Below are 72,089 nucleotides of genomic sequence, written 5' to 3'. Positions count from 1 at the left end.
GAGAGGAAAAAGTGGTTATACAGAACTTGAGGACATTATCTACATGTAATTATCTACATAATTATAAATTTGTTGTGTTTTCTTTAACAATGTCAGAAGGAGAGAGGCACTGAGGCACCGTCTTCCGCCCCCCGGCGCTCCTGCTGCGCCTCCTCCTTCTGACAGGAACTGCCTACAGAACAAGCATGAATGATGCCTGAGTGGACACACACAACTCACAAGTTCCTGGCTCTGTCAGCTCCTCTGCAGAGGGTTTCCCTAAGAAGGTGGACCTAGCAGGGTCACCGGGGGACGGGGAGCTGTGCCTCACGGCCCTCACTTCGTCGGAGAAACCCTCATGCAGAGTTCAGAAACTTGTGTGTTGAGTATGTCGCTGTGAGCCTCCACCATTTAACTAGTGGGTGAAGCCTGAACTGTCTAGAGACAGACCAGACCAGCTGCACAACACAGACACTTCAAACCTGAGGACAAATCTGAGAGAACAGAAAAAGGAAAGGAAACTTAGCTTAGAACCATGCAGCGCTACAGGAGACGGCAGCACTGCAGAGGTGAGGACCGGCACCTGTTTGAAAGAGACAAATGCACACAAACACACACAACAACGAACGAGAAACAAACACAGAGAGAGGAAAAAGTGGTTATACAGAACTTGAGGACATTATCTACATGTAATTATCTACATAATTATAAATTTGTTGTGTTTTCTTTAACAATGTCAGAAGGAGAGAGGCACTGAGGCACCGTCTTCCGCCCCCCGGCGCTCCTGCTGCGCCTCCTCCTTCTGACAGGAACTGCCTACAGAACAAGCATGAATGATGCCTGAGTGGACACACACAACTCACAAGTTCCTGGCTCTGTCAGCTCCTCTGCAGAGGGTTTCCCTAAGAAGGTGGACCTAGCAGGGTCACCGGGGGACGGGGAGCTGTGCCTCACGGCCCTCACTTCGTCGGAGAAACCCTCATGCAGAGTTCAGAAACTTGTGTGTTGAGTATGTCGCTGTGAGCCTCCACCATTTAACTAGTGGGTGAAGCCTGAACTGTCTAGAGACAGACCAGACCAGCTGCACAACACAGACACTTCAAACCTGAGGACAAATCCGAGAGAACAGAAAAAGGAAAGGAAACTTAGCTTAGAACCATGCAGCGCTACAGGAGACGGCAGCACTGCAGAGGTGAGGACCGGCACCTGTTTGAAAGAGACAAATGCACACAAACACACACAACAACGAACGAGAAACAAACACAGAGAGAGGAAAAAGTGGTTACACAGAACTTGAGGACATTATCTACATGTAATTATCTACATAATTATAAATTTGTTGTGTTTTCTTTAACAATGTCAGAAGGAGAGAGGCACTGAGGCACCGTCTTCCGCCCCCCGACGCTCCTGCTGCGCCTCCTCCTTCTGACAGGAACTGCCTACAGAACAAGCATGAATGATGCCTGAGTGGACACACACAACTCACAAGTTCCTGGCTCTGTCAGCTCCTCTGCAGAGGGTTTCCCTAAGAAGGTGGACCTAGCAGGGTCACCGGGGGACGGGGAGCTGTGCCTCACGGCCCTCACTTCGTCGGAGAAACCCTCATGCAGAGTTCAGAAACTTGTGTGTTGAGTATGTCGCTGTGAGCCTCCACCATTTAACTAGTGGGTGAAGCCTGAACTGTCTAGAGACAGACCAGATCAGCTGCACAACACAGACACTTCAAACCTGAGGACAAATCTGAGAGAACAGAAAAAGGAAAGGAAACTTAGCTTAGAACCATGCAGCGCTACAGGAGACGGCAGCACTGCAGAGGTGAGGACCGGCACCTGTTTGAAAGAGACAAATGCACACAAACACACACAACAACGAACGAGAAACAAACACAGAGAGAGGAAAAAGTGGTTATACAGAACTTGAGGACATTATCTACATGTAATTATCTACATAATTATAAATTTGTTGTGTTTTCTTTAACAATGTCAGAAGGAGAGAGGCACTGAGGCACCGTCTTCCGCCCCCCGACGCTCCTGCTGCGCCTCCTCCTCCTGACAGGAACTGCCTACAGAACAAGCATGAATGATGCCTGAGTGGACACACACAACTCACAAGTTCCTGGCTCTGTCAGCTCCTCTGCAGAGGGTTTCCCTAAGAAGGTGGACCTAGCAGGGTCACCGGGGGACGGGGAGCTGTGCCTCACGGCCCTCACTTCGTCGGAGAAACCCTCATGCAGAGTTCAGAAACTTGTGTGTTGAGTATGTCGCTGTGAGCCTCCACCATTTAACTAGTGGGTGAAGCCTGAACTGTCTAGAGACAGACCAGACCAGCTGCACAACACAGACACTTCAAACCTGAGGACAAATCTGAGAGAACAGAAAAAGGAAAGGAAACTTAGCTTAGAACCATGCAGCGCTACAGGAGACGGCAGCACTGCAGAGGTGAGGACCGGCACCTGTTTGAAAGAGACAAATGCACACAAACACACACAACAACGAACGAGAAACAAACACAGAGAGAGGAAAAAGTGGTTACACAGAACTTGAGGACATTATCTACATGTAATTATCTACATAATTATAAATTTGTTGTGTTTTCTTTAACAATGTCAGAAGGAGAGAGGCACTGAGGCACCGTCTTCCGCCCCCCGACGCTCCTGCTGCGCCTCCTCCTTCTGACAGGAACTGCCTACAGAACAAGCATGAATGATGCCTGAGTGGACACACACAACTCACAAGTTCCTGGCTCTGTCAGCTCCTCTGCAGAGGGTTTCCCTAAGAAGGTGGACCTAGCAGGGTCACCGGGGGACGGGGAGCTGTGCCTCACGGCCCTCACTTCGTCGGAGAAACCCTCATGCAGAGTTCAGAAACTTGTGTGTTGAGTATGTCGCTGTGAGCCTCCACCATTTAACTAGTGGGTGAAGCCTGAACTGTCTAGAGACAGACCAGACCAGCTGCACAACACAGACACTTCAAACCTGAGGACAAATCTGAGAGAACAGAAAAAGGAAAGGAAACTTAGCTTAGAACCATGCAGCGCTACAGGAGACGGCAGCACTGCAGAGGTGAGGACCGGCACCTGTTTGAAAGAGACAAATGCACACAAACACACACAACAACGAACGAGAAACAAACACAGAGAGAGGAAAAAGTGGTTATACAGAACTTGAGGACATTATCTACATGTAATTATCTACATAATTATAAATTTGTTGTGTTTTCTTTAACAATGTCAGAAGGAGAGAGGCACTGAGGCACCGTCTTCCGCCCCCCGACGCTCCTGCTGCGCCTCCTCCTCCTGACAGGAACTGCCTACAGAACAAGCATGAATGATGCCTGAGTGGACACACACAACTCACAAGTTCCTGGCTCTGTCAGCTCCTCTGCAGAGGGTTTCCCTAAGAAGGTGGACCTAGCAGGGTCACCGGGGGACGGGGAGCTGTGCCTCACGGCCCTCACTTCGTCGGAGAAACCCTCATGCAGAGTTCAGAAACTTGTGTGTTGAGTATGTCGCTGTGAGCCTCCACCATTTAACTAGTGGGTGAAGCCTGAACTGTCTAGAGACAGACCAGACCAGCTGCACAACACAGACACTTCAAACCTGAGGACAAATCTGAGAGAACAGAAAAAGGAAAGGAAACTTAGCTTAGAACCATGCAGCGCTACAGGAGACGGCAGCACTGCAGAGGTGAGGACCGGCACCTGTTTGAAAGAGACAAATGCACACAAACACACACAACAACGAACGAGAAACAAACACAGAGAGAGGAAAAAGTGGTTATACAGAACTTGAGGACATTACCTACATGTAAATATATAACCATGTCATAGCATCATAGGACCAAATTTGTTGTAAGATTCTAAATATATGTGACGTCATCATCCTGTAAGCCGAATAGGGCTTTGGACCTTGATGTCACAGGAGGCGGGCCACGCCCCCCGCCGCCATGACAGTAGGCCAGACAAAGGATACAGCTTCAGCTATGGTTCGTACTTGTTTTGTAGTTGGTTGCAACGTTAGATCTCATGATCGTGAAGGCAAGAACCTGGATAATGGGTTATCTTTTCATCGTTTTCCATCCTGGCGGCAACCTGTATCTGATATCACCAAACAAAGACGCCAGTCATGTGCAATCCCCAGCTTTTTGTTGATTTGCTCGTGGCATTTTCTCTCCAGTGAGTTCTAAATTAATTCATATCACTATCCGGTTGTTCAGTCTGACGTCACTAGCCGTGTCTGGGTCTAAACTCCGCTGCAGGTCCATATATCAAACGATCACTATGGCATTACTGAGAGTTGAAAAACTGTCTAAAGTCTTTCATCTTTAATAAAATGATCAGCGTTCTGCTCTACCAGGTGTAACAATTGAGTTTAACATCCAGGCATCCATGAAAACGGAATTTATGACATTTAACGGAGTTAGAAGTTAGCAGGGAGTTAGCTCGCTAGCTTCTATCTAAATACAATATAGCATGTCCTGACTGCGGGGTTTTGGAAACAAATTAAAACGTACAACTCTGCTATCACTTCCAGCATAAATGAAGACAGAAAACTAAACAGCAGTGACGTTTGTAGGGTGACTGAAGTTGGGCTAGCTGGTATATAATGATGTGCTATGTGACCGCTAGCGACACAGCTATGTTAGCATAATATAAACAAGCTAACTTTTTTTCCACTGGATAAAAGTTAATGTGAGCGTTCTCGGTGGTCAGGAACAAATGTAATCGCATGGCAGGATGCTGTAAAAGGACCAAACTTCAGCCAGGAGAACAACTGAGATAATCCATCCACAATACGAGGTTAGTCATTCATATACTGCTGCATGGGCTGGGTTGTAGTTACATCCTAAGGTTTTAAAAACTGAGCTTAAATAAATGATTAGCGGTAATAAAAGCCGAGGGAGGTCAACGGTGATCACTGACTGTTTTAGGAGCTTTTTGAGATCAAATAGAAGAAAACTTTGCTTCAAACCATGCAGGGCAGCTGTCTAGAGGTGAGCTTGTGTGATTCTTATTCTGTCAGTGAACAACCTAAAAACAGAAAAAAAGAAAGAAAACTTACCTTAGAAATCTGTAGGGTTGTTTCCTCTGAGACATGTTGGAATCTGTAAACAGCTACTCCAAAAAGGATCCAGGTGTTTCAAAATACCTCTTTGGTGAACGTTTCAATTCTGCTAACATAAATGCTGCAATTAATTAACTAAAAGTCATTGCTCTTCACCCCTATTTATAGACTTTTGCGGATCAACGGATTAAAGCATCATAGGACCAAATTTGTTGTAAGATTCTAAATATATGTGATGTCATCATCCTGTAAGCCGAATAGGGCTTTGGACCTTGATGTCACAGGAGGCGGGCCACGCCCCCCGCCGCCATGCGTATCGAGGCTTGCTTCATTTATGGGAGGAGCTGAAAATGATGACGTCCGAAGCCTCGCTGCCCGGCTATACCACGTGACTGGTTCAGAAAGCGGTTCGAACTTTGCCGCAAATAATCATTTTCCATACTGCCAGCATAAATATACACAGTATGCTGCCATCACTACAATATAGATGTTTTACACACTCCTTTTGTTGTTGACATTTACAGGCTGTGTGCAAAATGCCACACTCTTCAAATTCATGCCAACTAATATTTTTACGTCCAGTAGGTGTCCTGCTAGAGCAAATGAAGCTTCAAGAAGCTTCGCGTTGAGGTGAACCAATTGGATGAAAAGCTTCAGTGCTTCATGAGGCTTCATCTGCCCATCACTATCCCTCTGCTTCACTTATGGACGCACAGGCCCCTCGCGTCGGGGCCTGTGCGTGAAGGGTCCTCCGATTGAAGAGATTGCTGCGGAAGTGCCTGTTGTCGGTATATTTAGACATTTTCCAAATCACATTGTAGTGAGGTATACAGAACACAATAAATTATATAATGTAAACAACTACCTGAAAAACAGCAGATACAGCAGAGGAATTAATTATAGGCTATTACTTTTGTATCGTTTATTGCATTTATGGAGGGAGTGATGTATGCTGGGTAATGGCACAGCTAGCTACTGGGTGACTTTATTCACCCGCTTCGGCTGTTATCAGTCCATACAATGGGCGTTATTAGCACAAATCAGTCCCATAGATATGGGCCATTTCCTGCTAGATTGTTCAGAAGGTTGTTCTCATCCATCCAGATGGAGGATCACTAACAGGAGCGTGGGAAGACTCCAGAATCCACTCTGGCTGGAATCCGGTGGATATGCAGTGTGTACAGGTAAGACCATTTAAACAGACAGCATTTATAGAATGACTATTAAAAGTCAGCGAGTGTCAGTAATGTTAATGTGGTTATGTTAGTAATACACCGAGTGCTAATATAACAGCTTTAAGATGCATTTGTAGATATTATTACGTGTTTTACCGTCTTTATGGTGCTAGCTTAAAGTTACGGTGTAAACGTTAGCTTATATTGGAGGAAAGCTGTTACTGTTTAAACGATGTTACCACAGAAATATTAGCTTCTGTCATGACTGATGAAGTTACTAGTTAATAAAGTTTCCAGTAATATAATAATAATATATAATAATAATCGCAGCCACAGATTGACAGCAAATATCTCGATTAGCTTCAGTGCATCTATAATAAATATGTGCAAGTTTCAGTGCTTCGTTTAAACTGTATGATACTTATACTGACCCAGGGTCAGTGTAAAATACAATCCTAGCTGTGTGAACAAAGCCTGGCTTCTTTAGTCCTGCATGACAAACCTCAGGATGCAGGTTATTATTACTGTTTCCTGCTGGCACACCTGTCACACCTGAGAGTCGGCTAGAAACTTACAGTGACGTGGACATCATGCAAAGACTGCCAGACTCTGTAATACTGCAAATGATCAGTGACTCAGGTTAACACTAAACTTTAAACGGCACCTCTGTGTCTCTGTGTGCTGAACATTTAGGATTGAGTCAGGCTGCATCAGCTGAAGCTGTTATTTGTATATATCAGTATTTTTTTTATTCAGGTGTGGGGAAAATACGTAACACTGCAGTGAAGCGATGCACCAGAGTAATCCCTGGCCAAAGGTATCGTACTCAAATCAGACTACTGATCCAGCCACATCAGCCTTTTGTGAGGTTTGTTTAAAGTAGACTTAAAGTGAACTACAGGTTCCTGAGAGGTGGACTGTGAGCACAGAAACACATGTTCATACATACAGCTGCAGCAAACTTACATTAATTTTAAATAGATTTGTTACTCTGGTGTCTGTCTTTGTGTTAGTCCTCTGACAGACTGGTGACCTGTCCAGGTGTGCTCTACCTATGACTACTGGGACAGGCTCTAGCCTCTGTAATAGAAATTTTCTGTTATTCTCATTTAAAGTATTTAAGTGCTTATGCATATGCTTAGTTGTAACACTGTTACTGTTCAGTGAAAGTTTCTAAAACTAGATGAACTTACTTCAGCGTCAGCAGTTTGAGAAAACAACTCCCTTTACGGGTGCTGATAAGGCCACAAAACAGCATAACCATTGATCCGTTGAAGTGTGGTAGGATCCGTTTGTAACTTCCTCCCTCTTCCTTGGAATGCATAAAGGAGTAGGAGCACCACTTCTGTGGCAGCGCTGACATGACTGAACTGTGATGTTTGATGTGTGTTGGCGCAGTAATAAATAGCTTGATCACAGCTCTTTCTGTGTTGCAGACTTTATTTAAAAAATTCCACGACACCTCCCACCCTCCCACTGCGAACCTGAATTGAATATTCAGAAGACATTTGTTTAAATAGTTCTACAAATCGGAGCTGTTGGTGTGTCCTTGGATTGTGTGGTAATAATATTAGAGCCTGCAATCTTTCTTACTGAATCTCTACTATGAGTCATGTTACCTGAGATTAATTCTGTTTACCTGTCAGCCTGGACGAATGTGCTGTGTGAAGGAAATTAAATTAAATCAGATCTGAACTGCTGCTACTTTTTGTTATTTTAATTCTCTTCTCTGTTTTCCAGAACAGTTCTCCACAGTCGCTGTCCACATGGGTCAGTGGGACCAAGAAGCACTCTGCTAATGTGTGGACTCTGACCAGCAACATCCAGCAGGACCCAGACAGCATTTTCTATCTCCCAGCTGGAGTTTTTGTTTGTCTGTGACTGGAGAGTCAGATTTTTGTTGAGCTTCACACTTGCAGACCTAAGTCAGTTTGCAGAGATCCCTCCCACTCTGGCTTTTATGTCCTAGATTTCTTATCTGAAACAGTAATATTTCAGTGACTGCTGCTTGTACCACAGGTTAATACACGCTACTGATCCCTGATAGGAGAATCATCAATTTTGGCAACAAAGAAGCCTGGTGGATGTTTGTTTACAGTCTGATGATGGGACATCATGCTCTGCATCGTCAAAGTTTGCCTCCTCATTATTATTCATACCCAGTAATGTGAAGTATGCTTATATCTACTATAACTGAACCAACCTGGTGCTCTTCATTTATGGAGGCTGTTGAGTCTGAATGTTGGATGTTGTGTATCTCGTGTTCTCTGGGCTTTGTTGTCCTCAGTCTTTTCGCAGGATCAGAAAACAAAACCAGGAGGCGCGTAAATGTTTCTTCAAATGTTTCTTCTGGATGATGATAAGACTGTGACACGGGATGCCACCTTTGGTCTTGTGATGAAGCAAAGCTCAGGAAGAAGTGGGATTAAATGGTACCCACATGTGTGCTGCTGAGAAGGATGTACAGGGGCACCTGCAGCCAAATCCAAGCCTCAGGTTAGTTGTAGTTGCAGAACGCTATAGGACTGAGACAGCTGAGGCATCAAATGTTTGATTAAACGGATGAAAAAGAGAAGTTTCTTCCCTATAATTATCACTTCTTAAAATCTGTAGCAACTTCAAGTCTGTCATCGTGCTGAGCATGCAAAGAATGTGACAATATATTTTTGTTCAATATTTAATTTCTTTTAGTTGCAATTGTTAAATGAAAAAATATATATATTCTTATAATTTAGCAAACTAATTTATCAAAAAAAATATACATATATCTGTATTAGTTTTAATAAATTAATTTGACACCTGTATTGAAAATACCATATTGTATTCATACAGAATCAGTTTGGTATCATTGTTTGTCTGCTCACTGATTGTTGAAACTAAGAGCTACTTTGATCTGTTTAGATCTAAAGTATCCAAAGTTGAGCTCTGATGTTTCTTCACCCCTGTGTGTGTGATATGTGATTCCTACATGCTGGCAGAGCAGCAGTTTGTGCTCACAGATGGTGACGGTGTGGAGAGACGGTGGTGTTTCCTCAGAAGAACCAGCAGAGTCACTTGCTGACTGATGCTCATCTGCACTGCACAGAGGAAATCAACTGACCGAGGTTTGTCCAGTGACGTGTTATGAATGTATATTTGTTTTATGCTTACAGTTATGTTTTTCTTGACAGAGGCTCTGCAGAGGTTAGACAAAGCAGAGAAAACATGTGCTTTACATTTTACTGTGATTTATTGAGATATTTGTTGCCTGATGTTCAGCAGGAATGGAGAAATAGAATCAAAGGGAGATGTTTTTGATGTTTTTGTAATGATGTAAGTAAATCTTCAATATTATTTATTTGCTTGGTTATATTAGGAGTGTTTCTGAGTGAGGGGGAGAAGAGTCATCATCCAGGTAAAGTGACGTAGATCAGTGGATACACTTGTCTCCCCTTTTAAAGGAGACAATCCAAGTCATCCTTAAATGTTAGTGCTTTCAAATACACAAACATTTTTAAAGGACAAAAATGAACATCCAACTTTGACTGTAACACAAAATAAATCTTTCCATGTGTGTTTTCAAACTCTCAGATGGGCAGCATATCAGTCTTGGACTGTCTAACCTGCCGGAGCAGCACTGAATGACCACCACACATGAGCATGTTCCTGCAACATTCAGCATCTGATCCTTCATCTGTGTGCTTCTGCTTTTGGTAAGTAGAGTTACCCAACTCCAGTAACTCTACACACATGCCATCCATTTCTGACGGCCTGGTTACTTCCTGTCAGTTACTTTAGAAACCATGTGGTCACCTGACCTAACACTATTCAAGTGTCACATGTCAAACAGCTGGAGAGGAAACTACACCAGTGTACTGGGATGTTTCACCAACACGTGCCAGATGCTGTTCCTTCATGGTGACATCACAGAGACAGCCCCACCCACCTCAGGACCTCGCCATTTATCATGATGATTATAATGATGACAGCGAGCGGAACTAAGACTGTAAAAATCCACGACCAGAATTTTTCTTTCTAATTATTAATGAATACTGAGAGCCTCTTTCTGTGTTTTGTATGTTTTGGGGTTGTTTTTTTTACCTCATTTGTTACTAACAAAGTTCACCAAACTCACACAGTTTACATTCTGTATGTTTCCATCTTTACCAGCCACACTCTAACTGCATTTAAGAAAATAATCCTTAGAAATCGTCATTTTTCTCTTTTGTAATTGATGATAATTCAGTGAATATAAGATAAGATAAGATAACTCTTTATTGTCATTGCACAGTCATACATAGTACAGTAGTACAATGAAATTGGAAAAACTGTCCTACGTCGGCACTACATATAACACAACACGACACGATATGACACATCACAACGTAACAAACAACACAACACAGTAACACACTGCTTCCTTCTATTGCGTCACACATTGCTTTAAGTTTTTCAGTGTCCAGTTATTTTTTACTGCTGTTTAAATTCTCTGAATGTTTGACCCTGTAGACTGTTTGATGGACTGCTTGTCTTCCTGTTTGTAACCGCCGCCTGTTTTTTTTAATAAAGATTTGGATTTCTGACTTCAACACAGCCTCTGCGTGTCCTCCCTTTGAGTCCTCTTCCTCTGTGAACGTGTTGCATGTGTCACAGATTCATTTTATTAGCAGCTTTCCCACAGTGAGTTGCATCAGCATTCATTCACAGCACATTTCAGAAGGATTCAGATTAATACAGTGATCTTATAGTCAGAATGATCCTGACAGAGTGCCACTGTAAACTATCTTTCATCAGGTAAATTTCAAAGTTCAGTATTTCAAAGCAGGAGTTATGAAGACTCATACTGGCATTAGGACTAATAATATGTACTTACAAAGTCAAAGTTTTTTAATTATGCTAGAATATTGGAAGACAATCAACTTTTAGTGTTTTCCGCATATTAATTATTCTGAAATAGAGACGTGACCCTAACTGTACAGAAGCACTAAACAACTGACAATCTTAACAGACATCATTGGCCTGAGCCGTCATGCACAGTGAGTCTGATCCTTTGCTGTGAGAGTCTGACAAGCATGTTTCTGGTCAGTTTGGAAGAAATAATATCACAATGTTGATCTTTTTTTCAATATTCCTTCTCTTTTACAACACAAACTGTGATCAAAGGTACTTATGTTCACAGCATGTAACTATACTGACAGTCCAGGGCATTGTGGTCTGTTGAGCTAGGGTTAGCAATTCAGACATATGTAATCAATATTAAACGTCTCTGACGTGGGCCACTGTCCACAGTGTTGGGAAATCCATACCAGGCTGGAATGAGTCAAGGTAGGTGAGCATCCACGAGAAGACACAGCAGATGCATCCTACTAATACTGACAGGACCAGGAGACTCCAGAAACCGAGCATCTTCTCTTCAGTGCCATCCTCGCCTGTCACCCTCTCTGCCCGCAGCGAGGGTGACCTAATCTTATCAGCCTCTGTTTAGTCATCTGACCTGCAAAGCAGACTAACATTAACAAGGTTAAAAACTGGACCTGATAGTTGTACTATATGAAAAGTATAAGGATTATTGAGATGATGACACGTCATCCTGAGAGGATTTTTTCTCAAGAAGATTATGTCTACAATTTCAACCATATGTGTGCTTCTCCACATTCAGTCATTAAACTGTACTGTGGTAAATTAAGGAAGTAAGACGTCTGTGAAACTAATGATGAGTCAGATCTCTGTCTCAGATGAAATTAAAAGTTCAGACAACCATTTTCATGACACAAATTCTAATTCTAAGCCTCCTGTAATAGAGGAGTGGAGGACACTCTTTTGACTTTACTAAATCTGATTCTTAAACATGTAGAGAGTAAAGGGACTTTTGCAAAACTTCTTTTCATCGATTTTTCTTCGGCTTTTAATACAATACAACCCCATATTTTAATTAAAAGACTTTTAGAACAGTTTGAAATCAGGAAAAACCTGGTGGGCTGGATTTTAGATTTTTTAACTGACAGGTCACAAAGAGTGAGAATAAATGGGATTCTGTCTGACCCAGTGTTCTCCTCCACAAGTTCTCCTCAAGGGTGTGTCTTATCTCCCTTATTATTCATTCTCTATACAAACATGTGTCAGAGCAGATATGAAAACAGGGCCATCATTAAATATGCAGATGACTCTGTTATTGTCATCTTACTGAAAGAGGGTGAAACTAACCACGGTCCAGTCATTGATGACTTTGTTCAGTGGTGTGAGGAGTCTTATCTCCAGCTGAACATATCTAAAACAAAAGATATGGTTGTTGATTTTAGGAAACAACAAAATGGGCACGGAGTCACTTTAATTAAAGGTCAGAAAATAGAGCAAGTGCAGTCATATAAATATCTTGGGACCATAATCAATGAAAAACTGAACTTTGATCAAAATTGCAAATCAGTTTGTAAAAAGCGTCACCAGCACCTTTATTGCCTTAGGAAACGTGCTCATTTCCACATTGACCAAAAAATTTTAACTTTGTTTTATCGTTCTTTTATTGAGTCTGTTTTATCCTTTTGTTTGGTGGCATGGTTTGGTCAGACCTCTGTCACAGAGAAAAACTCTCTAAATCAGTTAGTGAGATGGTCCAGTCATCTGATAGGTGAGCCACAGTCTTGTTTAGCCTCCCTGTACTCCAAGCAGGTACAGAGGATGGCTTTATCATTCCTTAAAAATAGTTCCCATCCGCTAAGGGGTGAATTTCAGCTTCTTTCCTCAGGACGGAGGTTTCTATTTCCGAGATAGCTTTGTCCCCGTTGCTCTCACTGAATTAAATAAGAACTGTTTTTGATTCGAAATATTAAATTACTATATATGTGCTACAGGGAGGTTTATATCTTTATTAGGTATGTGTGTTTTTGAAGGGATGCTAAATGCTATCATTTTTTCTGTAAAGCAGATTTACCTTGCCTGTGGGTATAAATAAAGTTACCTTGACCTTGACCTCCTGTAATGATCCTCCTGACACAACAAACAGCGCTCACCTCATCTGCAGGTTATACATATTGCAAAGTCATGCAGCAGGGTGCACTGAACTGGATCAGATCTGGCATATTGACACCCCTGAACTAGCTGATAAGTCATTTCATACAAAACCATATATGTGAGTCTCATGGAGGCACTGCATTACTCATTCTTTCATCTCTGAGTAGAAGGAGCACATTTTAGTTTTGACCATTTTCAGCTGCCCAGGCAGTATGTGGGAAACATTATTATACACTATATTACCAGAAGTATTTCCCCTTTTGCCTTCACACACATATAACTGAGATCCCAGTCTTATTCCATAGGGTTTGATATGGTGTCGGCCAACCCTTTGCAGCTACAACAGCTTCAACTCTCATTGGAAGGCTTTCCATAAGGTTTAGGAGTGTGCTTATGGGAATTTTTGACAATTCCTCCAGAAGGACATTTGTGAGGTCAGGCACTGATGATGGATGAGAAGGCCGGCCTTGAAGTGTATGCTCTAATTCAGCGGTCCCCAACCCCCGGGCCTCGGACTGGTACCAGTCCGTGAGTTGTTTGGTACCGGGCCGCGAGAGTTGAGGCTCAGGTGTGAAATGTATGGTTTTCAGGGTTTTTATCGGTTTTCAGCGTTATTTTGTTATCGTTTTTATCGTTAACTCGGTTTTCAAGGGTCTTTTCACGTGTGTTATGAATAAATCTTCTTTTTTTCTGTACCGGTACTAGTTTTATTTTGTTGTATTTATCCGTGACACCTTAAAGGCCGGTCCGTGAAAATATTCTCGGGCATAAACCGGTCCGTGGTGCAAAAAAGGTTGGGGCCGCTGCTCTAATTCATCCCAAAGGTTTTCTCTCGGGCTGAGTTTAGGACTGTGCAGGCCAGTCAGATTCTTCCACACCAAACTCACTCATCCATGTCTTTAAGGACCCTGCTTGTGTGCACTCGTGCACAGCCATGCTAGAACAGGAAGGAGCCATCCCCAAGTTGTTCCTACAAAGTTGGGAGCATGAAATTGCACAAAATATTTTCAGTTTCTTTCACTGGAAGTAAAGAGCTGAGCCCAACTTCTGAAAAACAACCCCACACCCCCTCCAGCAAAGTTTAAACTTGGCAAAATGCAGTAAGACAAGTACTGTTTTCATGGTAACTGCCAAACCCAGACTTGTCCATCACATTTTGAGATGAAGAAGCGTGACTCATCACTCCAGAGAACATGTCTCCACTTCTCTATATTGTGCTCGGCCATGGAAACCCATTCCATCAAGTTCTCTACACACTGTTCTTTAGCTAATCTAATGGCCACATGAAGTTTGGCGCAAACATAATGTGTCCTTCCACACCTTTGCTGATGACATTCAGATCTACCTCCCTCTGAGGTTAGACTGTAAGGACTCTCTGCAGCCGTTATTCTCCTGTTTGTCTGACATTAAGACTTGGATGGCTCTTAACTTTCTACATCTAAATGAAAGTAAAACTGAAGTCATTGTGTTTGGGCTTCCTAAAGACCCCAACCTTTCCTTTGATTTTGTGGGACCCCTAACTTCTGAATGTACTTCCTCCATTAAGAGCCTCGGTGTTACTTTTGACAGTGCTTTTAAATTTGATAAACAAATCAGCTCCGTAGTCAAGGGATCTTTTTATCATCTACGGATTTTAACTAAAGTCAAGTCCTACCTGTGCAGGAACGATCTAGAAAGGGTGGTCCATGCTTTTATTACATCACGGCTGGACTACTGTAACTCCCTTTATGCTGGTTTAGATCATTCCTGTCTGCATCGCCTCCAACTGATGCAGAACGCTGCTGCTCGCATGCTGACCGGTTCCAAAAAGAGAGACCACATCACTCCGGTCCTCTGCTCTCTCCACTGGCTCTCAGTTGCTTTTAGGATTGATTTTAAAATTTTATTGCTGGTTTTTAAGGTTCTTAACGGTACTGCACCTCCTTACCTGGCAGAGCTTCTTAGCATTTACCGCCCCAGGAGATCTTTGAGGTCAGCAGACCTGATGCTTTTAGATGTTCCCAGGTACAGACTAAAGACTAGAGAAGAGAGGGCTTTTGCTGTGGCTGCACCCAGACTGTGGAACAGTTTACCTCCTCACATCAGATTCTCCACAAGCCTAGGAACTTTTAAAACTGCTCTTAAAACTCACCTCTTCTCATTGGCTTTTAGCAAGGTTTAACTTATTGTTTTAATTTATTGTTTTATCAGTGAGGTGTTTTATGTACTTGTGTTTTATTGTATTTTATATTTGTATTTTATTGTACAGCACTTTGGTCAGCCTCGGTTGTTTTTAAATGTGCTTTATAAATAAACTTGACTTGACTTGACTTTGGAGGTCTGTACTGACTGAATCTGAAAAAAGTTGGCAACCTCTGTGCCACAGTATCTGTTGAGCCCGCTCTGTGATGTAATGTGGTCTACCACTTTGTGCCACTTTTGAAATATTTAATATTGAGGACATTTCAAGACTGGACTTGTTGCACAGGTGGCATCCTATCATAATACCACGCTAGAGTTCACTGACATCCTGAGAGCAACCCATTCTTTCACAAATGCTTATAGAAGCAGTCTGCATGCCTAAGTGCTTAATTTTATACACCTGTGACCATGGAAGTGATTGAAACACTTGATTTCAATTGTTTGGATGGGTGAGTGAATATGTTTGACCATATAGTGTATGATACGTCCATTGTGAGATTATTATACTATTTTATGCCATGTTATACCTCTAATTAAAGCTTGTGAAATCATTATGTAGTTTTAGGTTGCATTATTCTCCTGACTTAGAAGAAGGTGATAACTATTACATTTATTAGAATGATTTGTATTACATTAGACTGCTGATTTATTGTGAATGAATGACATTGTTTTATGATGCATTATACTGCTGATTTGTAAGAAATACTGTTTTCAGAGAATCATGGCCTTATTTGTCTGATTAGAAAGAACAGAACATACTGCACAGGAAGCCAAGGTCATAACTTAGGCTCACTGAGAGAGAAAGAATGTGGATGTTTAGGTTTTATGACTTTGGAGGGGGGCTGAAGCTATAAGAGTTCTGGCGGACACCCTCCTCTCCATATCTCCCGTCCAGATGGTAATGCTCAAAAGTGTTGTATGGAACAATGAGAATTGTATGGAATAAAGAGACTGTTGATTGAACATTTATGTTGTTCTTCCTTCAGCCCAAAGATCAAAGATTGGGATATTTAACACCATTAAACAGATGTAAGTGTTCAATGGATCAACATCGACTGACAGTAGGAAGAGCATTGCATGATGACAACTTGCATCAGGATGTAGCTAGCACCTAAATCTGGACCCACAATTATTACCCAGCATAACATTGATATGATGACAATGTAGGAGCATGAAGACAAAGGTGTCATGATCCTCTAGTCCTCCTGTGCCAACACACCTTCTATCTTTCTCTTCTATATCATTGTGTGTGTGTATGTGTGCATGTGAGTAATTCTGCTGTGTGCAATCCTACGATCACTCACCTTCTAGTTAAGGCTGAAGATTTCTATGTCTTGCTTGTGTTTGCCGCTCTGTTGTACTTTTTAGTGAGGCAGATGTCCTGTTTCACTGGTATTCATGGATGCAGCTGAAAGTCAATAAACCTTTGAAAGTTTAGAACACATTTGAATGGTGTCTATTAGTTTTAGTCATTAATTCATTAATTAGAATATGGTTGCTTTGTCTATGCCTCATTTGAGGCTAATATACTATACTAGACTGCATAAATAATAGATTATTCTTACTTTAAGTTTATCCTCTAATGCAGTGGTTCCCAAACTCACGTCACGCTGTGCACCACGTTATTGTTTACATGAGATGAATTGCAGAATGGCAGATAGAGACAAAATACTGTTAATCTGACTATCTTCTGTTTTTATGCGCTTACATTTACACACGCACCTATTGTCACTCTGTTTAGAAAGGCAGAGGCGTCACGGTGTGATTATTTTACGTATAGTTGTTTTTTTTCCTGTGTAATAATATTCAACATTGCTATCAAATCAAAAAATGCCTCTCTGTGCAAAATGGGCTTAAAAACATAAACAACTGTGGAATGCCGTTTTTCCGTGATTTCGACAGGGGGAACAAATCAGCCTGATATTATTTGTATCCCACTGTAACTTTACTGTATAAAGAGCTAACATCTCCAAAATGTCAGGAGTAGTTAGTCATTACAACAAGTGTTTGTGAACTAAAAATCAAGAATGTGGGATACTGTTTGTCTGTGATTTGGAGAGCCCAGTGCTGCTCCCGACAAAGGGAAAACCAATTCTGCAGGGGAGACCTACCTTGGCACTTGTGCAGGTGAAGCCAAAGGGAAGACATGCTTCACCATATTCTCTAGTCTTTGGAAGTTAGTAGAAAGAAAACTTTAGTTTGAACTTTAAACTCAAATGTTCTCTGGCTTGCACATAAATCCATCATAAATGAATGGAATGCTGCAAATAACTTGCTTTACTTAACATGTTTATCCTCTGAACAAAACAGATGCCCTATTTCTGATTAATCAGACTCAACTTCAGAGTCACAATTCTGGCACACATAAATTGCCTGGCCTGAGGTGCAAGCATCATGGGCCCATTAGTTGCATTTTACGCATTTTACCCAGGTCTCTTTTGGACAACTGTTTGAAAATGGCTCCACACAGACAAGGCAGAAGCACTCTTCATCATCTGATGATGACTCTTGAATTATTTTTCTTCTTTTAGCTGCGTTGTTCTTCATAGGTCCAGATGTTTCCCCCCCTCGCGTCCCTCTCTTTTGAAACAGCTTTTTGCTAGATTCAGCCTTATTCTTTTCTTTTTCTAGTTGCTGCTTCACTGGCGTGTCGGTTAGAATTGCTGATTTGCGTTGTTTTCTTCCTTTGCTGGATGGTTTTCGGCGGCCAGCTTTTGGATATGGCCGGATGTCCTCTGGAGTTGGTAGTCCGCTGTCAGTAATTGCAGTGCTGGGTAAGGGTGAGCTCGTGATAGAGATGGTGCTGGAGCTTGGCAGTTCAGAGTTGGTGCTGGGGCCTAGCAGTGCAGAGTTGGTGCTGGGGCCTGGCAGTGCAGAGGTAGTGCTGGGGCCTGGCAGTGCAGAGGTAGTGCTGGGGCCTGGCAGTTCAGAGTTGGTGCTGGGGCCTAGCAGTGCAGAGTTGGTGCTGGGGCCTGGCAGTGCAGAGGTAGTGCTGGGGCCTAGCAGTGCAGAGTTGGTGCTGGGGCCTGGCAGTGCAGAGGTAGTGCTGGGGCCTGGCAGTGCAGAGTTGGTGCTGGAGCCTGGCAGGGCAGGGTCCGGAATAGGGCGATCTGTGATGTAGGATGGTGCAAACTCGGCTTCCAGAAATACATTTCTGTTGTAAGGTTGAATCCCAGCCACCCTAAAACCAGCCTGAATGTTCAATGGGGTTGCAGCCAGAGGATATGCAATTGCCACAATCCCAGGAATGTCATAAATAGACATTGTCTTCCCAGGGTTGTTCCTCATCCAGGCATCACACGTGCTGTTGATGTGCCTCTTTAGTGGCCCGTAGACAGACCTGTCTAATGGTTGGAGCCGATGTGAGCAGTGCGGTGGGAATGACAGCATGATTATGCCATTTTCTTTGGCATAATTGAGTCCATCAATGGACAGATGAGACTCGTGGTTGTCCAAAAGGAGTAAACAGGGCTTCTCCTTTGAACACTTTGTATGTTCATTGAAATGTTGCAGGAAGTCAACAAAGTGTGTGTCTTTCATCCATCCAGAGGAATTTGCCCCTCCTTTGCTGCCGGGTGGCCCGTTGATCAGGAAATGGTCACGGAAGTGGACACGTGGGAAAATAAAGTATGGAGGTAAACTATTCCCTATGGCTGAGACAGAACAGGCCAGTGTGACAAGGGTTCCCCTTTCAGCAGAGGTCAATGACCCTACTTGTTTGAATCCACGTCTGGCCAACACTTTGTCTGGTTTATGTACAGTGGTGACCCCAGTTTCATCAACATTCCAAATGTCTCCTGGTCCAAACTCATATTTGCATAACACTTTCTCTAAGTTGTCAAAGAAAGCACTGACATTCTCTCTGTTGAAGCTACTTGCCCTGGCAAGACTAGTTGCTTCTGGCTTTCTCAGTGACAATGTTGTATGCTGCTTTAAAAAGCCTGTAAACCACTCTTTGCTGGCCTTTTCTTTTTCTGCCCACAAAGGCACAAACTTCAGTTCGTGTGCCACAGCAAACTGGTAGGCAAGCTTTCTGACCTCACTTGGTGACAGACCAAAATAAATGTCAGCTGACCTAGTAATATATTCAACAAGCTGCTTTTCCAAATCAGGGGAAAAAATCTTCCTTGGCGTTGTATAACCAACCATTGTTGTTGGCATGGCTGTCTGACTTTCAATTTCTTCTCTGGTAATCTTTTGACAATACCGAGTTAGAGTACGGTAATTTATGTCAAAATCCTTTGCTGTACTTCTGATTGATTTGTTCTGCATCTTTACCTGCCTGACTGCCTTTAACATAATGTCAGGTGGTGTTCTGCCACGCTCTGTCTTTCGTTGATAATTTCGAACCATCTTACTTTCTTCCTTCCTTCCTTAATTCCTGCCTCTCCTTCCTTTCTTCAAAAACCTTATTACAAATACAAATGAATTACAATATCAATTTTTTGGAGCATTTATTTGTACTGGGGCAAGTTGTCACATGTGACGACTTGCCCCAAAGTTAATGAGACAACTTGCCCCAAACTGACATTTATGCTAATTTTGGCTAAATGTCAGGGTTAGCTCAACATAGCACATCAGCTGAAGTATCAAAAGACACGTTAATGTCTCCTCTATTTTGTGTAAAATAATAATTTGTAACATCTATACCTAACAAAGTTGTACTGATGAAAATTTAAAGTGATTTATTTTTCCTTTTAGGTCAAAAAAATAAAAAAGATGTGCTCACCTCAGATTAGAGCAGTCTTGACTACATGTGAACAGGAGGTTGACTATAGAAGAAGAAGTCACACAAAGTGGCTATTTCATTTTTGAGATAGAGCCTCTAGTGTTGGAGTTATGAACAGTGTGACAACTTACCCGTGTGACAACTTACCCGTGTGACAACTTACCCCGCTCTCCCCTACTACATGGAAGCTCCTGTCAGGCATCATATCGGCTAAGATGAACAGGCACATGGGTCAATACATGAGCGGGACACAGAAAGGGATTGGCAAGAATACCAGAGGCGCAAAACACCAGCTACTGGTAGACAGAACAATCAGCCGAGACTGCAAGACCAGACTGACCAACCTGTGCACTGCCTGGATTGATTACAAGAAGGCCTATGACTCAATGCCCCACAGCTGGATACTGGAATGCTTAGAATTGTACAAGATCAATGGGACCCTAAGAGCCTTCATCAGGAACTCAATGGGGATGTGGCGTACAACACTAGAGGCCAACTCCAAGCCCATAGCACAAGTCACCATCAAGTGCGGGATCTACCAAGGAGATGCTCTGTCCCCACTGCTGTTCTGCATAGGCCTGAACCCCCTCAGTGAGATCATTAACAAGACTGGCTACGGATACCGACTACGGAACGGAGCAGTTGTCAGCCACCTCCTGTACATGGATGACATCAAGCTGTATGCCAAGAGTGAACGAGACATCGATTCACTGATCCACACTACCAGGCTATACAGCAATGACATTGGAATGTCATTCGGACTGGAGAAGTGTAGTCGGATGGTAACAAAGAGAGGGAAGGTAGTCAGAACTGAGGGGATTGAACTACCAGAAGGCAACATTGCAGACATAGAGGACAGGTACAAGTACCTGGGGATCCCGCAGGCGAATGGGAACCATGAAGAGGCCGCTAGAAAAGCTGCAACCACCAAGTACCTGCAGAGGGTCAGGCAAGTCCTGAGGAGTCAGCTGAATGGTAAGAACAAGATCCGGGCCATCAACACGTACACCCCGTGATCAGGTACCCTGCTGGGGTAATAGGCTGGCCAAAGGAGGAAATAGAAGCCACTGACATAAAGACAAGAAAGCTCCTTACCATGCATGGAGGGTTTCACCCCAAGTCCAGCACCCTGAGGCTGTACGCTAAGCGCAAGGAAGGGGGCCGGGGACTGGTGAGTGTCAGCACCACAGTCCAGGATGAGACAACGAACATCCAAGAATACATTGGGAAGATGGCCCCAACTGACCGAGTGCTCAGTGAATACCTCAGGCAGCAGAAACCCAAGAAAGAGGAGGGAGACGAGGAACCATCATGGAAGGACAGGCCCCTGCACGGTATATACCACCGGCAGATAGAGGAGGTGGCTGATATCCAGAAATCCTACCAGTGGCTGGACAAAGCTGGACTGAAAGACAGCACAGAGGCACTAATCATGGCAGCACAAGAACAAGCTCTGAGCACAAGATCCATAGAGGCTGGGGTCTATCACACTAGGCAAGACCCCAGGTGCAGGCTGTGTAAAGATGCCCCAGAGACAATCCAGCACATAACAGCAGGGTGCAAGATGCTAGCAGGCAAGGCATACATGGAACGCCATAACCAAGTGGCCGGCATAGTGTACAGGAACATCTGTGCCGAGTATAATCTGGAAGTCCCGAGGTCAAAATGGGAGATGCCCCCAAGGGTGGTGGAGAATGACCGAGCTAAGATCCTGTGGGACTTCCAGATACAGACGGACAAAATGGTGGTGGCTAACCAACCGGACATAGTGGTGGTAGACAAACAGAAGAAGACGGCCGTAGTGATCGATGTAGCGGTTCCGAATGACAGCAATATCAGGAAGAAGGAACACGAGAAGCTGGAGAAATACCAAGGGCTCAGAGAAGAGCTCGAGAGGATGTGGAGGGTGAAGGTAACGGTGGTCCCCGTGGTAATCGGAGCACTAGGTGCGGTGACTCCCAAGCTAGGCGAGTGGCTCCAGCAGATCCCGGGAATAACATCGGAGATCTCTGTCCAGAAGAGCGCAGTCCTGGGAACAGCTAAGATACTGCGCAGGACCCTCAAGCTCCCAGGCCTAATATATATATATATATATGTCCATTTAATATGCCCATTTCACTTTTCCATTGCTAAACTGTAACATCTACAGTTACCGGTAGCAGTTTTAGAAAGATATAAAATTAGTATTTAGCAGAATTGAGTTTAGCTTATCGGTGTGCCCCTCCACAACAGTCCCAATTTCCCTTTGGGGTAAATTAAATTCCCACCCCTGCTCTTGACTGAAGGTGGCACTTGGTTTTTCCACTTTATGCAAAGAATGGATCAAATTGCTAAAACTGTCTTCATGAAGCTCTGACTGGGGTTTATCCCAGCTAACAAAAAAAGAAAAAGAAAAAAAGAAAGAAAACCCTTGGCTGTGCTAAACTTGCTTTGCAGTCTGGTGTGGTGACAAGAAATATTTATATCAAAACTTGAATTACCTCCAGCTCTGATACATTGTTATCAAATTTAGCTTCCATAAACACTCGTGTGCAGAGATTTCTGCCAAACTGGCTGAACCCTTTTCATCTTCTTCTCTCTAAACATCAGACCATGTGTCCCGTGTGTGGGCGCTGAGACACCTGTAATGGATCACAACAATTTACATATCACAGCTCACTTCAAGCTGCTCCTTGCTGTCTAAAAATAAATAACTCCAAGCTATGGTGGTGATGGAAATTAATATCAGGCCTAAATATAAACATATAAATTGGGGCAGGGTATAGGGGAGAGGCAGATCATGCGTGCACGGGGAGGCCTCCCAGATCCTGTGTTTAGAAAGAGAAAAACGTGCCGTACCTTGTCCGTCTGAGCTTCATGCTCAAATGAGGACTTACCATAAATATTTCCGACAACAGAAATGGGAGAATGTTATCAAACGCAAAGGTTGAATGCACACACATGGCACACGCATGTTCAAAATACATGGGTCTTTAATGTGGCATGTACAGTCTTAAAAATAAATAAAGACAAGCTTTAAAATGTTACATGTCACAGCTATGCTTTCCTCCACTGGGACACTTTGACTGTTTATCTAAAAATAACAGTCTTCACAATTCGCACGGCAATAGTAGCCAAGCTCACACGGGAAACATTTTTCTTCTGTTTTCCTCACAGAAATGATCACAAATCTTAAACCCACAGAATCTGTGATCTAAACATTTTAGGGAGTTGTTCTAAATGTTGAACAACCCAGAGGACATTTTAGATTCTTTCAGCTAATTGTTTTGGTTTCACCTCGTCTTCACTCTCACTTTGCTTATCAATTTCCAGCAGCTGAGCATGTTTGGTAAATTCAGCATATACAGTAGTATACCTACCCAGCTCCAAAAAGAGTTAGCATTATACTTTTTAAAAGAGAAAGTGTGCACACAATGTCTCACTTCATGCTTGCTCTTCACCAACCTTTGGTGTCACTTTGTCATCACTCGTGTTGTTGTTATTGTCTTATTTGTTACGATTTAGGGTCTGTGAGCATAAGCAGAGGTTTTTGCTGAGGTAGTAACTGTGACCTCTTTTTCAGAGGCTTCTCTAACATTTAATGGTTGTAAAATATGTCAAACTTTTTGATAAGGGGTTGCACTGAGGATTTTGGACGATGGTGTTTAAGTGTTGTCACTGCCCAATTTCGTGGACACAGATTCTTGTTCACTTAGCCGCTGTTTACAGTTTAAAAGTCTCCATCAGAACAAACACTTCTAACTGTACTTTGCTCCTCATTGTCTTTGAAAAGCAAGAGCTGATAAAACAGTTAATGCCCTTTTATCTTTAAGTTTGGTATAGTATTCTGTCTTAATCTATTTTGTGTTTTATTTACTATATGGGGAAAAGTCCTGTCAGCCCTGTGCTGAGAGGGCTGTGGTCATCAATCCATCCTGTTCTAATAAAGCCAAATTTCCGGAAGACTTTTAGATGTGTTCAGTTTTATTCATATAGCACCACTGTCAACAAATCTTTTATCAAGGCACGTCATATTGTAAGGTAAAGACCCTACAGTGTTAATCTAGGACAAATGTTCACTCTGATTCATTGATGAAGCGAATGCAAGTCAGTAATCAAAGGAGAGTTTTTAGCCATAACTAACTACATATGTATAGTATATCATGAGTGGACAGACATGGATGTAAAGCACACCTTAACTGTTTGGCTGAGCCAAAACAAGCACAGCAGTGGTCTGGATATTGTTAAATGTGCAAATATTGTTTCACTTTTTTGTATGTCAGGTGTCATGTTTGAAGAAAGCACTTTGAAGCCACTTGAATGTATATGAACACATTTACATGAGCACAAACTGACAAAAAGGTTATGCTGTCATTATGTTTTAGTATAGTTTATGAGTTGCGGACAATAAAAGAATATTAAAAATCAAATGTATCAATGCTCTTGTGTACTACTTGTGCACAGATAGTTTTAAGTCGTTTTGGGGGCATAAAGTGTAGGAAATACACGTGTAAAAGTTCAGGTATCCCTTTAACAAGGCTTTTTCTATTGCTTGTGCCTTGATGTGGTAGAGATATCTCATTATAATTAAAAAAGAGAAAGCTTTTAATCACTGTAAAATCTGAAATTTCTATAGTTGTGAAATAACAGGAAGATTTCTATCATTTAATCATTTATTTATTACTTTGGTATAATTTAAATAGCTGTGAGGAAGGTCTTTATCAGCAGAGGAAAATGCAAAACTTATAAAACACAGTTAAATGTCCAACATTTGTGTTCTCCCTCACATTTTCCTTTGGGCCGGATTAGTCCTTGCTTGGCCCCTGGGCCTTACACCCCTGCACACACACACCTTTTTTTTTTCTTGCTGTGCACCAACCAACTGATGTTATTTTAGCCAAAGGGACTAGTTTTTATTTGCCACTATTTTTCAGCATTTATCTCATTTTCACAATAAACACTTAAACAGTGAACTTGCAAACTAATCCTATGAAGACTAAGAGGAAAAAAACAAAAAGGTCTTGGCACATGCTATTTTAAGACTTATTTCCTGCCACTAGAGGGAGACAACACTACATATTTGTTACCTTTCTTGATCGCTGTACTGGACTGTATGACAGCCCTCTGTCATATTACACATAATCATTGTTAGGGTGATGGAAGACATGTCCTAACAAGCCAGGTTTAGAGGAGTATTAGGTATTAAAGCAACATACTGTGATAATCTGTTTATTGGAGGCTGGATTTTATTACTCTGTAATGTTCTGTAATGTTCAATAACTGGTATTGTAACTGGTATGTGGCTTCCTGCTGTCATTCTGTTGTGTCATGAATTGATGTGCACAACAGTTCATGTTCAATAACTGGTATTGTATATATTCTATATTACATACAACACTTCGGTGTAAGCAAAACAATTGTCAAAAATTGAAAGTGAGGAGATAAGAGCTAAGATGGTTATCGTTAGCAAGAGTTTGGATGTTTGTTTGTTTTTTTATGTACAAAGGCAAAGTAAGTAAGTAAAAGTAAAGTAAAATCTATTTATATAGCACGCTTCACAGATAAAAATCACAAAGTGATTCACAATACAGAGAATGAAAATGAATAAGAATGAAAATATAAGAAATAACAATGTAAAACAACATAAAAACAACTAATTAGTTGACAACTTGTGTATATAAAAATGTCTTTAGCTGCTTTTTAAAAGAAACAATGGAGTCAGTGCAGTGTGAAAACAGTGGAAGAGAATTCCACAACCGTGGTGCCACTGCCTGAAAGGCCCGATCACCACGAGCTAGCAGACTCTGACCTGATGACCTTAGAGCTCGGGAAGATGAATGAGGTTTCAGCAGGTCAGACATATACTGAGGAGCCTGACCATGTAGGGCCCGAAAGGTTAAAACTAAAATTTATGTAATCAGCAAACAGCTTCATGTAATGTCAGTGTAGGTTCTCAGTCATCCAGGTCACAGTAGTCTAAGAGCATGAAAAAAACAACAACTGGACTCCTCTATGTTTCACCTGGTTCAGAAGGCTTCTTCTCTTCTAAGACCAAATGGTGCAGAGTCCCGTGTATTTAAACGCTAGTGGGGATGGTCACTTAAGAGGGTCTTTAACCCACTATTCAAAGTCTAGTTGCTTTCTTTTCAAAGCTCCTTAGACAACTTCATGTGATCTTCAACTGTACTTATTTGATTATTCTGATTTTTAATTATAATGTGATAAGACATTATTTTACCATTAAATACCACGTGTTGTATTTTGTCCCCATTTATCCTTTGTCAGGCATCCAATAGCTTCACATCAGTGTTTGTAATCATTTTCAAGTAATGGTTTTACCTGTGTAAAATTATTACTTGAAACAGTAAAGAAAGAAAAAAAAAGCCACCTCTTTCCTATTGGTGGAAAAATGTACCATGTTGAGCAATAAAAAAAATGGCAACACGTGAGATTTGGTTGTTTAGGAAGAGGGGAAAGTTTTGGGAGTGATGGCAGTGAGAGAGAGTTTTGAGATGTGAAAGATTTGTGACGTTTAGCGTGGAGCTTATAGTTAGTGTGTTGTGTGTTCGTTGCTTTGTTTTGAGTGTCGGTGAGGGTACTAATGAATGTCACAAAAGCAGATTGCAATGTAAACACTGTCTCCAAATGGAAAACTGGATCCCTGTGGAGTTCTCTTCTGTCTTGTGGCGGACAAACTATTTTTTTATTTTTTTATTTTTTTACAGGCACAAATAATTTGTGTGGCATCTTATTGTGACACTTGATCGTTCTCTCATTTTAGCTATCGTAGTACTTTTTAATGGTTGTCCAAAAAAACCCCACTACATGCACTGGCTGCATTTTTAGATAAATAGTTGTATATAACTTTATTGTTTACAAAGTTTGTGCACAAGTTTTCAAAATTTACAATTTATATTTGCATTTCAAGTTATGAAAATAATTCACTAAACGTGTCTGTGGTACTACTAACTACTACTCGGATTTTTTGTTTTTCTGTGATTTCAGATCAGTTGTGTTAATACACTGCGCAGGTGACCAAAAATTACACAAGCAGCTCATAATTGCATAATTGGGAATGTAATGGCAGAAGCCTGCAGGCCTTGAATATTTTCAACATGCTAATGGGAGTATGTTGAGCACAAAGTAAACAAAAACAACAACAACAACTTCTCTGATCTTATCAATTAAACGGCCTCCTTCGCTGTCACCTCATGATTCGCTGATTGAACAATCACGTTTCTCAGTTGGGTATAAGAAGAGCTGCTTGCAGTCGTAGCTGTGTGTGCAGTTTGGACCTGAGCAGCATCCTGCTGGCACAGCTGGCTGTGGTCCGTATCATCAAAGTCATGTTTAAAATATGTTGAATGACAGAGCTGCCACAGTGAAGAGGCATTTTTAGTAATAACATCACCGTCATGCATTTAGGATGTCAAACTGTTTCACAGTTTAAGGTTTTTATAATAAAACAGAGATGCCCTGACGATGATACCAATGGTTGATTTTCATTGTTATACAAGACTTCCACCTGGTGGTGAAAGAGTTTCAATGAGTTCTTTGACTTTTTTGGCTTTTTCTGACGACGCATCTCCCCACACACAGCTTTAATGTCAAATCAGGCTAACAACCTAATTGTTAACCTTAGTATAGAGACGTCTTCATCTCTGTACTAAAGTACAGACACAAACTTGTATTGCTGTTGTCTCAATCACAGGAAGAAAGCTGACTATAACTCATTCATTTAAGAAGAACCATTAAGTTTATTCCTACAAGAAAGTTACAGCCGTGTAATCAAATAGGCTTTGATAAGATAAGATAAGATAAGATAAGATAAGATAAGATAAGATAAGAGGTAATCTATCTTCAATGTGGTTTTACATAAATGGGCTTCTTGTTGCACCAATCTCCATAAAGTGAGGCGTCATACTAAGAATAGTTGTCTTGCTCTGATTTGTCCATGTTGTGGCTGCTTTGATCATTGCCAGAGCCCAGGTACAGTTCTCCTCACAAAGTCCCCACATCTTTCACCCAGCACAAACAGCACCTGGCATGTAATGTACAAAAATGTAATGTACAAAAGCAGCAAGCTGTCAAAATTCAATAAAACTTTACCGTTGTATACTCCTGGATGAATTGTAGTATTTAAAAAACTCGTATATATCCAAAAGCTGATGAAACAATTTCCCAGCAGCAGCTCTGAGTGAATAAATGACTGTTTACAGACTTAACGTGTCTGTATTTGTCAGTTCATCAATGAAAATATGAATAACGAATTTAAAAATATTCCAGCTGATGACAGGAGCTGACGAGTAGCCTAATTTACACCGACAAGTTGAATCAGCTGACACTTGCACCAAAGATCACAAAAAACTATCAGCTTCATTTATCACAAAGTCCTACTTTGTGATTCTCTGAGACAGTTTGAAAAGCAGCCTCTAAGAAGGCATCCACACAGTGATCTTTCTGTGCTGATAGAAGAAATGTTAGTTTAAAGAGTCTTCACATTACAACCCAAAAAAGAAAATAACAGAACTATTTCTGAATGAAATAAGCCTGTTGTTGGGCAGCATCTTTCATTTTTTGACTACTAAGTAGTGATGTGACGTTCTGTATCGAGGCTTCGAAGCTTGTGTCGAGTAATGGAGGGGGCGTTTCCGCGATGCGCGTATCGAGGCTTGCTTCATTTATGGGAAGAGCTGAAAATGATGACGTCCGAAGCCTCGCTGCCCGGCTGTACCACGTGACTGGTTCATGAAGTGGTTCGAACTTTGCCGCGAGCTATGACAGCGATATAAACCCCTCAGACTTCATTCAAAATGTGGGTGTTTGATGGAGAGTTGCGGTTAGTGAGAGTTTGGAGGTTTAGAGAGAAAGTCAGGAGAGAATGGAGCCAGCTAAGAAGAGGAGGATGTCCTCCGCTGTGTGGGAACATTTTGATCTTATATCTCCCAACAAGGTATGTAAATTTCCACAGAAGATGTATTTTCATAATACTGATGGTGCAATACAATTTATGTTAAGCTGTCTGTACTTTTGTACAAGGTGAAGTGTTTGCTATGTGCCAGGGAGCTGGGCTATAACAACAACACCTCATCCATGCTTAGGCACTACAGAGCTTTGCATGAGAATAAGGGGAACACCGATTGTGGAGCAAGACCAAGTGAGCCATCAAATGTCATGATAATATAGCATGCAGTAATGTTACTAAATGATATAACAATATTATACAACTGTAATAAGTTACGTGTGTGATATTTATATTTGTGCTTTGTCTTTATTGTCTTTCCTCAGGAGAACAATCTCAAATAGATGAAGACCTGGTTAGCATGGTGATTGAGGACTCCCAGCCATTTAGCATTGTGGAGGACAAAGGATTCAAAAGATTTGTGAAATCATTAAATCCTAGCTATGTTCTCCCCACTAAAAGGTCATAAAAGCAGTGAAAATTTAGTTTTTACAGAATAAAATGTGAACAGGCAGGACTGAGGCTCAAAGCCTCAGTGTGTAGCTGTCCATACCTCAACGTTACAAAAGCACAACCACTGTCCACACCCCCAACCACACCTAACAGTAAATGATCATTTCCATTTTAAGCATTTCCAAATAATCATTTTCCATACTGCCAGTATAAATATACACAGTATGCTGCCATCACTACAATATACATGTTTTACACACTCCTTTAGTTGTTGACATTTACAGGCTGTGTGCAAAAGGCCACACTCTTCAAATTCATGCCAACTAATATTTTTACGTCCAGTAGGTGTCCTACTAGAGCAAATGAAGCTTCAAGAAGCTTTGCACTGGGGTGAACCAATTGGATGAAAAGCTTCAGTGCTTCATGAAGCTTCATCTGCCCATCACTACTACTAAGAGTTTAAAACTAAAGACGACTTGAATAATTTTGACTCACGTAATGAAAAGAGAGGTTTGTTTTACTTACCCTGAAGGCTCTGAGGACTGCTAATGGGTCATCAGCTGTGAGTCTCTGCAGGAGTGCTGGCCAGCAGTGATGAGCCACAGGCAGCAGTTCATTTTCCCTGTCATTCAGCACCTGAACGCACAACTCCAGCACGTCCAGTACCTAAGGACAAAGAAACACAACACACCTAACAATTATCTCTGTTTTGATCCTGATTATATGTGAGCTGAAACTAATTATTGAGGTCTTCATTGAGAGCCCAAACTCCTGAGCAGGCACGACTTCAGCACAGACTTATTTCTGTTTCACTCCTGGACCAGACTGAATGTTTTTCCTTGATGAGCATTACACCACTGAACAGTCCTCCACACAGTTCTGACAGGATGAATTGTACCAACGCTGGCGGTCCTACCTTCACAAGAATGATTATTTTTGTTATTAGTCCAACAGTTGACTCTACATAAAACTACTGATACAGTACCTTGAGTCGGAGCCTGAGGCTGGGATCAGACAGCAGATGAATGCAGCGCTCCATAACATCCTTAGTGATGCTGAGGTGGGAGGGAAGCTCTGCTTTCACATCAGGACTACCAGTATCTTCAACATCCTCACACTCAAGGGGAAGGACCTCTGCAATGGAGCACATGTACAGTTAGACCGCCAGTTTAGCAGTGAGGTTCAGATTTCTATGACTCTTAATTACAATGATCCATCTCCTCTACACTCTGAATCTAAAATAGGGCTGCCGCAAACGATTATTTTGATAGTCGACTAGTCACCGATTATTTTTGCGATTAGTCGACTAATCAGATCATGCATCCATTGGACGTAAAACGTACAGCTTATTCCACCAGCAGCATCTGCTCTTATATAACTATCTTTAGCTTACAGCTTTAAGTGTTTAAGGTCTGTGCTAACTAAAAATAAAGACAAGATGATAGTTTATTAAATTTTAATGAAATTTGCAGATTGTTTCGGTGAAGTTTAATAAACTCAGCCGTCTGCTCCTTGCTATCTAAAATATAACAGGACACTGGAGTATATTCTCGAGCATCTCACACTTCTGATAATCAGTTGTCTGCTTGACGTTTATTCAGCTGTGTAAAAACTATAACTTTAATCTCAGCCAAACCGATTTACTCAGGAATAAATAAAATTATCAAAAAAAGCCAAACAATAACATGTTTAAGTTATCTAAGTGACTTATATATCATGTTTAACCTGAGTAGCGAAAGGGTTTGAAAACGATTTGCAGGAGTCCGGTGTTCTCACAGGCTCTAGGCTGTAGTGATGTGCGGATCAATCCTGAAATATCGATTCCTCCGATACCAGTCATTTATGTTCTAGAATCGATTCTCACATTAAAATATCGATATTTTTTAGTAATTTAGGGTAAATTTGTAGTTTATCATTAACAGCAACACAGTGGAAAGAAACTATAACATTCGGATTGTCTACATTCAAAGGAACTACTTCCTCTTCCGCCTTTCATAGTCATGTGCGAAATACGGCTGTATAAATGTCTCGCAGCCCCTTGGCGCGCGCACTCACAACAATGGCAGAGCGTAATTGTGCGGACGTATTTTACCTCCACAAACAGCTGAGACATGGTTTGCAATACATGTGGCAAAAAAGTGCTCCAACAGTGAGGTGTGGTGGCTATACTTTCCCAACCTTGAGACCTCAGAATTAGGGAGACATTCAAAAGGGCTGTTGGGGGGGTGATAAATACATTTTACAGGGTTTATTTATCGGATAAAATACGTTAAATGTCACCGTTATTATTAGCCGGCCCGGAAACAGCGGGGGTGTCGAAATTCAGAGGCTGCTTCCACCTGAGGACCCGCCCTTCGCGGTCTAAAGAAAGCCGGGTAGTACGTCATGAGTTCCCTCAGTGGAGTGAAACTGCCGTCTGCTCCTTGCTATCTAAAATATAACCGGGCGCTGGCGTAAACTCTCGACCGTCTCACACTTTGTTTAATTAGTTTTCTGTTTGATGTTTATTCAGCTGTGTGAAAACCCCGGAGGAACCCTCCCGAGGGATTAATAAAGTTAAATTTAATTTGATCTAATCTAATAACTTTAATCTCAGCCAAACCGATTTACTCACGAACAAATAAAACACTGAAAAAGCCCAACAATAACATTTTTAAGTTATCAAAGTGACTTATATATCATGTTTAACCCGAGTGGTGAAAGATCGCGGGGGTTTGAAGACGATGTGTCGATCGGCTCAGATATTTGAAGTTTACACAGCTACATTCTCACCTGAAAATATGTTAAAAGTTTTGTTTTTGTTTTTTGCGACCCAGAAAGAGAAATAAGAGTAATATTAAAACTAAGTTGCTGCCGCCATTGTTGTAAACTGGAATTGGCTGGGCCGTGCTATGAATGCTGCAATATGGTTTTTCAATGTTGTTGTCCAGGTGGAAATTTGGGAGAATGGTGGCTCCGGGATTCTCCCGGAAAAATCGGGAGGGTTGGCATGTATGGTTGTGGCAACATCACTAACCTTGTCAAACACCTCAGAGTAAATCATATCACAGAATATGAGGTGCGTATGTTGAGACGAACTGAAGAGGAGGAGAGGGACAGGTGCTGCTAGGGCGAGACAGACCTCTCTCATGGAGTCCTTTAGTGCTGCAGGCAGGCAAGGTGTTCAAATAGCGCACAACTTCAGTTTTTTTTATTTCTACATGATAATTCTGCATTATTAAGTGATAAGAACAAGTAATCTGATATCCTGTAATCATTATGATGCTATAATTTGAGATACAATAAATAAAATACGTTTTTGTATAAAGTATCGGTATCGGATCAGTATCGTCGATACCACCCTGAATATTACTTGGTATTGGATCGGAAAGGAAATCAGTGGTATCGCACATCACTACTAGGCTGTATCCCAATTCAGGGTCTGCAGCCTTAAAGGCCGCATTTTAAGGCCGATTACGTCACCGCGACGCGACGAAGGCTGTCCCAATTCGAAGGCTGCTCGAAATGCGGCCCTCAAATGCGTCCTTCATTTCCCTGAATTTTAAGGACGTGGCGGTGTAGACTTCGTTGGCCCAACATATCCCAGAATGCATAGCGCGGCGGTGGGTGTGGATAATTTTGCCGAAAAAAACAGCGGATGAGGGGCGCCCGAAGAGTAAACTTTAAGTACTGAATATTATGTCACTTATTTATGTGCAAATGTTTAATAACGAAGAACATTAAAACATTACTGTTGGCCACATGTCGGCAAAGTTATGTGACATTAGTGACGTTTGTACTAACTTGGTTTTAAAGCCTTTACTTTAAAATATACGCCGTTCAATAGCTGAGCTTAATCTTACAGAGAATGATCAAAGCTCATGTAGAAACAAACAAACAAATGAACAAAAGATTTTCTCCTTCATTTCTGTCAAACAAAGCTGTATGAAACGTTTCCAGCTGTTAGTATCATGGTTGCTAGGAAACCTGGGCTAGACCGTCCCATTTCACAAGCCTCGCACTTCCGGCCTTAGCAGTCTTTAAGTACGCGGCCCTTGAGGATCGTTGAGGCTGCGTACTTTGGCTGCAGACCCTGAATTGGGATACAGCCCTAGTGAGCCTTGCCCCCAGTTAGCTATCGAACTAGTGGGTAACAGACGTCTCCGAAAACGTGTGGTGTCTTGATAAACTGAGCAAATATTTGAGGTTTACACAGCTACATTCTCGCCTGAAAATATTTTAATCGTTTATTTTGTGACCCAGAAAGAATAATAAGAGTAATATTAAAACTAACTAGCTGCCGCCATTGTTGTAAACTGAGCTGCGCTGCGCTATGAATTCTGGGATACAGCTTCTTCTTCTTTGGGGTTTAACGGCAGCTGGCATCCTTGTACATACAGTGCTGCCATCTTCTATTTCAGTCCGTTATTACACTCTTAAATCCTACTACTTATTCCTGAGTCTTTTGTGATGCTTCAAACGAGGCGTCGACTATTAAATCAGTCGTCGACGATTTTGATAGTCGACGTAATCGTGACTAGTCGACTAATCGTGGCAGCCCTAATCTAAAATAATCACCACTACAACATATAGCTTATATTCCACTGGCCCTTAGACAGACCTATTACCTTGGTCTTCAGTGTTATAATCATCCTCTATTCCAATGCCCTCTGTCAGTTCTTTCTGTTTGCGGTAATTCAGCAGGAATTGGTGAATGCTGAGGTCTTCCTGGTCACTGGAGCTCTACCTGGAGCTGGCAGACGTACTGGTACTGCTACAATTGGAAGGAAACCACCTCGCTAAAGGAAAAACAAGACAACAATATCAAAATAGGTTTGATTACAATAAAATAAGTCAGTTAATCAAAATCAGTGTGACACAGACGCTGATTTTTTTGAGAAGAGCCCATTAGTGACATTTAATTCCATATTTTTACCGTGAGGGCTTGTAAAACTGCAAAAACTGCCAACACCTATAGTGCCGCTGTCTAAATATTATTATGAATATGAATTCTACAAGAGAAAACGACTGAGCATTTAAACCATCACAATGTATTAAATGTTTCCAGAGATACTGATAATTTGATAACGAGCAAAGTTATTTCTCCTCAAAAAAGTGGGATCAACCAGTACATATAATATTCATCCTGCTACATTTAGAAAGTGGCAACAACAGTAAACATGAGTAACTTCACCGTGTGTCTATCCGGTCTTTAAGTGATGACGTGATCAATCCTACTTCTGGGCCCAAACTACTCTGCGTTTAATAAGGCTGTTGTGTTTTTAACATGTTTTAATGCTTTGTAACTTGTTCTATTTAATCTCAACAAGCCCCTTACAAAAAGTAAGCGATCACTGTCGGCCTCTCTCAGTTTTCTAGCGCATCTGTGGCTGTGTACCATTCGTGGTGCGTTGGCTCCCTCTACTGGTATGCGCCTCATTCAAATGTCGCCACACATTTAAAATTGCAGGGTGTCTTTACACTGTCATAGCTCCTAGATAGATTTCTTCAGAGACCTGAAAATCGCTGTGATTATTCACCATAGCCTGCTGAGTCTTACAGTGAAAGAACGATGTCAACGTATAGCATCGTTGGTTACTTTAATTATGTTTGGTTTTTTTTAATCAAATCCTCCAAAACAGGACCATTGTGACACAAAACCTCTCACACACTAACACAAACTCTTTATACAGATACAGAGCTTTACATGTATAAATAAGGCAGACAAAAATGCATAAAACACAAGCTATCCACAGACTGTCGGTGGACGCCATGTCACTTTATTTTGTTTTTATCTTGTTTCTTTTTGGTGTAGCCTCATTAAACAAAATGTTTATAAAAATGACCACTTTTATTATGAATTATTAGGAAATTAATAATTCATTATTAATTATTTATTATGAACACACCTGCCACCCTCAAGTAGAGGTGGCAGAGAAAGTGTCCGTGTGACTGAGTCCTGTCCCAGCTCTGCTTCAAGGTCTGTCGGTCCAGCTTGTTGAGGGCCTGAGAGCAAAGACGGATATCCTGGACCAGCTCTGACAAACTGTCCAGGTCTTGACTCTCACACACGCACACCTCGCCAAGGTAGCTACACTGCTGTCTGTCAGCCCATTTGCAGCCAGGCTGAGGTGGGTCAGAGAGCACTCGTCCTGCAAAAACACAAAAGTCTTAACCTGATTGCACAATTATATCTTTCGACAATAAATGACATTGCATGATTTTTGCATGCACACCTGTGACAGGACTTTGGCGAGGTGTTCCAGTGCCGGGTAATCAGCAGGCCCTCTGCAGACAGCTGACAGGTCCACGTGTGGGAGGCAGTGGAGGGGCAGTCTTTTTAACACCAGCTCAAAGCCGGTGGAGCCTAGGGGATTGAGGGACAGGCACACTGCTTTCAAATGGCCTGTGCCTGAACGTTCAGAAGATGTAAAGTTAGTTGCAGTTTTGCTTATGGGTGGGAGTTCAGTGAAGCTTAAGGCTTCAGTCAGCTGCTTGTTAGAGTCACCTGTGAGCGCGCTGGCTAGCAGCAGTCGATGCTGCTGAAGGAAACGAGCAGTGAGGCCGCAGGCCTGCAGAGACCGCTTGGCTAGCACAGGGCAGCAGGACAGCAGACAGGACAGAGACTCAGACATGCCGTCCCCCAGTGGGTTCATACTGAGGTCCAGCTCCTCCAGGCACTTTGAGTGGAAACGAGCAGAAAAAGCAAATGATCACGAGAGCCAATTCTCTCTGACAGATATCATTGATATGAATCAGGTTAGCTTGTTATTAAGATCTAAGGTAGTTATTAAGACCAGAGGTACTTAAATACAGGTTAGATGGTAAACCTGGAGCTGCCACTATTGGCTAGCTGAGGCCCTTACCGGGAATGCAGGTGCACTCTGTCCCTTTAAAGCATTTACAGCCTTCTCCAGGCCGTCCCCTGTAATGCAGTTGGCAGAAATGTCCAGCAGCTGCAGACGAGGCATGTGAGCGTTGTGGCAATCAGCTCAGGGAGAAGGTCGTCAGACATACGGTTTCCAGAAATTCGCAGCTCCGTGAGGCTGGCCTGAAGTTTTAGGGCACGGAGGAGCGGGCCGAGGGAAGAGGCGGCCAAACCGAGACACTTGGAGTCCTGACACGGAGGAACCCCGGTCCCGAACCTCATAGCCGGGAGACACGCTTGTTCTCATCTACAGGTAGAAAGAGATGGTACTTCATAACAGAATACAAAAATGCACTTGTGTGCGTTTTATAATGCATTACCTCTGTGTTGCTCACCCACTGCCAGACTTTGACAGGCCTTCTTGTATCGCTCAGGGAGAGGAGGGAGATCCCCACACTCTCAGAAATAGGGGTACCAAAGTGTACCAAAAAGGGTACAAATGCTTGTCGCTGGGGGTGTTCCTTTTTGAAGGACATTTTTGTACCTTATGAAGTTGTACCATCTGAAGTACAATCATGTACTTTCCTAAGACATAAATGTACCTTGAAACTATAGTACAGAAATGTTCCCTTGAAAAGGGTACAGTAGGGTACCTATGAGGGTACCCCCCCAGCGACAACCTATTTCGTACCTAAAGAGACAAAAATGTACCCCCAATATTCCAAAAGATTTGGTTATTTAACCATTTATTCTCGATAATAGAATCACATCAAAGCATTTAAACAACCACAGGAATACATCCTTGATTACTTTCGTATATTGCCATAGGACATGTCAAGAAAAATACATTCATTTAAAAAAAAAAAAGTAAACAATCACATAAAGACATTAAACACCTGAACACAATGGAAAATGTGCTTGCAATCACGTCACACAGAATACCTCAAGGACACAAACAGCCTATCATCTACTAAATACGTGTCTAGAGCTTGAAAGTCTAATTCATTTCCTGGATTGAACAGGATCCAGTCATTGTCAACTGAACTTGGTAAGCATGGAAATGACATTCATAAGTGCAAGGAAGTAACAGTTTCCCACACAATACCCAACAAGTATCAACATTCAAAATATACTTGATTTTAAGGAATATAGGTATGGCTTCAGTGTGTGTATGGCCAACTACAAAAACATCCTCAAGTTCATATTTGACACTGCTGACTAGGGCTGGGCGATATATCGAGTTTTTTAAAAATATCGATATATTTTCATGCGAGATATAAGATGCGACAATATCGTTTATATCGATATAGTCTATGTTACGTTATAATTATACTTGTGGAGCCGCAGGTTTGCCTCTCTTTCGTCCACTTTTGTCTCTACGCTGCGTTACTCGGCCTCGCCTCTCCTTCACTGAACACAACTGCCCCTCCGCCATAGCTTCATCTGCAGGCAATGACAAGATGAAAGCGGAAAATCTCCGTTAGCGAGTTACCGCGGATCGCCCCGTGCGTGGGGCTGGACGGCGTCAACGTGTTAGCGAGCTAACCGCGCTAACCGGGCTGCACGGCCTAAAATCCTTTCATTTTCTCAAAACTCGACAGTGCGCCCTATGTATGAATTCTGGTTGTGCTTACTGACCGCGAACCGATTTTATGTGGTACACAGCGCTCAGCAATCTGTCAAAAAATGTTTTAATATGACTTTGCTAAGCTACGGAGCTGCACCGCTTGATGGATTGTCGGATGATTACGGCTACCGAGGAGGAGCCTCGCGGAGTGATACATACTGTGCTTCAACGTAATATTACTGTACTGTGTGTGTATAAGGACCACAAATGGCACCTGTTCAGAGACGTGGTGCAGCTGTGAAATCTGTCTCTTTGTTATTATGCTCAGCGTCTGTTAGTTTACATTTTGACTGCACAATTGTGAGCTTTTTGTTATGCACAAAAAGAACATAGTTTTCTTTTATTTATGGACCATGATTATTTAATAAATGCTGAGAATTTATTTTTGAGTAATTTTTTCATGTACATCTACGCTGTATGTAAATAAAAGTGCCCGTGTGACATCTGGGACACAGTGTGACTAAGAACTCTCTTTTTGTTCTTAACTTATGGCTTTAAAAAAAAAAAAAATTGAGATATATATCTTATATCGCCATCCAGCTAAAAAATATCGAGATATGAATTTTGGGTCATATCGCCCAGCCCTACTGCTGACAGATATAGCAGACACACACTGAAGCACTTTATCCTGAAAATGCACATCTGTAAAACTTTTGTTCATTTCCAGAGCATTCTGTAAGTCACCTGGCAGAGATGAAAATGGCACACTGACACTTGTGCTGAGTGAATGTTCAAAGTCAACAAGCAACTTATCTGAAGAAAACTCCCAGCACTGTTTCATTTGATGACGATTGTTAAGAGTTGCAGTGATGTTTACAAAGTTTTTGCATTTACTCGCTAGATTTTTGAAATATTGATGCTTGCTTTCATATCCCATACACCACAAAGGGCGAAGAGGACCATACATCAAAATCAGCCTTGGGTAGTGAATAAGGTAGTGACACTTGGGTGGGGGCATATTTAATAGAGTTGGTTAAGTACCCTGGTGACACTTACTGGCAGGGGTTTGTCTCCCTGGTCTCCTATGTTGACAATGCAGTTCTGAAGAAAGACAAGTGTTTTCTTGAAGTATGCAGGGTAGGTCATGTTGAACACGAAGAAGGTGGAGAATGCTGAGATGTAGGCCTCATCCAGCGAGCGGCACGAGCAAACATCCACTCCTTCAACTGTCACAACACAGCGAAACTGTCTTAAGAGGGCAGTTGTCCAACTCTTATCCTTCATTCGAATGGTTGGGTATGGACTCGTGGGAGTATTCTGCAGAAGAGGAAGAAAAACATTAGTATACAGTATGTTTAAGCAATATGTGCCAAGTGGATTTTCAACAGATTCCTCAAATTACCTTCTTTATTTGCAGCAAAACAAAACTGTCTATTCTGATAACCTGTAAACATGGCCCCTACTCCAAACAAAAAGCTTCTTGACCAATGACTGTCGTGGTAGTGTTTGATAAGCTGCTAAAGTTTGACATAATATTCAAGGGCAAAAGCAATCACCCCTGACAGTGACAGTACCTGTGAAGAAGAATTTCCCTAAGGGGACTGATAGGTTTGTAGCATAAACCTATTCGCTGGAACGTTAAGACAATATAATTACACTGCAAGCAAGACACAAGTAGGCAAACTTCTTCATGGTACTCGTGCACGGGAGAGACCGGACAGGCACCGTTCCTTCGCTTGACCCCAGTAGCTCTCGTCCGTTCTCCCGTATCACTGTCCTTTTATTGAGGTTACATGAATATGCATAAGTTCATTAACATATGACGTCTACATACACAAAGAGTACCTTGCCTGTGTGTGTGTGTGTGTGTGTGTGTGTGTGTGTGTGTGTGTACTGCTGATCAAAGGGTCAAACATCCTTGGTCAGGAAGAGGGTAGCCTCCCCCTCACCCTAGATGGTTCATCCTAGATAACACGGTGAGGAAGTCCTGCAGTTCATCTAAACAAAGAGCACTTAGACTAGAACAGACGCAACTACGTTAATCCTACCATAAAATAATAAGACACGGTATGACCTCTCATGCTCCCAAAGTGCTGTCTAATACACACAAAGTTTGCAGACTATCAAGGATCAAAACCTCTACCAATCTACAACTAATTACAAAACTCTAAGCATATATAAGTAAATATTTCTAAGCATAAATGACAATCAACAATACAAATCTAACATTTCCCCCCTTTTTGACCTTTATGCCTGAAAAGTTCCCAGGTATGAATACCTCATGTCTGACAGTTTCAATGCAAACATTTTTATACTCAGCATATGTCAAATCACCCTAAATTACTGAAAAGGTACACAGTTCAACAAATGTATTAGCAGTTATCCCATTCATTGAGCTCATCTCATGGCAAACTGCATCTTACGAGCAAACAAAGAAATTGTTAATTTAATAGTGAAAATAAAAAAGTAACATTTTCAAAAACATCTCAGCTTGGTAATGCTTCCTCCAGGTGTGCACATCACATGTCTCTCTGCAGAGTGGTTTGAGTTCTGCAGGGCGTCATGAATGTCTCTTCCAGTTGTTTCCATCGTTGTCCATAGGACCAGAGTCCAAATGTATGTAGAATAAACATTCAAACATACCAGTTGGTTTTGTTGTTTGTCAACATGGTTCTCAGCTATTTCCAAAGCTGCAGACCTCTCAGCACTCTAGTTTTATGGCCTCCCATTACCTCACTTCAGGCCTTCGTCCTGTGAGGGGGATATTTATGACTCCTTCATTGTCCTTCATTGTCCATACTCTGCAGAAAACACCTCTGTGGAAAGGGTGCAGGGTTGTCTTACTGCTATTATGATCCCAGCAGCCTTCAGAGTGTCATCGTATGCACAGTACAGTGGCACAGCGTTAGGTGATGTTCATAGGAAACTGCTGTTATCACCACCATAGCTTCTGGTTCCTGTGCTTTTCACAGAATCATGATGTCATCCTCGAACTCCTTCTACGCTGTCGATGGAGCTTGGCACGCTCCTCATCCCCTGAGTGTTTATGTTCCAACGCTGCTGAAGGTTTAAGGCAGAGCACGTCGTACACCTTAGTCGTCTTCCTCAGCGTCAATATTGAATCTTTCATTGTATTTAAAATCTTGCTGTGGGAAGTCTCCTCTTGATTTCCTGGAAGCTTAGTAGCACAGCTCTCTGTGTGATGTCTGCTGTGCTGAAGATGATCTCTGATCCTCCTGAAGCCTCTCTCCCATCTTGTGGACGATCCTCTCCTCTATTTTGCAGGCAGTTTCATGGTCCTTGCTGTGGCTCCAAGGTCTGATTTCATGATGGGCCCCAACCAGCTTGATCTTTGACCTCAACCACTGCCTGGTCCTGTCAGCTATGCGCTTCTCACTGGGCCTCTGAAGATTTCTCAGGAGATTACTGCTGCACCTGTATTTCCTTGCTAGGAAGACAAACTATTTGGAGAGTATGTCAACAATCATCAAACCACATTCTTTAGTTCAGTGAACTTCACTTATAGGCCATCAAAGCCTCATCTGAACATGGGTGCACCACTTGCATAGGTTTAATATTTGTAAATAAAACGGCTAATCACACAAATCACTGCAACAATAATAAAAAACATTGTTTAATGTTAATCCTTGGACCCCTCCTCTTGACGCATGGACACACCCATGCGTCAACTCACCAAACCTGGATTCCAGTCTTAAAGAAAAAGATTAGCTAGATCATATCCCAGGCAACATCAGGGCATCTCCTCCCCTGGAGCAGCACCACCCTGGACCCATAATCCTGCAATGAAAATGTTAGTGTGCTTTGCATATTAAGTTTGCTTAACACCTGGCTCTCCCAGGAGCCTGCAGACACACCATCATGGCCTGGAAAACAAAATCTGGAAGTAAAATCAAACTTCATACCTGTAAACAATTGTATCATAAGGACAAGAAGCATTCAACATCAGCAAGACAAGTGTCATGTGCAGGTTTTCTCAAATCAGTAAACTACAATTATTTTCATAAGTCGCCTCAGACATGGATCATCCCATGTACTCAGGCAACATTAATGTAATCGGTGACTGCTCTTAAGCAAAGTCACTCCACTTATATATTACTATGGGCTCAAAAGTGGCCAGCTAATGAGCCCATATCAAACTATCCCAGAAACACTGTATCTCTTATTTGTTTTACTCATGTCACTTGTCCGTTTCAGCTGAATCTTCCACAGCATTCTCAAAGAAACTAACATTAGCAATACACATTGACTGTAGTCAGACAGAGGTCAGACACAGGTCAACAGGTTCCAGAGGTGCCATAAAAACACCACAAAGTCAACCCTAGCTGTGGAAAGAAGTAACACCAGTTCTCAACACAGGAAATTTCACACAGGTTATTCACATTATCAAAGTAACCTTCACATTTTCCCATCAACACAATGCAACAGCATCACCACTCATAACCTGTAAACACAGTTTTCCTCACACATAAACCCAGAAATCCTGTAGTAGGAAAAAACATCAACCAGTTGTCCTGGTATAAATCGCATCATCAATTCACATGAAGAACTGGCATGCTGTAAGAAAAGAAAATGCAAATATTAGCGCTTGCGCAGGCGTATGCATACTTTGTCACAGTTATCTCTGTGAGCAACACAAGCCTATGAATAACACACCTGATAAATGCACAGACACAGAAAATGGCATTTAAAAGGTTAAATCATCATGCAACCTCGAGTGTTGCTGTCATCTTTCTGCTCCTGTAAAAGGAAACACATGGGTTCATCTGCACCTTTGTCAGGTGGGGGTTAGCTTCACACAATCATGTTCAGTCAGTCAGTCAGTTATTTTAAAATTCTTACTCATTCACTCAGTGGTCCCTTCTTTTGCTAATTGTGGAAATTATCATCGCATTCGTTTCCACGCTCAGCAAAACGACGTTATTTCAAAAAGAAAAATAATTTAGACTGGATTTCCTCGTTGAATCCTTTTTGGGGGGGACTCTCATTTCCTAATTGTCCCAAATAAGTGGCTTTCTCCTGAACCCATTTTAAATGTGGAGAAACTCACTTGCAACAATTGTCTTGACGACGTGTAACGCTTTTAATTCCCAACTTGCAGATCTGCTCAAAGAAAAGAAATTCACAAGCAAAAATCAGTGCTTGTTCAAAAATGAAAAATAAAAAATAACAGAGATTATCAAACCAAACTTTCAGTGCACTGTGAAAGTATCAAAATAAAAAGGCCTTGTTAAGTCATGACACAAACTCCTCATCATCTTCACAACAGGAGAAGAATCATCAGCTAGATTCACTCCAAACCAACCATCAACTGCACAACACACAACATAACCCTAATGTCATATTAGCTATGAGTTTAATCACCCGGTCTGTGCTCTTCACTCATTTAAGCCACAGATCTATTTTATTCAATTTTCCTTTTTTCCCTTCATCATAAAACATGTGACATGCTGTCATGCACTTCACAAAAGACGTTTGTTCTGATGTATTCAGAGTTGTGTATCTAAATACAGGATTCACTCGCACATCAAAACAGGAAACTCAGTGTTTTAGAGTCTCCACTCAACACACAACAACTCCAACACATCTCATTCACTCATACTAGAATTCAGTCACCTTTCATTAATCTAAAACCGATCAACTAATTTGCATATCAGCTATTAACCCACTAAGTTGACAGGACGACAGAAAAGCATGTTCAAAATAGTATCACAAAAGACAATTTCCCTCATACAGTAAATTACATGTGCTGCCTCAATCAAGCAGGAAGCTTCTCCCAATTTACCATTTTAACAACTAAATTTATTGTCTGATCACTGGTTGGTCAAACCAGGACCTTTGTCCCACAAAAGTTAAACTGTTGTCCTGCAACCTGGAGAGTCAATTTTTTGCATTGGATAAATTCAGTATTTAATAACAAGTGTCTGCTAAATTGACACTATTTTAACACTGATGAAAGATAACAAGCTAATTTTCATTGCATGGGTTTGTGTTATTAGGCAGGTCTAATGCATGTCTGTGGAGCTGCATCTCCAGCAGAGCATGTTCTTAAAGCTGCCTTTCCTACACACTTCTCTGCTATTATTTAATCATTTCTTAACTAATGTGCTATGAGTCTTCATGAGTCATTTTGTGTTTGGAATTGTTAGTAGGGTTAATGCATGTTCTGCTTGTGTGTGTGTGATTTTGTATATGTTTCTATTTTCGCAATGTTTCAGACTCCGTCTCAATTTTCCAACTTAAGCAGTCAGTTTTCTTTTCCCCAGGTTTGCTAACCCAAATTTTGATTTCCCACATTAAATAATTCCTATGTGTTCTCACCTAGTCTTCTCACTCTGTTGTCCTCTCACTCTTTTGTCCTCTCCCACTTCAACAGTCCCGGCAGTTCTCCTTCAGCTTTGTCCTGTCTAGTAGCTGAAGTGCTGCTGCTGCCTTCTTGGGCGACTTCTTAGCAGCTGCTGCCGGTTTCTTGGCTTTGGCCGCGGCGGGCTTCTTGGCTTTGCTCTCAGTAGCCTTGTTCATCTTGAAGGATCCGGAGGTCCTGGTGCCCTTGGTCTGCACCAGAGTGCCCTTCGCCACCAGGCTCTTGATGGCGGTCTTGACACGGGCCTTGTTCTTGTCCACATCGTAGCCTCCGGCAGCCAGAGCCTTCTTGAGAGCGGCCACAGACAGGCCGTTGCGCTCCTTGGAAGCGGCCACGGCTTTCACAATCAGCTCGCCCACGCTGAGGCCGACCTTCTTGGGCTTGGAAGTCATCGTCTTCTTCTTCTTGGCCTGAACCTCGGCGCAGGGCGCAGGGCGTGTTTATGATGGAGCCTTTCCCACCACAGCGCTGGCACGTTGAACGCATCATGAAGGGTCCATTTCTTTCATGTCGCTAGCCGCATGTGGCTTGCCCAAGTCACTCAGTCCTTTTTGAGCATTTCAACATGCTGCCGCCGCAGACCCTGGCCTCAGATCCAGCAAGTTTAGCGCGCTGATCTCCAAAAAAGTCCCGAAGGCCAGAAAGACGTCAAATAAGTGTCTCGTGCTGAGAACTCAAACAAAAACTCCTCTTCACGCTGCCATCTTGCTCGCCCCTCCGTGAAATTCAACCAATCAGACAGGAAGATGGGTTTGCTTTCTTCTTCTGCTGCTGCTGTTTATCCACATTGCTGCTGCTTTGCTGGGACTTTTTGTGCTCAGGACTTGCTGCTGTCTCTTTATCATGTTATTGCTTTGGAGCTGCATTCCTTATCTTCAGGGAGGAGTGAGCTCGCTTGTGAGGTTGAGAAACACATGGCACTGTAAATAAGTCAGCCAGAAACTTGGCCTGCATGTTTCCAATGATGTTAAACTATAACTTTCTTCCGACTGCTGCATGTGGAAAATTGATTCAGGTCTGCTTTTCACCTGAAAGTGACAAACTAAGACATTTCATTATTATCATCACTGCTTAATCAACACACATCTCTCTCTCTCTCTCTCTCTCTCTCTGTCTGTGTTTGTGTGAACAATCCTTTCTTAAAAGCAGAAAATGACATTGTAGTTGTTTTTCGGCTGATCATATGTGCCATGGTGATCCATAAGCATGATCACCAGTTTATTTAATTATTTTTAATCCAACAAAACAAATAAACAAAAACATGATGCTGATGCTACACACACACACGAGTCAAGGTGCAGAAAAACTGCTCATGGAAACGCTGCACACTCTCTGTTTCCCTCTCTTTGAGTAGTTCTCAGACAGCTCTTGATCTGATAATGTGTAGCTTGCTCATCAGCTCAAAAAACAAAACTGCAACGCGACATCACACAGTAGTTGCATGCTCTGCCCACAGTGGCAAAGTCTTACACTTACATATTCAACACAGCTTCTCCATCATGTATTTTTAGATGTTTCATACAGGGTTGAGCATATTAGTTGTTTTCACAGATGTGCTCTATATCTCAACAATGGCTCATAATAAGACGACCGTCTTCCACACAGGTCAAGTGCCTCTATGCACTTCATGAGTTTAAATATTTACCTATATCACTTCACCTCACATGTCATTGTACTGAATTTAAGCAACCACAAGCTTAATGTAGATTACTTTTAACAACTATCCACCTCAATTAAATCTATGGTCTGGCACACAGGCTGCTGTCGATCAGGGCAAGCTAAAGAATAAACATTGTGTCAGCAAGGGGTGGGGGGAAAGCCATTCACCAGAGCATATCTTAAGTGCTGCTGATGTGGGCTGGCCTTCTCCACAGCTCTCCAAGGCTGGTGTGTTTTCTGAAAACTTCTAACATTTGAATCTCTTCCATTTATAAGCCTGCGATTAACCGCACGGCTCAGGTCCGCGTGACCGCGCTCGCGTGAACCCGCGCAGCTGTGGAGCCGTCGCTCTCTCTTTTTTTTACATAAATACTTTGTGCTGCCAGGAGCAAAGTCCAGCACAAACGTCTGTCTCCCTCCGACTCACTCTTGGTTGCTTAGAAACCCATGATAACAACAACAGTCGGTGTCACAGACCACATGTTCTGCTCCGCACACACAACAACAACAACAACGACAACAACGACGACGACAATGACAACAACACAAAATAGGCCTACTGTCCAGCACAATCTGGACCCCGCGGAACTTCTCAACACCCCACTGAGCGGTGGAGAACTCACTACAGTACCCCACACAGCGGTCTGTATTTCGCCCCACTAAGACGGCGAACCAAAAAAAGTTCGAACTGCGCAACTCTGCGACTTAATGCTTCTGTACAAAAAACCCCACTGAGCGGCCTTGTACATCGCCCCACTTAGACGGCGAATTTTAGCCCCACTGAGCGGCCACGGACAACGCCCCACTGAGCGGCGAAGACGTACAGTTATAGAGTTGGACTCTAAACTTACTCGGTGTTGCTTAGCGTGTAATATCAGCCTCGAATCCCGCCAATCACCATTCATCGAGGAGAAAAGACATACAGCGAATCCACAGGAACTTCCTGGCTGACGTCAGACTTTCAGCGTGCCTCTCCTCCCCTCGGTGAATGCGATTCCAGGGCTCCGGCATCGAAGGACCAATTAATGATAGGTTTGTAGCATAAACCTATTCGCTGGAACGTTAAGACAATATAATTACACTGCAAGCAAGACACAAGTAGGCAAACTTCTTCATGGTACTCGTGCACGGGAGAGACCGGACAGGCACCGTTCCTTCGCTTGACCCCAGTAGCTCTCGTCCGTTCTCCCGTATCACTGTCCTTTTATTGAGGTTACATGAATATGCATAAGTTCATTAACATATGACGTCTACATACACAAAGAGTACCTTGCCTGTGTGTGTGTGTGTGTGTGTGTACTGCTGATCAAAGGGTCAAACATCCTTGGTCAGGAAGAGGGTAGCCTCCCCCTCACCCTAGATGGTTCATCCTAGATAACACGGTGAGGAAGTCCTGCAGTTCATCTAAACAAAGAGCACTTAGACTAGAACAGACGCAACTACGTTAATCCTACCATAAAATAATAAGACACGGTATGACCTCTCATGCTCCCAAAGTGCTGTCTAATACACACAAAGTTTGCAGACTATCAAGGATCAAAACCTCTACCAATCTACAACTAATTACAAAACTCTAAGCATATATAAGTAAATATTTCTAAGCATAAATGACAATCAACAATACAAATCTAACAGGGACAATAAAGGTTTATCTATCTATATAAACACCAGACAAAACCCAAGAGCACAGCAGCACTGTGGATTAACAGCAGTGTTTCCCCTACATTAGCTTAGCTGTGATGCTGAACCGCAGCTGAATTCAGCTCCATGCCAACAAAACACCGAGAATGAAACTTGTGGCCAAAGGCTATGCATTGCATCATGCATTTACCTCTCCAAGGATGATGAAATCTTCTATCTTCTCCTTGAAGATGGATGGCAAGAGAAGTGCCCCCTTGAAGTCAATTCCTAGGTCATACAGATGCAAATGCACTTCATTAGATTTTGATAGCATGCAAATTCCCATTAACATGCTCTTCACATGACACTATGGTACATCAATTATCTTTGGAAGAGAGAGCAAATGAATTGTCACAAAATTTACTATTTGTATGCGGTCAAATTAGCACCTGTAATGTCTTCAGCCAGTGCATTCTCCCTCCATGTAGACCTTCTTCAGTGGCAAATCCTTGGTCATTTGAAGAACAGCAGTGAAGTTTTTGCTAAAGCGGTGACAGATGTTGTCTTGGCAGGGATGCATTAAATCAACCTCATCACACAACTGGAAATGAAAAGAGCAGAATAGACAAAAGAATGACATTTTACATTGAGGATTTAAACTTTTGACATGTTTAAAGACACAGACTGGAGATAAATGTAAAGTACTTTAACCCTTGATCAAAAAATTCTAAAGCTAATAAACAGATTGATTAATCAGCTAGTACAGAAAATAATAATAATAATCAGATTTAGAGACAAAAAAAAAATCATTAGCTGTTTCCCCAATCATCTTAACAATTCTTGGGTTGCAGACAGTGTCCCTGCGCAGAGCTTACAGCTCTCAGATTCGAAAATCCCAAATCCCACTAAGTAGGTGGAATGGTGCAAATGTGTACCTTCCATTGTTTAAAATCCCTTTGAGCGGGAAACAAGTTAGATGCGATAAATTTTGCTTAGAAAACGTTTTTGTTAATAGCTATATTTACATACAAGCATGTTTTGAGAAATTATTGATTTTTTTACATTGTTGTACAAGGTTAGTGACTATTTATTGATAAAGCACTGGAATACGGCGGGAAGACAGACGTTGACGATTCCACCAACAGTCTAAATAGTCCACATTTGTACCTTTCTTTGTTTAAAACTTAGCTAACTGCTAGCATTCACCCATGTTAAAGCTAGCTCTTCGGACTTTTGCTAACTCTACTGTAAAATTACTAGGGCTGCACGATATTAGGAAAACCTGCGATGTGCGATAACTGTGATCAATACTGCGATAACGATATGACTTGCGATAAAATAAATAGCAAAAAAAAAACAAAAAACAAATACATAATTTCCGTTTTACTGCACAGTTTTATTTAATGAAAGCTGCTGTATTAGCAGTGTAACAACAAAGTGCAGTCAAACATTGAAACATTGCCCCCATAAAAAAATTTCTGAGGCTTGAATTCTGAAAGACATCCTTCCCGGTCTCTATAATTAGTTTTAAATAAACATAACTTAAATTATACTGCAAATTATCTCTATGCAGTTGTTCATCATTTTACCACTCACCAAGTAGTTATGATGCAAGTCAAAACTGGAGTGGAAACTTTACTAGATTAAACTATAGGTAAGAACTTGTCTGCTGTGGGAACACACCAAAGAACAATTGTCTACCTTTGTGGTCGTACTGGCCAAGACTAATATTATCAACAATTAAGAACAATGTAGGTAGTGTATTTTTGTAATTTTTTGAAAAAAAAAAAAGGTTTCTCTATCTTGCATTCATCCTTCCTGAGTGAATGTTTTTTATGGCAAGTTCTTGTTAAGGAAAACCAACATGTTTACTCTCCAAGGTTTTAAACATGTGCGCTGACATGTTACTATGTTTCCTGATGTACTAAAAAGTCTCTCTGAAGGTGAGCTACTTGCAGGTATGCAGAGATACTTCCTTGCAAGCTTGCTTAGCTGTGGGAATGTCATTTTGTGGAGTTTCCACCATGCCAAGGGGTCTTCCTCACTGTCTATGGCCGTGGATAGCAAGTAGCTGTTAAGCTCAGCTTCAACAGCTTGTGAGAGATGCATAAAAGAGGAGGTAGGGATTGGAGCTGCCTTGAAGAAACTGCCCAGGGACTTTTTTGCCTTCTTCAGGGGACGACTGGGTGGATCATCTGTCTGGGCCTCTGGTTCAGCGGAGCTTCTCTCCTGGAACAGAAAGCAGATTATAAGAAAAGTAAACATTTTGGACTAAATATGAATTGAAAGGTTTTATATATAAGCATGCATGAATACCTTCTGTGCCACTGCTTCCATTTCTGACATCACTCTGGTCTTGATGTCTGAGACTCGATCAGTGCTGGTGTAGCTGACTTTAAATCTGGGATCCATGAAGCACGCCATGTCCATAAGTTCCTGGGTAGCTGGATTTTCATATTTAGTAATCAGGTACTCGAGGATTTTCTTCTTAATTGATTTTGTCAAATCACTGTCTTCTTCCTTCTCTGCAAGCACCGACGTCTTCATCAGATGAAGGACTGGTTTTACATATGAAACACTAACGTAGCTCTCACCAGACAGGGCATCTGTAAAGTCTTGCAGGGGGTGTAATGCCTGGTTGACAGACTCCAGTACCTCAAGATCCTGCCAAGTAGGAATCAAGTGTCTTGATTTCTTGTCTGCTGAGATGACATCAGAAATGGCCCGCTGCTGCTCCAGGACTCTCTCAATCATCTTCTGCCTGGAACCCCACCTGGTTGGGCATTCTGTGATCAGTGTGTGCTCTGGGAGGTTGAGCTTCTGCTGTGCTTTTTTCAGAGCCATCTTTGCTTTCCAGCTGTGGCAAAAATGTCCAACTAACTTTTTGCAAAGTCCAATGGCTCGGGCAATGCGGGCATCATCTTTGATAGAATTTTCTGGAGAAATAAGAGGAAACAAAAAATCTGTCATGTTTAAAACCTTTTTTTTTAAAAAAAAAAAACTAATTGAAATTTATAACTAAAGTTGTCTAAAAAGGTAACATTATCCTTATCAATATCAATTTGATAATAATGTATAGCACATTTTCATTGCTAAAAAGATCTGCCTTGAATAAAACTTACCGATTGCAAGGTGCAGCCTGTGTCCAAAACACTGAAGTCTGACCCAGTTGTTTAGCTCCGTGGCTCTCACAACATTGGCACCGTTGTCTGTGGTGATGCACACTTGTCGATCTTCTTTAAGATCCCAGCTGGCTAACACCTCACGTAATACATGGGCTATATTTTCACTAGTGTGGGAGTCTGGAAAATACACAGTCTCTAGACACCGTGTTTTCAGTTCAAAGTCTTCGGTGAGGAAGTGCACTGTGAAACTCATATATGGTTCCGTTGTACGACTTGACCATAGGTCTGTAGTGCTTGCGTAGTTTTCAGCTTGGCTCAGTTCAAACATGACGGTCTTGCGGCATGTTTCATACATTTGTGGAATGGCGACATGTGAAAAGTAGTTTCGTGAGGGGATGCGGTATCTCTGGTCCACTTTATGTATCAGACTGGTGAAGCCCTCTCTGCTAACTGTATTTATAGGCATCATGTCTTTAGCCAAAAAATGTGTAATGGCCTCTGTTATTTCTTTGTACCGCTTCGACGTTTTCTCATAAGGAATTCCACTTGAAAAACTCTGATACAGAGACGGCTGTTGGACTGCTGCGCTCTTTGTCTTAACATTAGCAACCTTTGTTTGGCTAGCCCTATCTTTCTGGAACTCTTCAAACAGTTCTCTGTGGTTGTATTGAAGATGATGGTGGAGATTAGTCGTGTTTCCTCTGGTGGTTGCCACGAGTGTTCGGCAAGTTTTGCAGAGTACCTGTGTTTGGAGAACGTCGTCTTTATCAAATCCAAAGTACCTCCAAGTAAGTGAGGTACTATTTTTTTTTTTAGCCACGAGTTCAGTAGCATTCTCGTCACGCGTCTCGCTCTCAGCCATTACAACTCTGACTCGTTGCTGCAGCGTTGTTCGCGCCCGACCTGCGTAGGAGGCGGGCCTCTAATCCATTTGATTGGTTAATGCCGTGAAGGGCTCTATTCGACTGGTCAAATGTGTAAATGGATTTCTTTGATTGGTAAATTCTTTACAGCACGTGTGTAAACATTTTAAGGTACCCAATTATCGCAGTTTACGCCGTCTTTTGCGATGGGCCCATCGCGCAGGCTGATATCGCGATGACAATAAATTTTCGATTTATCGTGCAGCCCTAAAAATTACACGTTGTAATTTTTATAACAACACAAAATCACACCCGACTTACCTCTAAACCTTTGCGCCTCGTCGTCTGACACATCAATGCCTTCTTCCATCAACTTTATAAGGAGCTCCTCCATCGATAACCCCCTGAGAGTCATTTTCTGCGTCAACGTTAGTCAGCGCGGAGGCGGAGCACTCATCGCTGCTGGCTTTTCAGCCTTTGTGATTAATGCGCGTTGCGAACTTGATACATGGAAATACAACATTGTGGTATTAATGCACAGTTGTTTAGAAACCGTTATGCTGTCTTGGCGAACTATATTTGTAACTTACAAAATGTAGTCACCGTAACATAAAAATCTGCTTGACATTTTAACTTCCAAAGAACCTCGGTTTAACTTGATGTTGCAAATTCCATAAAAACCTCCCAATTAATGAACAATTCTAGGATGTAGTAAAAGCGAAAAAGTAAATGGCCAAACATAACAGTAATATGATTTCACGTTTTTGAAGGCTACAACCAAGATTTAAAACATTAAAAATTATAACTGGAACTTAATAAAATGGAAATGGACCAGTTTTTTTTAACATCATTTGGTTGTGCCTGCATGTCATTGTGTGTTTTTTTTTAAAATATAATTTAACATAACTTACACAAAGGTAGGTTACAGATATTCTTTGCATCATAGGATAATTTACGTACAGAGGAGAGGACCAACAGATTTGATTATAACATGTAGCTTTTATGAGCACACTCACATCTCATATGAATTTTACAATTAACCAGGCCCATCCAGATTTTCCCATGCTGACCCATTACCACATTCTGCCACTGTCACTGCAGTACAGGTCAAAATGGTACAGATTTGTACTTTAAATTGTACCTTTAAAGGGGCATTTCTGGACTTTTAAAGGCCAGTATTATACTTTTAAGGGAACATTTTAAAAAAATGTACCTATAGGTACAAAAATGTTCTTCTCTCATACCTCTATTTCTGAGAGTGCACGAGCAAACTTCAGCCAGAACCTGCAATACAAACCCATCAGTTATCCTGCACTGGTGCAGGAAAGTGAAGCCAAGGATTCAATCCCAAAAACTGTGATTCCTTCAGTGTCTTCTGGAAGCTGGCTCCAAAAGCAAGTCAGCATCCAGTCTGGTAATAGAAATGGTTCTAATCTTTACAGTTTCTCAGATTGTAGTTTCTCAGGCAGCTTAACATAATCAGCCCTTCACCTTCTTACCAGAATCATACAGTCTAAAACCTGCACGCCTCATCTGGGTAATGAAAGATGAAGTCATTGTGGAAGGACCTAGAACCTCCATTCCTTCTATCAGTGATTTAAAAAAGACCTCTGTGTCTATGAGAAAGTCTATTTTATGAATTTGGGCCATACTTTGCCTAAGAAAAGGAGTATGCTCACTGGCTGACATGCAAGCTGTTTCACAGTCATAGCCATCCTCTTGTCACTGTGGGTTTTTTTAAAAAAAAATCCAAGATAGCAACAGTGACAACATTTGTCTTAAACACTCGTGATCAGACTTCATCAACCAATCATGGTAGTCTTCAGCATCTTTTAAATTGTCTGTGGTCCAAGTATGGTCACTTCTGGCTCTCCTCAGTGTCACCTCACCTCTTCATTTGTGTGCAGGACGGCCAGTAGCTGGTCCTGCGGGGAGAGCAGAGCGCCTTCTTTCTGCAGAGAGAGACGAGGCAGGAGGCCACATTTCTGGTAGTAATGCTGAGCTGCCTGCTCACACAGCCACGACACAGAGCAGGAGTTGGCCTCACTGGGATGCAGAGCAATGACCGGCGATTAAACAGAAATTAAAAACAAAACAACAACAACAACAAAAAAAAAACACTATACCAATCAGATTGGGATTTATTTTTATATACTGCTCAAACTTAAAAGTTTTCACCGACCTTTGTGGAACTGGGATCAGGAAGACGTCTTCCTGAACCCGGACCCTCATTCTGATTGGTGGAGGAAGTGACGTGGGCATAGGAGCAACCAAAGTTTGAGTTGGAGGCTAGAGTAAACAAAATAAAACATTCAAGCACTGTTAAAACATCTGTATTTAATGTCATCAACTCTTTGTAGAAAGACAAAGCAGAGTCTGTACTAGAGAAATCAGGAGACCTGACGAGGGCAGTATTACGCCTTTTATACCTCCAGCCTACCGTAAATTCAGTAGAAGAAGAATAGCAGCAATGGCGCCATTGAGAGATCCCATCGCGATCCTGAATTAAGTTTGAAGATGTTGGTTTGGCCGTGTCGGTTGTTGTTGCAATAATGTCTTCAGTTCAGAATCTTAGAGAGTTTATCAAGGAGAGATTAACTTCTGCTGCAGAAGAAATCTTCTCAGAGTTTGAAAAAACGATCGTCCGGTATGAGGAAGAGATCCGTCAGCTAAGACTGCTTGATATCAGACCCGGGATAAAGTCACACAATACAGGTGTGGAGGTGTGAGGGTTGCGGGATCATCGTGTGATTCACGTGGGCATGATCTAAATGCATTGAACTAGTAATACACCACAGTAAAGTGTATGAAGTTATATCTGTGCAGTGTTGAGAAGGTTACTTTTAAAATGTTTTCCACGAAAGATTACAGAATACATGGCCCAAATGGAGTTTGTAACTATTCCATTAAGTTACTCAATGTGAATAACGTATTCTGAATACTTTGGTCCGGATTACTTTATTACTTGCTTGTTACAACTACTTGAATGTACTATTGCTGTGTGAATTATTGCTATAACTGAAGGCTACTAGCCACCGAGCTAACATTGTTAGCTGGCTTTAGCTAAAGTTATTTCATAGACTAAAGACTGTTAGACTTGATTCATAGCATTAACATCCTGCTAGCTACAAACAATCATGTGCAGTTCTGAAAGCAATCTCAAGTAAATTTTTAAATCGTGATGTAAAATGAGTAACAGTAGGGTGGACATTAGGCAAGGCTGCAGTTTTTGCAGCGATCTCGTATAGAACACAATTTCTGTATCAGTAATAGGTTTTCTTTCTGTTTGCTTTCAGAACTGCACATAATTATTTGCAAGTAGCAGGTTGTAATGCAGCCTTCAGTAATAGTAATGAGTCACACAGCAATAGTACATCGAAGATTCTGAAGTGAGACATAACCTAGATAGCTACATAAACTAATACAAGGTAGTTGTAGTAGGCTTACGTTAGGGCTGTACAATCAATAAAGATGAGGCAGAACCTGGTAGCTCCAAACAGAAGGACCAGTCAAAACAAATTGAGGATGTTATTCCTAAATGAGGGGCTCCCCCTGTTGCATGGACATGGTTTGGTTATGAAAAGTCTGACACGGATCAGAAAACTGTACTATGGAAATTATGCCCAGACTGGTTCCCACCACGGACTCAAACACGACAAACCTCTTCGACCACCTACGCATGAATCATGTGAAAGTTTGTGGAGAGAGTTTATAGATGAGAAGCAAAAAAGAGCCATCAGGTGCTCAAAATAAACCTTAGACTCATACGTTAGAACAGGCTTTTCCCCCACGTGTAATAAATACTCAAAAAGAAAATGGCGGCCGTTACAACATATATCTAAAAATATATAGTGCATTGGTCAAAATACTCGACTCCAGGTACACGACACCCAGCTGAAAACACTTCATGAAAGTCAAGTTGCCCGATATTCACAGAATTTACAGAAAAAGCACTATTTTGTCATATATATCATTATCGGGACGAGAAACGTCTTATATTGGGATATGAGATTTTGGTCATGTCACACAGCCCTAGCTAATGTTAGTCTTTAAAAAAAGAATGTACTTCCAGATGTTTCTTTCGGGTGGAGTCTTTATAGTTGAGAGCAGCTCGGTTTCTGGGTCCATTGTATAACTGACGCCACCAACATTACCAAGACACTTACACTAGAGCTTCTTGTTGCGTGTTTTGTTTGGGTTTCCGGTAATGCGTGAAATCAACAAAATTAGAGAGGGTATAGCCTGACATATGAAACAGGAAAAGACCATCGTGTAATCCATTTATTTAGAAGTAACTGTATTCTAATTATTACCAAATTATCGGTAACTATCGGCGGCACGGTGGTTAGCACTGTTGCCTCACAGCAAGAAAGTCCTGAGTTCAATTCCACCATCAGGCCGGGGTCTTTCTGTGTGGAGTTTGCATGTTCTCACCGTGTTTGCGTGGGTTCTCTCCGGGTACTCCGGCTTCCTCCCACCGTCCAAAGACATGCAACTTGTGGGGATAGGTTAATTGGATAATCCAAATTGCCACTAGGTGTGAATGTGAGTGTGAATGGTTGTCTGTCCCTATGTGTTAGCCCTGCGACAGACTGGCGACCTGTCCAGGGTGTACCTCACCTTTCGCCCTATAACAGCTGGGATAGGCTCCAGCGCCCCCTGCGACCCTGAAAAGGATAAGCGAATGGATGGATGGATATCGGAATACAGTTACTCATGTTTTGTATTTTAAATGCATAACGCCGGTACATGTATGCCGTTACTCCCTAACACTGCATCTATGTAAACATACTTACGGCCACTTTGTTAACTACACCCGTTCAACTACTCTTTAATCCAAAATGTAATCAGCCAATCAGATGGCAGCAGTCCATGCATTTCAGCATATAGCGATCAGTGACGGTGATTGAAATCACTTTGATCATGGTGTGGGTGTTGGTGCCACATTGGCTGATCTGAGTATTTCAGAAACTGCTGATCTGTTTAAATTTCCAGCACAAACATCTGCATGATTTACAGAGAGTAGTCCAAAAAAGAGAAAATATGCAGTTCCCTTAAAATGACATTGAGTTCTCTGTACTCGGGTCTCCAGAGTTACCAGCTCTCAACCCAACAGAGCATCTTTGGAATGTAGTGGACCATGAGATTTGCATCATATTTATTAGTAAAATGTTAAAAGATTAGCATTAACAGCATATCTTACCTGCCGTCGTAAAATACTTTAAGCTTTCATGATCATATTCAGATCATGCTGCTGTTCATTTGTTTGTTTATTCACAGTGTGTGATGATCACTGGCAGTCACATCTAAAAATCAGACCCCAGACAGCTGTAAGGTTATCAACATCATCCAGTGAACAAATGACTATCAGTGAATGTTTCTGTGGCAACATAAAACGCAAGCTAAATTCTCAATAGGTGACCGTTTTCATCCTTCTTGAGCTTTCTTATCATCACATTAGTCACTATTTTCTTGTGTCCTTTTGTTGAACACGAAGGTCTGGATGATCAGCAGTTCTGTGACCATGAGAGGAGCTCCAGTCTCAACCAGGAGGACCCAGAGCCTCTACAGACTAAAGAGGAACAGGAGGAAATCTCCACCAATCAGGGAGGAGAGCAGCTTGCACTGAAGCAGGAGGATGAAGGGATTAATGTCTGGACCGGAGAACAGCTGGATTTGTTGTGGAAACCTGGATCACGGCTGACCAGATTTGGTATGTAAAAGTGTAATAAGCAGATTTCATAATATAGAAATGAATATGACTTATAACAAAATGTCACAAAGACACATGGCGTGCATTACCGCCTGGGATACTGCCTCACTGGAGACATGTTTTCTGTTTCAGATTTAAGTCATGTTAGCCCAGAACTGTACGCAGAATGTAGAAAAATGTTGAGACAATGAAAACTGTGGATTATTGGCCACAAGGACCAAGTTGGAGTAGTGAGCTGTACGCCTCATAAATGATGACTTTCTGCATGTAAACAGAATTCTTCTCTGTTCGCTGCATGAGAGAGAATATTTAAATATCGCTCACATATCTGAGAGACCTGCTCACAGTGTGACTTTTTTCTTGTGTGTTCTGTCCATCAAGACCTCCCACAGCAACATGATTGTAAGGAAAATGAGGATCTGGATGACCCGCAGGTCTGTAGCCAGGAAAGGAACTCCAGTCTGGACCAGCAGAACACAGAAACACTATAAAATAAAACTACAATATAAGACGAGAAACGTCTTATATTGGGATATGAGATTTTGGTCATGTCGCACAGCCCTAGCTAATGTTAGTCTTTAAAAAAAGAATGTACTTCCAGATGTTTCTTTCGGGTGGAGTCTTTATAGTTGAGAGCAGCTCGGTTTCTGGGTCCATTGTATAACTGACGCCACCAACATTACCAAGAGACTTACACTAGAGCTTCTTGTTGCGTGTTTTGTTTGGGTTTCCGGTAATGCGTGAAATCAACAAAATTAGAGAGGGTATAGCCTGACATATGAAACAGGAAAAGACCATCGTGTAATCCATTTATTTAGAAGTAACTGTATTCTAATTATTACCAAATTATCGGTAACTATCGGCGGCACGGTGGTTAGCACTGTTGCCTCACAGCAAGAAAGTCCTGAGTTCAATTCCACCATCAGGCCGGGGTCTTTCTGTGTGGAGTTTGCATGTTCTCCCCGTGTTTGCGTGGGTTCTCTCCGGGTACTCCGGCTTCCTCCCACCGTCCAAAGACATGCAGCTTGTGGGGATAGGTTAATTGGATAATCCAAATTGCCACTAGGTGTGAATGTGAGTGTGAATGGTTGTCTGTCCCTATGTGTTAGCCCTGCGACAGACTGGCGACCTGTCCAGGGTGTACCCCACCTTTCGCCCTATAACAGCTGGGATAGGCTCCAGCGCCCCCCGCGACCCTGAAAAGGATAAGCGAATGGATGGATGGATATCGGAATACAGTTACTCATGTTTTGTATTTTAAATGCATAACGCCGGTACATGTATGCCGTTACTCCCTAACACTGCATCTATGTAAACATACTTACGGCCACTTTGTTAACTACACCCGTTCAACTACTCTTTAATCCAAAATGTAATCAGCCAATCAGATGGCAGCAGTCCATGCATTTCAGCATATAGCGATCAGTGACGGTGATTGAAATCACTTTGATCATGGTGTGGGTGTTGGTGCCACATTGGCTGATCTGAGTATTTCAGAAACTGCTGATCTGTTTAAATTTCCAGCACAAACATCTGCATGATTTACAGAGAGTAGTCCAAAAAAGAGAAAATATGCAGTTCCCTTAAAATGACATTGAGTTCTCTGTACTCGGGTCTCCAGAGTTACCAGCTCTCAACCCAACAGAGCATCTTTGGAATGTAGTGGACCATGAGATTTGCATCATATTTATTAGTAAAATGTTAAAAGATTAGCATTAACAGCATATCTTACCTGCCGTCGTAAAATACTTTAAGCTTTCATGATCATATTCAGATCATGCTGCTGTTCATTTGTTTGTTTATTCACAGTGTGTGATGATCACTGGCAGTCACATCTAAAAATCAGACCCCAGACAGCTGTAAGGTTATCAACATCATCCAGTGAACAAATGACTATCAGTGAATGTTTCTGTGGCAACATAAAACGCAAGCTAAATTCTCAATAGGTGACCGTTTTCATCCTTCTTGAGCTTTCTTATCATCACATTAGTCACTATTTTCTTGTGTCCTTTTGTTGAACACGAAGGTCTGGATGATCAGCAGTTCTGTGACCAGGAGAGGAGCTCCAGTCTCAACCAGGAGGACCCAGAGCCTCTACAGACTAAAGAGGAACAGGAGGAAATCTCCACCAATCAGGAAGGAGAGCAGCTTGCACTGAAGCAGGAGGATGAAGGGATTAATGTCTGGACCGGAGAACAGCTGGATTTGTTGTGGAAACCTGGATCACGGCTGACCAGATTTGGTATGTAAAAGTGTAATAAGCAGATTTCATAATATAGAAATGAATATGACTTATAACAAAATGTCACAAAGACACATGGCGTGCATTACCGCCTGGGATACTGCCTCACTGGAGACATGTTTTCTGTTTCAGATTTAAGTCATGTTAGCCCAGAACTGTACGCAGAATGTAGAAAAATGTTGAGACAATGAAAACTGTGGATTATTGGCCACAAGGACCAAGTTGGAGTAGTGAGCTGTACGCCTCATAAATGATGACTTTCTGCATGTAAACAGAATTCTTCTCTGTTCGCTGCATGAGAGAGAATATTTAAATATCGCTCACATATCTGAGAGACCTGCTCACAGTGTGACTTTTTTCTTGTGTGTTCTGTCCATCAAGATCTCCCACAGCAACATGATTGTAAGGAAAATGAGGATCTGGATGACCTGCAGGTCTGTAGCCAGGAAAGGAACTCCAGTCTGGACCAGCAGAACACAGATCCTCCACAGACTAAAGAGGAACAGGAGGAAATCTCCACCAATCAGGAAGGAGAGCAGCTTGCACTGAAGCAGGAAACCAAAGGCATCATCATCTGGACCGGGCAGGAGCTGGGCATCATGTGGAACCCTGAAGTAAAGTTGCACAGAATAGGTATGCAAAACTTTAATAGATAGATTCAGTTTTGTATTAAGAAATCTAACTCATGTTGGGTCCTAATCAGACCTCCAATATACTTTATAGAGGCACATGAAGAATTTAAAGACCGACTGCAATAAGGAAACTGACGTAATATTCTAAGAGCCAAAATGTCTAGCCCTCCCAGTGTCGCCCCTGTCAGGACTGTCTTATGTTGAAAATAATTGAGTACAAGAGAGAGGAAGACACCCTACAATGAGTTGAAACGTCAGCTTGTTATTTATTCCTCCATATTCATATTTGTCATTCATATGGTCACTTTGTTTGTCCCTCCAAATTGCAGTCGTCACTCCTTCGCCTGTGCTGCGCCCCTGCACCTGCAGGCACACTTACAGTGAATATCAAATTTAATAACAGGAAATTAACTAGGCATGTACTTTTCTTTCTTTTTTTGGCCACATTTTTCAAGTGACTTATATTTGACAACAGCATATAAAAAAATAAAACAAAAAAAAGAACTTTAAATTATGTTTTTGGTGTGCCATCTCAATGTTTTCAGTGGCCCCCATATGGCCACCCATATGAAAAAATTCTGGAGCCGCCCCTGTACATTATGACTGAGTACATCCACTAAACCTTTTGTGGATAACATAACAATCCCCATGAGGACTGAACGATCAATTTAAAAATAAAATATATCGATTTGAAACTAAGCTTTTAGCAAACCACACAACACTATGATAGGTGTGTCCTTGTGCCATGTGTTTCTGGGTCTTTCTTCTTCTTTCCCTTTGGATTCCAGCACAAGGCCTGTGTAGTGATGTTATTGGTGGACTTCCTGATTGTGTGGCCAATCCAGCACCACTTTCTCTCAGAACTGTATTGCTATTGGTTTCTGGTTTGTACTTGTCCACAGTTTGTAATCCTCTCTGGCCACTGGATACGGAGGATTTGTTTTAAGCAGCTGCTGATGAATGTCTGCAACATACAAAGCGCTGTCTTTGCTTCATGTTTACGAGCTATAGAGAAGTATAGGTGTGACCCTGATTTTAAAAATGCTCAGCTTCAGAATCAGAATCAGAATACTTTATTCATCCCGAGGGAAATTAGGGTTACAGCAGGCAGCACGCTAATGGCGCATGCGCACTTACAAAGGAACCTTCTGACCAACTTTACACAAACATCACATTGGGCAGACATGGACATTATGGACAATGCTGGGCATCCTCTGCACACGGCCATTAACAACCAGAAGAGTCTGTTCAGTGACAGGTTGCTTCTCCCAAAGACAAGAACTAACAGACTTAAAAACTCCTTTGTCCCACACGCCATCAGACTGTTTAACTCCTCCCTGGAGGGGAGAGGGAGGGGAAACAGGAGGACAAAGGAGGGGGGAACAACTAAGCTGTAGTGCCTCTTCACCTCACTGTGCAATACCTTTTGTGCAATACTTTTGTAAATAGTCAACGGTGCAATAGACTCAATACTTGAAATGTGCAATTCACTTGTATTTTTATTTTTATTCCTATTTATTCTATTTATCCCCTTCGTATATTTTATTTATATTGTCTCTGTATTTATATATATGTGTGTGTGTGTGTGTGTGTGTGTGTGTGTGTGTGTGTGTGTGTGTGTATATATATATATATATATATATAATATTCTGTAACTCTGTAACTTCTGTCGGTGCTGTGCTTTTTTGGAAATCGAATTTCCCAGAGGAACCCACCCGAGGGATTAATAAAGTTCTATCTAATCTAATCTAATCTAACATGTCAGAAAGGTAGGCTGATAGGAAAAAACAACGAAAATACACTACATGAGGTAAGAGGAGGAGAAAAAAAACTCCACTCAGACTGAGCTCCTAGTGGGAGAACAGTTTGATAACAGAAAAAACACCTCAGCACAAAAGCACATGACTATCAATACACCATAGAAACACAAGACAAGCAACAGGGGCGGGTAAAGGGTAAGAGAGAGCCGGTGTAGACAGCGCATCCGGTCCTGCAGCATCTGTGCTGGTCCAGTTGACTGCTATCTTCCCCGGTAGGGCACAAGCATCGAAGGCGTTGGAAAGGGAGAGGGGATGAGTGAGTGCTTATCAGTGTAAGTGTGTGTGTCTGCGTGTCCATAGTTTAGCTGAGACAGTGTCCTTCGGCCTATCAGGCTAAGTAAACAGTCCTCCAGCCAATCCAGGTGTCCTTGCATGGGATGGGAAGAATAGCCGTAACACAGCTTGGTGAAATTTCTGACCTCTTGAGTTTCAAACATTTTTTAAAATGATGTTGTTTATTTTTTCTTACTTTTTTTTACACTAAATTTACTAACCCAAGGTGTTATTCACCCCTACTGAGATTTTCAAAGGTCGTCAGCTCAATTCTCCTGCTTTTGTTGTGCAAACCACCCATTATCTTTGAGGCCTGGCACGTTTACTCAGAGTAGCTCAGATCCAAGGCAGGCCAAACCTCTGTGTTACAACCTTCAGAAATGCCTGCCGTATCTATACAAAATATCCCACACATTGACTGACCTGCAAATGTGTAAGACACATTCACAATATATGGAAACACAAGTCTGTTTTATTTATAAAAAATTGTGTGAAAACAGAATGAAAAGTTGCTAATACAATGACATGAGTGACATGTGTGATCTCCCCAGCGTTGCATGTTCTCTCCTTTGCCTGTTCATGTAAAAATAGCAAAACATAAAAAATTAATTCTGTCCCTCAGTTCCAGGTTGGTTCATCTCTTCATCTTTCTGCCTTTTGTCTTAGGTTACTCTCCCACACAGTCTGTCTGTCTGTGTCATAGTCTGTTTGCAGCATTCAGCAATGCAGTTCCTTGACTCTCACCACAGATCTTCCATTGTGACTGTGTATGTGAGGGAGTGGCATTGCATTACTTCAGCACAGTGCTGTGCATAAAAGCAGACAGCCCAGGCTGGAGAATCATTTCTTCTTCGCATTTCTGACAAGGCACATCAGGATGGCCTCTGTATCACTGCCTCACAGGAAGAACATCTGCGCGCAACAGGCGCGCATCCATTTCCTTGCTTCAGGAAATGGATGAAGCAGACTCTGATGGAGGAGAGGTTTCATTTGTCCAGCAGGCCACTGATACCTCCTCAGAAGAATCTAAAAAGGAGACGGAACAAGAACCCAACATGCCTCCATGGAAGAGGCACCGTGGTACTGGGAAGCCCAGTCTGAGCCACACGGCAAAAGACGGCACTGTGTGGGTAGAGGAGGACATTGGAATGCCCAGTGCAGTAGCAAATCGCTCGTGCTTCACTCGTGCTGGACCCACAGAGTCTGCTAAGGTCTGTCATTGCCATAGTACGTAGGGCTGCTCAATTAATCGAATTTTAATCACGATTACGATCTGGGCTTTCAACGATCATTAAAAATGACTGAGCCGATTATTAGCCCCTCCCTAATTTATCCGCGACACCTTAAAGGCCGGTCCGTGAAAATATTGTCGGGCATAAACTGGTCCGTGGCGCAAAAAAGGTTGGAGACCGCTGATTAAGAGGACCCGAGGGAAGCTCGGAAAGCTAAGCAGAAGTTATTTGGAGAGTGACTGCCGTTGGTTGAAAAGAGAGTTTAAAAAAAAACAAACTTCAGTGGTGTTGCACACTATTTTATATTATTTTTTTAAAGTCATTGTTAACCCTTTAAAGCCGGTCAGAGCAGCACGCTCCGTTTTGCGTAACTATTTTTAAATCCCTGTAGAACCTGAACCGTGTAAGCTAGCGCAATAATTTGTTTTGCATATGAAACCGGAGGAGTTGTACTTACATCTGATGCCATCAGCTTGTCCTCGGTCACGGTTTCGTTCCACATATAGCTTTGCAAAAATTGCATAAAAAGCGCTTGCAGGAACAAAAACATAATATTCCAGAAACACGCTTTGCCGTTCCTATCAGCTGTTCGTAACACTTCCCACAGTGAAATGATGCACATGCTGTTTTCTTTGCAAATTTGCATCATAGGATTGTTTTTTGTTTTTCCTGCAGTATATAAAAATTGCTGTATCTCCAAAATAAAACTATGAAGACACTCAAAATAAATTTCCTGTGGTGGGAAACTATTTTTTGCAACTTTATTGTATTTAAAGTTTTGAGGGATAAGCCCCTTAAATTTCTCCAAGTAGAAATATACAGTGGGGCAAAAAAGTATTTAGTCAGCCACCGACTGTGCAAGTTCCCCCACTTAAAATGATGACAGAGGTCAGTAATTTGCACCAGAGGTACACTTCAACTGTGAGAGACAGAATGTGAAAAAAAAATCCATGAATTCACATGGTAGGATTTGTAAAGAATTTCTTCGTAAATTAGGGTGGAAAATAAGTATTTGGTCACCTCAAACAAGGAAAATCTCTGGCTCTCACAGACCTGTAACGTCTTCTGTAAGAAGCTTTTCCGTCCCCCACTCGTTACCTGTATGAATGGCACCTGTTTGAACTCATCATCTGTATAAAAGACACCTGTCCACAGCCTCAAACAGTCAGACTCCAAACGCCGCCATGGCCAAGACCAAAGAGCTTTCGAAGGACACCAGGAAAAGTATTGTAGACTTGCACCAGACTGGGAAGAGTGAATCTACAATAGGCAAGCAGCTTGGTGTGAAAAAATCAACTGTGGGAGCAATCATCAGAAAATGGAAGACATACAAGACCACTGATAATCTCCCTCGATCTGGGGCTCCACGCAAGATCTCATCCCGTGGGGTCAAAATGATCATGAGAACGGTGAGCAAAGATCCCAGAACCACACGGGGGGACCTGGTGAATGACCTGCAGAGAGCTGGGACCAAAGTAACAAAGGTCACCATCAGTAACACACTACAACGGCAGGGAATCAAATCCCGCAGTGCCAGACGTGTTCCGCTGCTGAAGCCAGTGCATGTCCAGGCCCGTCTGAAGTTTGCCAGAGAGCACATGGATGATACAGCAGAGGATTGGGAGAATGTCATGTGGTCAGATGAAACCAAAGTAGAACTTTTTGGTATAAACTCAACTCGTCGTGTTTGGAGGAAGAAGAATACTGAGTTGCATCCCAAGAACACCATACCTACTGTGAAGCATGGGGGTGGAAACATCATGCTATGGGGCTGTTTTTCTGCCAAGGGGACAGGACGACTGATCCGTGTTAAGGACAGAATGAATGGGGCCATGTATCGTGAGATTTTGAGCCAAAACCTCCTTCCATCAGTGAGAACTTTGAAGATGAAACGAGGCTGGGTCTTCCAACATGACAATGATCCAAAACACACCGCCCGGGCAACAAAGGAGTGGCTCCGTAAGAAGCATTTGAAAGTCCTGGAGTGGCCTAGCCAGTCTCCAGACCTCAACCCCATAGAAAATCTGTGGCGGAAGTTGAAAGTCCGTGTTGCTCGGCGACAGCCCCAAAACATCACTGCTCTCGAGAAGATCTGCATGGAGGAATGGGCCAAAATACCAGCTACTGTGTGTGCAAACCTGGTAGAGACCTATAGTAAACGTTTGACCTCTGTTATTGCCAACAAAGGTTATGTTACAAAGTATTGAGTTGTATTTTTGTTATTGACCAAATACTTATTTTCCACCCTGATTTACCAATAAATTCTTTACAAATCCTACCATGTGGATTCATGGATTTTTTTTTCACATTCTGTCTCTCACAGTTGAAGTGTACCTCTGGTGCAAATTACTGACCTCTGTCATCATTTTAGGTGGGGGAACTTGCACGATTGGTGGCTGACTAAATACTTTTTTGCCCCACTGTATTTGTGTGGGCTGAGATTTTACTTTCAAAGAAAACACAGTAATGATCAGATAAGCCCACATCAGACACAGTAATGTTTGAAATGCTCAGGCTCTTGGAGATCAGTAGGTCAAGAGTGTGTCCTCTATTATGTGTGGCCTCTGTTACATGCTGAGTCAGCCCAAAGTTGCCCAGAGTGTTACTCAGGTCTTTAGTCCCTTTGTCCTGAGGGTTGTCCACATGGATGTTAAAATCCCCAACAATAATTACACAGTCGAAATCAACACAGATCACAGACAGCAGTTCACTGAGGTCATTAAAAAAGTCTGTGCAGTATTTGGGAGGCCTGTAAACATTAAGAAACACAACTTTGGACGGGGCCTTCAGCTGTAAAGCCACATATTCAAAAGACTGAAAACTTCCAGGAGATAGCTGCTTACATTGAAATGATTCATTAAATAAGACAGCAACCCCTCCTCCTCTCCTGCTCACCCTGGCCTCACTGATAAAACTGTAGTTAGGAGGGGTCGTCTCGATGAGAACAGCTCCACTAAGCGAGTCATGGACTAAAGTAAAACAGTATGTTGGATGTGCCATGCAATGCTCAATTACATGGGTGGGAACTAGTGTGTTAGCGCAGTTAGCTCGTTAACGTGTTGGCCGTCTAGCCCCATGCACGGGGCGATCGGTGGTAGCTCGTTAACGGAGATTTGCCGTGTTGTGGCGTTAAGGTCATTTCAACGAGATTAACCTGAAAGCACTAGTGGGAACACAACGACTATGACTGCACATTTACGCCGACATCATCCTAGTGCAAAGACAAAAACAACAAGCATGCTACTAACTATAGCCGAGTCATTTAGACAGCTGTTAGCACATGATTCTCCTTATGGGGACCTGATATGTTTAATATGCTGCTGAGAATATAGCCCAGAAGAAGCGGATAGTATAGCTTTTATTTTGGAAAGAGACATTTCTCTGTAATAAACTCTCTTTTCCAAAGATGAGTGATTCCTCAATCAGATACAGGGCTCGCAAAATCGCTAGCCCGACATCCTGGGGCTAGCAATTTTTTCAGTCGGGCTACCAAAATCTATCTCTGCCCTGCCCGTCGGGCTATTGTAGGAAGGAAAAATATATGTCAATGCTTTTGCATTCTTTCAGAAATGTAGCTGGGTAATTATGTCATTGGCATCGGTGAGCCACTGTCAATATGTGACATATTGAAATCCCGTTTGAATTTGCGCTTGTTTTTTTGCTTTCACTTTGCAATTTTACAGGTCACCAGAGAACTTCAATCTATACATCTAAAAACCACAGACCAGGCGAGAAATTTGGGTGTAGTGATGGATGCAGACCTAAACTTAGAAAAACACATTAAGACAATAACAAAATCAGCTTACTATCACCTCAAGAATATTTCAAGGATAAAAGATCTGATGTCTCAACAGGACCTGGAAAAACTAGTCCATGCATTCATCTTTAGTAGGCTTGATTACTGTAACAGCATCTTTACAGGTCTACCTAAAAAATCAGTCAGACAACTACAGCTCATTCAGAACTCTGCTGCTCGAGTCCTCACTAAGACCAAAAAAGTGGACCACATCAGTCCAGCTCTGAGGTCTTTACACTGGCTGCCTGTCCGTCAGAGGATAGACTTTAAAGTTCTGATGCTGGCCTATAAAGCTCTGAATGGTTTAGGACCAAAATACATCAGTGACCTCCTAACCCAGTATGAACCTTCCAGATCCCTCAGGTCATCTGGATCCGGTCTTTTATCAGTTCTCAGAGTCAGAACCAGACACGGAGAAGCTGCATTCAGCTTTTATGCTCCTTATATCTGGAACAAACTCCCAGAAAGCCTCAGATCAGCTGAAACACTCAGTTTATTTAAATCCAGGTTGAAGACTCACCTGTTCTCAGCTGCATTTGAATAAAGCACCAAATCCACACTTTTAAGCTTAAATTTCAAAACTTACACTAACTACTGATCTTATCTATTTCTGATTTTATCTGTCTTGATTTTATATACTGTTTTGTTTGTTTGTTAATTAGTTAAGCTTAAATTTCAAAACTTACATTAACTACTGATTTTATCTACTGTTCTGATTTTATCTGTTTTGATTTTATATACTGTTTTGTTTGTTTGTTTGTTTGTTAAGTGGGATTAGAGCTCTGGGTAGCTCCCCAGCTGGGTCTAGACTGGGTCTAGAGAGTATTTTAAATTCGGGGAATTTAAAATAGAAAGTAGCTCGTCCACAGAAGGACTGGTAGCTCCCCTTACGATAAGGGTTCAGATCGCGCGAACAGGTGTGAAATGTGTGTGTTTAGTTAGTTTGTTTGTTTGCTTGTTTTAATCAATTTTAAATCATGCTTTTTATTTGTTTTTGTTTCTAATGTCTCTGTAAAGCACTTTGAATCACCTTGTTGTTGAATTGTGCTATACAAATAAATTTGCCTTGCCTTGCCTTGCCTTGCCTTGCTTACCTTCAGGGTCATACGTCACATGAAAACCAAAATAATTCCAAACGCCAGATCTGAATGAGGGTGGGGGAGGTTCATGTTGCAAGGAGAGCTTAACTTCTGTCTTGCTAGCTTGCCCTGCGCTCTTCATTCTGACTATGCTGTCTGTGTTGAGCGCTCAGTGGATCTGCGTTCGACTACTCCGCCTAGGCTGCACTGTCGAGCGCAGATCCACTGAGCGCTCCACACAGACAGCATAGTCAGAAGGAAGAGCACAGGGCAAGCTAGCGAGACAGAAGTTAAGCTCTCCTTGCAACAGGCAAATTGACCCTCATTCAGATCTGGCGTTTGGAATTATTTTGGTTTTCATGTGACGTATGACCCTGAAGGTAAGCGAGTCATGGACTAAAGTAAAACAGTATGTTGGATGTGCCACGCAATGCTCAATTACATGGGTGTGAACTAGTGTGTTAGCGCAGTTAGCTCGTTAACGTGTTGGCCGTCTAGCCCCATGCACGGAGCGATCGGCGGTAGCTCGTTAACGGAGATTTGCCGTGTTGTGGCGTTAAGGTCATTTGAACGAGATTAACCTGAAAGCACTAGTGGGAACACAACGAATATGACTGCACATTTACACCGACATCATCCTAGTGCAAAGACAAAAACAACAAGCATGCTACTAACTTTAGCCGAGTCATTTAGACAGCTGTTAGCACATGATTCTCCTTATGCTGCTGAGAATATAGCCCAGAAGAAGCGGATAGTATAGCTTTTATTTTGGAAAGAGCCATTTCTCTGTAATAAACTCTCTTTTCCAAAGATGAGTGATTCCTCACCAATTCCTCTGACATCGTCTTATTAATCGTTAGCTTACTATGCAAACATGACAAGTGAAATCTCCCGCAGCTTAAACATGTGAGAGGTTGATCGCGCAGAGAATCGCTGAGCTTATGTGAGTGCGCGTGTAAAAGCATTTCAGTTCTGCTGAGCCAAATAAGACAGGTCAGGGTGAAGAAGTGACAGCCAAATAAAAGCTTACCACAAAACGGAGAAGTTATGACAAATCAGACTATAAGGCAAAAAGAAAGTGCAGCTTTATGGTTTCATGGACAAAATAATTTCTGTGGCTGCAATATGACGAGCTATATAACCAGGGCTGCACATAAGTGGTCCACAGGTGCGCATTCGCTGTCAAAATAAAAAACGCGCACAAGGGTTAGGGTTAAATTTAAAAACTGTACTTTTGAGTTAAAATATATATTTATAATTTTAATAAATGACAAATTAAAAAGGCATGAACATTTTTTTTGTATCGAAAAAATATCGAACCGTGACACCAAAGTATCGAACCGAACCGAACCGTGAATTTTGTGTATCGTTGCACCCCTAATATATATATATTGGGGGTGCTAGTAGGTGTTAGGTTCAGGGAATTTACGCAAATTTGCACGGGGTTAGTAAATCTAGTGGTAGGGACTTGCACCAAGAAAAAAGTCAGTATTTCTAGTGTTAACCATAATGTAAACCAACAAGAGGCCACCAGACAGGAAAACATACAAAGAGACTTTAAGAGAATGCTAACTGCCCCAACAGTACTGACCTAAGCCTAATCTTAAAAGTAGAGAGGGTATCTGTCTTCCGAATCCAAATTGGCAGCTGTTTTCACAGAAGAGGGACCTGAAAGGTGAAGGTTCTACCTGCCATTCTCCCCAACTTTCAGGCAATGAATGGTTAATCTAAAAAATAAACAAAAAAATACTGCAGTGAGTGTCCTGTAAAGTTTTTAACTAATTTTAAATAAACTTTTAAATGTTTTGTGCACTTTGATTAAAAATTTTCAGGGATACGACTTTGTTTTGTTTGATTATATATCGTCTTTATTTTCTCATCGTAGATGGTCTGTTTATATTATTTGTAGAGTTTGTAAATGAGCAGCCAAAATGGTTTTCACTGAGTCAGCAAAACTGTTTCTCCCCACAACATGATTTTCATTGGTATATCTAAGCAACATGCTTACCATGTGGAGATTTGCTAATGGTTAAGGCAAAAAATGTATGCTTTTTGATCTGTCCCTTCAGATTTTCCACAACATGACTGTAAGGATGTGGAGGGGCTCACAAATCAGCAGGTCTGTAACCAGGAGAAGAACTCCAGTTTAGGCCAGGAGGATCCTTCACAGATTAAAGGGGAACAGGAGGAACTCAGTACCACTGAAGAGGAAAAACCGCTTGTACTAATGCAGGAGACTGCAAATTTTCCATCTCGTGAAAAAAGTGACCACAGTGAATCAGAACCATGCTGTGACCAGTGCCTTTCTCACAACTCTTCTGACACAGATGAGGATGAAAGCAAGGATGGTAACTCACACAGAAATAAGTCGGAGCAAATCGTATCAGGCTTGTCAGTTCAAAATTCCAAGACAGCTAAGTTATGTAGAACCTGTGGGAAAAGATTTATTTGGAAGTCAGACTTAACTAAACACATGCGAATTCACACAGGCGAGAAGCCACATTGCTGTAGTAGTTGTGGGAAAAGATTTACTAGGAAGAGTCACTTGAATATGCACATGCAAATTCACACAGGTGATAAGCCACATTGCTGTAGCACCTGTGGGAAAAGATTTACTAGGAAGAGTCACTTGAAGAGACACATGCAAATTCACACAGGTGATAAGCCACATTGCTGTAGTAGTTGTGGGAAAAGATTTCATGTAAAATCAAATTTGAAAACACACATGCGAATTCACACAGGCGAGAAGCCACATTGCTGTAGCACCTGTGGGAAAAGATTTACTGTGAAGGGTCATTTGAATATGCACATGCGAATTCACACAGGCGAGAAGCCACATTGCTGTAGTAGTTGTGGGAAAAGATTTCATGTAAAATCTAATTTGAATATGCACATGCGAATTCACACAGGCGAGAAGCCACATTGCTGTAGCACCTGTGGGAAAAGATTTACTAGGAAGAGTCACTTGAATATACACATGCGAATTCACACAGGTGAGAAGCCACATTGCTGTAGCACCTGTGGGAAAAGATTTACTAGGAAGAGTCACTTGAATATGCACATGCGAATTCACACAGGTGAGAAGCCACATTCTGTATTACTTTAGTACAGTTGAAAATGCATTTCGGAAACCATCCTACATGCTAAGTTTCATTCTTAGAAAATGGTGATGGCAGATCACATAAACAGTGTTTGGATCATTTAAAAATGAGCATTCGGAAAAAAAAACTTCATTTTGAAAAGGTTTTCAGAAGCTCAGTTTCTTTTTTCACACATGGACAAGAAAAAGTGTTTGTCTCGCAACATGAAATGTTTGCACCTTTATCACATTTGTCTTCACTCATATGTTCAATAAAACTGTTGGCATCACACTTCACTCATCTCCTGTAGATTTTGTGTTTTGGTTTCAATTGTGTTCCAAAAGCCTGAATCAACATCTTTCCAGCCTATAGAAATTCTGCAAAGCCTTTAAAATTTGCGACCCCACAATCCTGCTGCTCTTTGAAAAACTAACAGTACTTCCAAACGAGGAACAGTGGCACAGAGTGAAAATGATGAATTAATAGTGTAAGTTTAGGTCGGAGTACGGCATTTTCTGTGATTGAGTTTTAATTCAAGGAGGAACAAAAGGTGTTACGGCACCTGAGGTTCTCATTCCCACACAATATTGTCCCGGCAGGAAGCAAAATGTTCCTGTGAATTTCTGGTTGATTGTTTGGTTTTGTTTAGCGCT

The 72,089-nt window shown here is 41.8% G+C and overlaps 2 protein-coding genes and 2 pseudogenes across 2 annotated transcripts; 1 reads left to right on the top strand and 3 right to left on the bottom strand.

Moving 5' to 3' along the window:
- Positions 1-17,786: 17,786 nt before the first annotated feature.
- LOC146606827 (tonsoku-like protein) lies at positions 17,787-53,831 on the bottom strand (annotated as a pseudogene).
- LOC146606829 (histone H1-like) lies at positions 43,809-45,399 on the bottom strand (annotated as a pseudogene).
- Positions 48,175-51,454, bottom strand: LOC146606828 (E3 SUMO-protein ligase ZBED1-like). The gene is made up of 4 exons (XM_085349368.1): positions 50,704-51,454; positions 49,898-50,517; positions 49,534-49,810; positions 48,175-48,182 (listed from the first exon to the last, which is right to left on the bottom strand). Exons 1-4 carry the CDS (start codon positions 51,173-51,175, stop codon positions 48,175-48,177), a joined length of 1,377 nt encoding a protein of 458 aa, XP_085205494.1. The 5' UTR covers positions 51,176-51,454.
- A 253-nt stretch (positions 53,832-54,084) lies between the features above and the next one.
- LOC146606826 (uncharacterized) lies at positions 54,085-71,462 on the top strand. The gene is made up of 4 exons (XM_085349365.1): positions 54,085-54,284; positions 59,906-60,157; positions 70,426-71,349; positions 71,434-71,462. The coding sequence occupies exons 1-4, from the start codon at positions 54,122-54,124 to the stop codon at positions 71,460-71,462; spliced, it is 1,368 nt and encodes a 455-aa protein (XP_085205491.1). The 5' UTR covers positions 54,085-54,121.
- Positions 71,463-72,089: the final 627 nt, after the last annotated feature.

Source organism: Diplotaxodon limnothrissa, unplaced genomic scaffold, assembly GCF_057381915.1.
Source record: "Diplotaxodon limnothrissa isolate DT_005_m unplaced genomic scaffold, D_limnothrissa_male_GT1.1 unmapped_scaffold_6, whole genome shotgun sequence".
Taxonomy (NCBI): Eukaryota; Metazoa; Chordata; class Actinopteri; order Cichliformes; family Cichlidae; genus Diplotaxodon; species Diplotaxodon limnothrissa.
Note: the sequence above shows the minus strand (reverse complement) of the source record. Positions and strands in the feature narration are given on the sequence as shown.

Coding starts and splice junctions, on each gene's coding strand:
- LOC146606826 (XM_085349365.1), top strand. CDS start 54,122: ATGTCTTCAGTTCAGAATCTTAGAGAGTTTATCAAGGAGAGATTAACT. Junction 54,285..59,905: donor GATAAAGTCACACAATACAG/GTGTGGAGGTGT, acceptor CTGTCCATCAAG/ATCTCCCACAGCAACATGAT. Junction 60,158..70,425: donor AGTAAAGTTGCACAGAATAG/GTATGCAAAACT, acceptor CTGTCCCTTCAG/ATTTTCCACAACATGACTGT.
- LOC146606828 (XM_085349368.1), bottom strand. CDS start 51,175: ATGATGCCTATAAATACAGTTAGCAGAGAGGGCTTCACCAGTCTGATA. Junction 50,518..50,703: donor CAGGCTGCACCTTGCAATCG/GTAAGTTTTATT, acceptor TTATTTCTCCAG/AAAATTCTATCAAAGATGAT. Junction 49,811..49,897: donor TGGAAGCAGTGGCACAGAAG/GTATTCATGCAT, acceptor TTTCTGTTCCAG/GAGAGAAGCTCCGCTGAACC.